The 72,089-nt window shown below is 41.7% G+C and overlaps 1 protein-coding gene across 1 annotated transcript; it reads right to left on the bottom strand.

The window, feature by feature from the left end:
• Positions 1–11,892: 11,892 nt before the first annotated feature.
• Positions 11,893–43,124, bottom strand: LOC126260408 (putative defense protein). Its single transcript, XM_049957735.1, has 6 exons — positions 43,075–43,124; positions 24,114–24,316; positions 20,656–20,786; positions 18,880–18,968; positions 13,015–13,081; positions 11,893–12,292 (listed from the first exon to the last, which is right to left on the bottom strand). Exons 1-6 carry the CDS (start codon positions 43,122–43,124, stop codon positions 12,257–12,259), a joined length of 576 nt encoding a protein of 191 aa, XP_049813692.1. The 3' UTR covers positions 11,893–12,256.
• Positions 43,125–72,089: the final 28,965 nt, after the last annotated feature.

The following is a 72,089-nucleotide window of genomic DNA, read 5'->3' as shown; positions in this document are numbered from 1 at the left end:
TATGGCTAATTCAGTTGTAACTATGAAACTAGAGGTTTAGAGATGTATTAGTAAATTCTATGTTATTACTGAACAATTGTGATAAAGAGCCTTATGCACGGTAGTTCTGATCACTAAAAGTGTTCTCACAGTAAAGAAAGTTCTTCATAACTTGGTTGTACTGTACTATCTGGCCGCAACAGCTTGTCGCCCGTCTGTGGTTGGTATTTGCTGGTAGATGTCAGAAGTCACAGTGTTAAACTACTGGCAACCATTGCGAACTAACAGTAGATAACGCTGCTTTAGTTCCAATGTGTTTGATATATGACTGAAAATGAGGGATTAAAAGTGAAGGTCAGTCACTATCCGTAATTTCAATGATGCCTCAATCATTAATCAAAATATGAAATATCAAATTAATTCTATCTTGCATTCTTTGAACGAAAATTAAGGTATTCTATATTACTTACATGTGTTAATTATGTACCTCTGACCATGCTTTCTCTTCCTTTTTTCAGCAGTTATTGTTAGTGTTACATATATTATGTATGGTCCAAAAGCATTTGCCTTCTTCCAAATTGGCCAACGTACGCTAAAAGGTTGACCAGCACTGATGTACTGTGTGCAGTCCACCATATGCTGATACAATGTTACAATCCTTTTTTAAGCAAATAGGTGTTTCATAATATTTGTAATGCGCAATCTGTACTAAAAACCGATCTTACAGTATTTCTGTGTGGTACCATTTTTCCTCATATCCTTCCCACTAAGAATTGTTCTATTAAAGCTACAGTCTTCAGTATATAGCATTTGTGTATTCAACATCCAACTTCCTTATTTTGAAATCCGATTTCCTTATTGCATCCCCAACTTCCATGTTCCTGATTTTGAAAATGCGACATGCTTATTATCACCATCACTTCTCTTAATGTGATTCCTACATTATAATTTGGTTAAGTGTTTTAATATACCGTTATTTTATTCTGTAACAGTAAACTCATTCAGCAACTATGAAATTGGCTGTTCCTATGACTTCGGAATGACAATGAGAACCCCTACATATTATTATAAAAGTTCTTTCACACTCATTGATACCTTCTCAGGTCGGGGACTCCGACAGCACATTTAATGTAGAGCAGAGTGTAGCTTCTCGCACACAGGCAGTGCACATGCATATAGTGGTAGTTATTTTAAAAATAAAACACTTCTTTCCAACGACAGAATCGAATTGTAGCTTAGAATCTGTAGGTGGTACGTGGATGGTATTTATGTGGTATATACACAGGTCAAACATCCACATATGTAATTCTCAATCACAGTCTCAGTTGAAAGCAGTTCATTGAAGTTTTACCCAGCAGCACATACCAGCTCATACATGTATATGTATGGGACCCTTACCAGTTGGGTATCATTCAAGAAATTGAGAAGATCCAAAGAAGAGCGGCAAAATTTGTGACTGGTACATTTAGCCATCGCGAGAGCGCTACAAATGTCATAGAAAATTTGAAGTGGGACACACTTGCAGATAGACAACGCGCTAAACGGAAGGGGCTGCGCACTAAATTCCAAAATACGATCTTTGCCGAGGATGTAGAGCATATATTATTACCACCAACTTTCCAATCGCTCAATGATCACCATTCAAAGATAAAGGAAATTAGAGCTCGTACTGAGGCGTTCAGACAGACAGTCGCTTTTCCCTCGCGGGATCCGCAAATGGAACAGGGGGGGGAATATGCCTTTGGCGCGAATTGTGCCCTCCGCCACACATCTCTAGGTGGATAGCGGAGTATATATGTAGATGTAGATGAATGATTATAATAGCTGTCTGAGTTGTCGTTTTCCTGGCCACTGGTGATGGTGGTGAATCGTTAGAAAATCTAAACGCATCCAAGACATGCTGTACCTATTTGTACATCATTTGTAACTAATTAAATTTCCAAGGGGACTGAAATATTAGTTTTAGCCTTCCAAGCAGTTATATTACACTTCACAATAGTCATATTAAACTATATAATCTACATCCTGTGTTCCACACATGATTCATGGAGCTAGACGTCTCTGATGGAACATTCAACCAGCTGCTCCAACGGCTGTTGAAAGGAGAAACATTGCAAAACCAACAGTTAGAAACAAAAGTCTTCTATTGTGCTATATGGAGTAATCATAGGACACTTTCCCCGCTTTCCAGAGGAGGGGTAGCTTAAATCCCTGTCGTGTCATCCTCGTTTAGGCTTATGTGTTTAGGTAAAATCCATTGGGACGAACTCTCGGTGGATCTTTTGAAACAGACAAGGTTGAATTAAATCCCTATATTTGATCCATCGGAACCAGTGCTTCGAGTCTGATGATCTTGCTACGGACAGTGATTTGGGACGTTAGGTCGCAATGACAAAAATTATTATCTGGAATTGAAGGACAAATTGTCTGTGCAATTCTTCTTTTAATTACTTTTATTTTCTCAATGAAATGTAATTAAATTAAATAATCTGTATACAGATATATTTAACTTGAAAGTGAAGAAGATAGAGGTACGGTGCTGCCAAGGATCGAGTTACGAGTAGTCTTTGAACAAGATAGGTATGTCTCTGGACTGAGCTCTTCTTGTTGTGGTTGTTGTTGAGCCCGGGCAGGCGTCACCGTCCGTCAAACGTGAGTTGTCAGTTAGCGGGGCAGTATGGAGACGGGAGGCAATGTGACCTAGTATTACGTGTAATTGCTACTGTGCGTTCTGTTCTGAAGTTAACGTTAAAAGCGTGTACTTCCGTGAAGTGAAGTGAAATAATGAGTTACAGAAGAGAAAAATGCGTACCAGAATACACTCCTGGAAATTGAAATAAGAACACCGTGAATTCATGGTCCCAGGAAGGGGAAACTTTATTGACACATTCCTGGAGTCAGATACATCACATGATCACACTGACAGAACCACAGGCACATAGACACAGGCAACAGAGCATGCACAATGTCGGCACTAGTACAGTGTATATCCACCTTTCGCAGCAATGCAGGCTGCTATTCTCCAATGGAGACGATCGTAGAGATGCTGGATGTAGTCCTGTGGAACGGCTTGCCATGCCATTTCCACCTGGCGCCTCAGTTGGACCAGCGTTCGTGCTGGACGTGCAGACCGCGTGAGACGACGCTTCATCCAGTCCCAAACATGCTCAATGGGGGACAGATCCGGAGATCTTGCTGGCCAGGGTAGTTGACTTACACCTTCTAGAGCACGTTGGGTGGCACGGGATACATGCGGACGTGCATTGTCCTGTTGGAACAGCAAGTTCCCTTGCCGGTCTAGGAATGGTAGAACGATGGGTTCGATGACGGTTTGGATGTACCGTGCACTATTCAGTGTCCCCTCGACGATCACCAGTGGTGTACGGCCAGTGTAGGAGATCGCTCCCCACACCATGATGCCGGGTGTTGGCCCTGTGTGCCTCGGTCGTATGCAGTCCTGATTGTGGCGCTCACCTGCACGGCGCCAAACACGCATACGACCATCATTGGCACCAAGGCAGAAGCGACTCTCATCGCTGAAGACGACACGTCTCCATTCGTCCCCCCATTCACGCCTGTCGCGACACCACTGAAGGCGGGCTGCACGATGTTGGGGCGTGAGCGGAAGACGGCCTAACGGTGTGCGGGACCGTAGCCCAGCTTCATGGAGACGGTTGCGAATGGTCCTCGCCGATACCCCAGGAGCAACAGTGTCCCTAATTTGCTGGGAAGTGGCGGTGCGGTCCCCTACGGCACTGCGTAGGATCCTACGGTCTTGGCGTGCATCCGTGCGTCGCTGCGGTCCGGTCCCAGGTCGACGGGCACGTGCACCTTCCGCCGACCACTGGCGACAACATCGATGTACTGTGGAGACCTCACGCCCCACGTGTTGAGCAATTCGGCGGTACGTCCACCCGGCCTCCCGCATGCCCACTATAAGCCCTCGCTCAAAGTCCGTCAACTGCACATACGGTTCACGTCCACGCTGTCGCGGCATGCTACCAGTGTTAGAGACTGCGATGGAGCTCCGTATGCCACGGCAAACTGGCTGACACTGACGGCGGCGGTGCACAAATGCTGCGCAGCTAGCGCCATTCGACGGCCAACACCGCGGTTCCTGGTGTGTCCGCTGTGCCGTGCGTGTGATCATTGCTTGTACAGCCCTCTCGCAGTGTCCGGAGCAAGTATGGTGGGTCTGACACACCGGTGTCAATGTGTTCTTTTTTCCATTTCCAGGAGTGTATATTTCAAGTTGTGTCACGAAAGAGCCTTACAGAAAAAGAATTCTGCGACAAGGAAATGAAGTCCATATCCCTGCACTGTGACCGAACATTTACACAAGATACTGCAAACAATTCATACGTCATCGCCTCTTAGACAAAATAAGAGATACAAGGTACTGTCATAACTCATTAGCAAAACTTATAACAATAGAGGACAGCTCCATATTAAAAAAATAGTAGGAAACCGGTTTAACTACGCTGGGATTGGGGACTAAATGGTTCTTTTGTAAGACTATATCTACAGATATCACAACTTCCATTTCAACACATTTAAATATAGACGTATACTCTCATTTATATAATTAACTAACATCTCTTTATCATTCAGTTTTTATAATTTAATTACATTTTTATTAGATTCTGCTACAACAAGGCGTTAATCTACCTTTCTTCCTAAAATGAGAACGCACAGTAAGCTCTTTTGGAATTCACTGAAGACTACTCCTGACAGGACGACTTATTGATAGAACCAGTATGTCATTCAAGTGACGCGATTTCCGGTTACTGCGGAAAGATTAGATTGGGAAGGTTCAAAAATGGTTCAAATGGCTCTGAGCACTAAGGGACTCAACTGCTGTGGTCATTAGTCCCCTAGAACTTAGAACTACTTAAACCTAACTAACCTAAGGACATCACACACATCCATGCCCGAGGCAGGATTCGAACCTGCGACCGTAGCAGTCGCACGGTTCCGGACTGCGCGCCTAGAAGCGCGAGACCACCGCGGCCGGCTAGATTGGGAAGGTCAGACAGCGATTCAGACCACACTCCTTCGCAATACAAATCACACTGAGGTAAGAATAGCCTGTTAAGTGCTTCCAAAATTACCAGTATTAGTGAATTAAAACGTCTACCGGTACTCAAGAAGACCTCGACATGCATATGATTCCAAAGGCCAACTAAAACAAATAGAAAACTATTTTGTTGAGCAACAAGATAAAGAGGCAAAATTGTTATATAAAATGTCTGACGCCACAAAAGATCGTCGAGCAACAGTCACTAAAACAAAAAGAAATTTCAAAAATGTTACGTGACTAGTTTCGACGCACTGAGTCGTTATTTTCAAATGTAATCACAAACCTAGGAAACTGCATCAATAATTGCGACCACACTTATTTCAAATATTACGAAAAATACAAACTGAAGCAAAGGCAGCAGAAACGGGTCATGAGAGGTCATGACAATTTTTGGTTGATCAGTCATTTCACACCTTAATGCAGTGTAGATGAAAACTGCTTCGTGATGAAAGACATTATATACTCCTGCATGACGTCCTGCACTGATGCTACGATCATTTTGGAAACTAAGGCTCATACGTCGCAATCTCATAACGTACAGCAAGCCCAAAACTAGAACACAGCAAGCAATCTTACTATGTTCTGGTAATGAAATCTTACAAAGACGACGCACTACGATTTGGGGCTTGTGTTAGCCCCAAATAGGAGTGCATCGTATTCGTATGGTTACATTAGCAGAACACAGTACGATTATGTACTATCACAAGAAATTCTGGTCATATGTAAAGGCTGCAACTGGTACCAAAGTTAATGACAACACTCTCATAGATAACACAGGAACGGAAATTTAGGGTAGCAAAGCAAAAGCAAAAATGAAGAGCCCCGCTCTGAAAGTCCTTTGACAAAGGAGACTCCAGGAGTTCCACCCTACTTTACTTCACGTGGAACTGCAAAGATCAGTAGTGCAGAGATTCCTTTTAGTGGCGTTGAGAAATAGCTGAATTCGTTGAAACTGAAAAATACTCCAGGGTCCGATGAATCCCGATCAGAACGTGTACGGAATTTGCCGGAAGTTGCGGCTGCGTTATCACCTCACAATATAGCACAGAGCTGTGCAACAAAAAACTGGGCGCAGTGTTTGGAAGAAAGCAGAGGGTATTGCCGTCTATATGAGATGTAGCAGAAGTGGTCTAAATTGCTCCCGTCGAGAATTTTAACATACGAGGTTTATTCGGAAAGTAAGGAACGGTCGGTCGCGAAATGGAAACCACTGTGAAAATCCGATGAAATTTTACACAGGTGTGTTGGCCAGTGTCTCCAGTATCCCCGTCGATTTCGTTACGTCGTTCTCTTTAGTTCTGAGCGCACAGAGAGCACATAAAGATACCTTCAACAACAGTGTCTGCCGCCAAGTACGAGGGCCTGGTGAGATATTTCGACTGAAGCTATGCAGCCAACATTACGTAACTATCGTGCGTTTTCTGCTTCAAGGCAATTCTCAGCCGCATTCTGCAGGGGCAACAAAGATGCTCCTGCATCGTTTCCAATTGGAAATGTTTGACTACCCACAATACAGCCCGTAATTGCCTCCCACTGAGTTTCATTTCTGCTCAAACGAACCGCTGGCTATGAAGACAACATTTTGGCACAGACAACGAGCTGTAGGCCAGCGTAGACAATCGGCGGAAAGCACTGGCGGCTGCCTTCTATAACGAGGGTTTTGGAAAGCTGGTATAACGCTGCGACAAATGTCTAAGTCGGATCGGTGACTATGGAGATAAGTAGCTGGAAGTTGTAGCTAACCGTTGAAAATTAAACAGTTTTTATTTTCGCTGTGGTTTCCATTTCGCGACCTATCGTTCCTTACTTTCCGAATAGCCCTCGTATATTTCGAGCTGAAATGTAGAGAGTTCCATCAGCGGAACGAAATACTTCAGTACTTCATGTTAATCGTCATGGACTCTGAGAACATCAATCGTGTGAAACGCAGGTTGCACTTTTCTCACATGACATTCTAAAAGCCATAGATCGAGATAATCGGATGCATGAATATTTCGTGACTTCCGAAAACAATTTGGCTCAGTACAGAACATATTGTTTCTTCCCTGTTACGGATTTGACGCTAATCGGTATAAAACCTGCCATAATCGGCAACTGTCAAATTAATTATTCCAGACCCTTCATACACCAGTTTACACGGAGAGGAAAAGTCTATCATTCAGAGTAATGAATAAAAAAGTCCCTGGTACAGTAATCAGACGATTAACACAGGAGTGTCACTGAGTTACAACACAGACCTCCTACCTTCTTACAGTCCGTGTTCGAAGGCCAACTATGCACACTCGACCTGTTAACCTTACATGCAGTTCCCTATTATGTTGCTGTCCGTAGCTGCGCTCCCAAATGTGAAACCTGATTAAGTTTTGCATTAACACAACAGTACTCGAAGAGTGTTTGGTGTACCATAAATTGAATAACAAGCTAATGTGGCAAAAATTCTAATATTGGTTGAGGTCCCATGGCGTCAAGTTTGGTTGATGTACATTAGGTACAACAATCAGGGAAAACTACAAGTGGCTCTAATAAGAATTTAAGAAGCTTATGCGACTGTAAACTAATCCCGATTAAAAAGACACTTCCGCCTACCGAGGCAGCTACTTTGCGACCCTCGCTTCGAACACCCGCAATAATGACTTGCCGTTCTCGGCCGCTCAGCTGACCAATCACGCGGCAATGCATGCTTTCAGCTGTCGCGTACTGCATCGAATTCTGATTCTGCTCTTAATCAAAACTGAAATATATCGCGATCCACTGCTTAAATCACGAAGCAGTTTGCACTACTTGATCTTAAACTAAAATACCACGGTCACGTAATATGTTGCAACATTATTTCTTATCTTAATCAGCTATCGTTATTCGAGAACTTAAGAATGCCAAATGGTCGAGGTGGTGAGATAGGATATCATCGTCAAGTCTCAAGTACGATAGCAATGATTGGCAATGAAAGTCCGTTTATGTGGCGTATCAAATGAAATTTGTGAATGGAGTTAGGATGCAACATTTTGTCTTGGATGGGAGTTACTGACAGATGTGGAAGTTACTTTAGGCACGTCTCAAGGAACTGTGTTGAACAGTCACTATTCGTATTGCATATTAATGACATGGTAAGTAATAATGATGGTAACATAATACTGCACATACAATCAGATCTTGAAAAAATTTCAAAGTGCTGTAACAATTGGTAATTTCCTTATACGTACCTAAATGAAAACTACGCACGTTCCAGATTTGAAAGAATCAGCTCATACAAATATCTGCAAATTTTGGTTCATTGTTAGGACATTGATAGAATGTAGTCTGTCTGCTTACGAAACATTTGTGTCCTAAAAAAGTGATCAAATGTGGGTTAATCTTACCAGATACGACTAACAGGGAGAGTAGAGCCTATATAATATGAGGCATGTAATGTGGCAAGTGGCAACTACGTATCCCAGCCCCTAAACAACGAAACCAGCCAAAACTTTTAATATTTCGGCTCTGAGTCTGGGGGTAAGTAGTTGAGGGCCACCATTATTATTATTGTTATTATTATTATTATTATTTCTTTTTTTTAAGCCCACAGTCGTTACAGCCCCAGGCCAGTCAGCCGGCCTTAGCCGCTTTCTAGAGACATATCCGATCATTAGTTAAAACCAAGTCGCACTTTCGCCAGTCCATACATGAATGGCGTAGGGAGAACTGTATATGCTACGAAGAGAAGTACCCTCTACCATCCACATTCGATTTGAAGAGTATAGATATTCATGTAGATTGGCCGTGCAGTTCTAGGCGCTGCAGTCTGGAGCCGAGCGACCGCTACGGTCGCAGGTTCGAATCCTGCCTCGGGCATGGATGTGTGTGATGTCCTTAGGTTAGTCAGGTTTAATTAGTTCTACGTTCTAGGCGACTGATGACCTCAGAACTTAAGTCGCATAGTGCTCAGAGCCATTTAAACCATTTGAACCATATAGATTCAGATGCACCTTATCCAAATTATGCAGTAAATTGCAGAGACCACCAAGGCTGCAATATTAGTTTTCTTTCTTACTTGATGGCTAGTTTCGAGCCTATGATCATTATCAACTCGTCCGCTAAGCTGTACAGTAATATACGTTACGACAACAATATGAATTTTCATTGTAGTCAAAGAATTTTCAGTATAAAGCACTACAGGACTTAACTTAATTCATCTAGGTTTACCAACACATCGTGATATGTTGGTAGACTGTAGAATTGGATCGTTTTCGAGACAGCATTCGTTTTGTCCAAAAACCGCCAGTAATCTTAAACTAAGTTATGCAACGAAGGTTACTGTAAGAGATCTAGTGTGTAAATAAGTGTGTACCTACATTGTATTTCTTAATATAATAAATTAGGTTGTAAAAAGTAAAACAGAATTTCTGCAGATCATCAGATCAGTAACAGTGAATGGAAGCGTCACATGTTTGAAAATGGTAAAGCCCGAAACTGATTCGACCATTCACACACGATTGTTGTTACTTAGCAGTCAGCTGTCACGGCAGACAAGATCTGATAAACACATTGCTGAGTATGCTGCCTTTACTGAAGTGGACCTTATACCTTATCTGGTATATTTTTAAAACGTATTGTCTTAATCAATGGCTGTTCAGTCCCTAATTACATTCAATTCACAGAAAAGATGCTGGTCACTACTCACTATCGTACTAAGTCATATTCCTCAGCTCACTGAATAGCTCTCGTAATACTTGAAACTAGAATGCACTCCATGTAGATATCAACTCTACAACACGCATCTGTTGAATATAATGAGGTGATCAGTATAAAGCAGAGTGCCTGTCAAAGTAACTTTTAGTAAGTTGTTTAAAAATACATTACCTCTAAGAATTCATATTGGTTTGTATGCATGTGTGTGTGTGTGTGTGTGTGTGTGTGTGTGTGTGTGTGTGTGTGTGAGAGAGAGAGAGAGAGAGAGAGAGAGAGAGAGAGAATTTATAGATCTGTGTTGGGCGTAAGTGTTGTTCATATTGTGGTCAGATGCTTGTGGCGAATGATAAATCGCGCTTTTCCTGCATTCTCTTCTCCACGACAGTTTCCAAACAGATTTTTTTATGTACTTACGTTTCACAATATGCAGCCATATTATTGTGTGCTGAAAAGATCTACTTCTCAGTCGATGATTTAAGTATAGTTAAAAACAATACATTCTTCCCGATTGGTGGCATTCTCGTGTGTTCGCCTTTTATCGTTGATAATACACCCATCATCAGCGAAGTTCTTGAAATACACAATTTGGATTTCTCCTCCGGTGCGACCAGAATTGTTTGAGAACACTACAACCCAAAAATATTACTTCGGTCCAATTCCTTCATTACCACATACAGGGATGTGTAATGTTGTTCATGCAAATGTCGCTTTCAGTTGTTACCCCAGAACGTCAAAAAGTTAGAGACAGAAGTCAAAAGACTGGCTGGTATGTGTATGAAACAGAAAGATCAACATGTGCCTTAAGTCCCACCGCCCTTTGTAAAGTCATTTACGAAGAAAATAATTCGCTTAATGAGTTCCATTAGTCTGACGCTGGCGTCAGTAAATGATGTACACTCTACACGTTATTCTCTTATCTTGAGACGTAGGCACTACCTTTCTTATTATTTTATTTTCCTCATCTAAAATGACTGTTGTACTGTAATACATTTATGCTCTTTCTGCTACCATGGCCGTAGATCGACTTTGCTCACTGAACAGCAAAAATCATTTTGAGATCAGGCAGAAAAATTTACCATTCACTGCCCTTTATTATAGCTTCAATGGGCTTTATGTGTCAGCGACAATCGCGATCTGCTTTTGCCATCTCGTTAAGCTAAGTGGACCGTTGGTTCTTCCTTCGAGTTTTGAGTTAGTGGTCATTCAAACAGTGTTTTTGTGACATTTGTACCACAATGTTTTCAGATATATATTCATAATGCAACATTTTTCGAAAGAAATCTTTCTGACCGATGGAAACTGCGTGTCCGTCTGAGACCGGATTTCTTGCTGTCCGTCCATTTCCCAGCAAGGTTTGCAAACTCCGCAGGTCTTTGATTGCTTCAGTGCGCAGTGTACTGCAAAATGGAAATTTCATTGTGGAAGTTTCACAGGGCTGTGGCTAAGCCATTGTTCTCTACGATCTGATATCCGTGCAGCCTTCGCGAAAGCGCTAAAAGCTTCAACTTGTCACTGGTTTCGCTCCATAATTCGCAATATAGGCAGACGTGCGCCGATGACAACCAGCAACGCGCTGCCTGCGAAACAAAAAAACTCTTGGTTCGAGCTGCCGCCTGCCTCTCAGTTCTCAAGTGTGACAAATATTAGCCGTATTGCGTGCTGCCCTACGAGCAAAGAAGAAAACCGCTGTGGTTCAGATTAAATGTCAATCCGTAAGTCCTGTTATATCTGGCTCTTTTTCAAATTTATCTACGAATTGACGACAGTATTACGTTCGCGCCTCTTCTGTGTGTAAAAGCTGCTTAACGCTTAAGTGAAAGTTTTAGCTGCTTAACGCATAAGTGAAAGTTTCCTTTGCAAATAAGATTTGCCCTGAGCCACTTGAGAAAACAGACTGGTCTCCTAGTTACTTAGTAGCTATATCTTGACTGTTTAAAAAATACCAGTTCCTTCTGCCGTCATTTCGCTGTCTGTTTTCAGCAGCCTACACCGATTTATAATCGATAGCTTTCCATCATATGTTGACTGTACCGCTGACTTATTCTATAAAAGTACACTGCCCTTTTATGCAGTTAAGGGTGTATGGACCTTTTGTCGTACCATGTGGCGTGGGGAGTTGGGTAATGGGTTCCAAAAACAATGAAACAACTTTGCTTAAGTGTATCAGAATACAGCTGTCTTTATTTTTTCTTTAAAAAAGGCACCAAGTACAGGGTCGGTGACGAGATGCAGCTGTCGTGGACTTGTCATCACCCTTTGATTCAGTTCTCCAGAACACAAGGCAGATTTTCTGACTTAGCTTGTACTTTCCACTTGTGGGAGGCGAGAAATCTTCTTATCGTATCCCTGTGTTATCGTTGAACTTCTTCAGGCTTAGCACATGGACTAGTCTCACAACATTAGTCTAAATGTTCCAATTACGTACTGCATAACTTTATTATTAGCAGCGCTAATTATCAAATTCTTATTTAATTTTTGTTATGTGGACCTTTACACCACCGCCTAGCCACCGACATAATGTATGTCCGATCTTCATGCAGCAATGATGCTGGAAGCCTTCTTCACGGTCTGTAAAGAATCACAAAAGCAATAAAGTCACTGCACTGAAATTAACTGCTAAGCCAAAGATAGTCGCTACTTTTACACTGTATTACTTTTTTTTTCCTTTATCACGTTATCACGCAAGCATAAAACTCAGTTACTAAAGAAAATATCAAGCTGATGAGTTTTCTATTTATACCTATATTACCATCAGCAACAAAAATAGAAGATTACAAACTGAGAAAGTTAATTGTGAAGGATAATTTAGCTTTCATGAAATAAATCAAAATAAAAGAGGAGGGTGATTTTCAATTTTCGTGTGCGGTACGAAAACGAGTTCGAGAGTTTGTTTTGTTTTCAGATATGACGTGAAAGACGCGACAATAACACACTGAAAGTAAACTCATTGTGCTGATCCGCAGGGTTTCGTAAGAATTATCATTGAATGTAAAAGATTATAGGATGATAACCGTGTCATCTTCAGTTTCTTCTACATGGTCGACCTTCCCAGCAACCGTGAATACCAAATGATCCTGAAGAATAACCAAATGGAGGAGTCGAAACGTCGATCGTGAAAATGAAACTGAAGATGCCTAACATCCTACAACATTTAACCTTCAATAAGTAAACTTATTGTTGTCATTTCCATAACTAACTGATATGTCAATAGCCAAATAAAACAATTTAAATTTGTAGTAACTTAATATTGACTTTCTGGCTGAGGAAGAGTTGACTAGCGGTGTACTTACCCCGACCGTGACAGTTTCTGACTCGACGCCGACCCAGAACTCGGGGAAGGTCTTCACGAAAGACGCTCTGCAATAGACGTGAGACAGCGTTAGAAACTAGCTCGTTAGTCATGCTGTGCTGTGCTGATGTGCTGTCAGCCTTGCTATACACGCCAAGAGCACTAAAAGCAGTCGATAGATTGTGCTGACTCAGTATCAATGCTTGTCTTTTACAATGAGTATCTCGATGTGAAAAATGTAGCCTTATTTACTTTCCATTAATTTGAGTACTAAACCCGTGTTGTTCAGAAATAGCAAAAGGATATTATATCCACCAATATGTTAAGTATTATGTGCATACAACATTCCTGATAAAACTGTAAAACTTTTCACAGGATTCCATTCAACAACGAACTAATAACTTGATTCGAGATTATGATAAAAGTTTGATAACGTAAGTACATTGGTGTTTTTCTGCTAATAGGATAGAGTTCATGAAACGAAATTTAAGTTTTATCTTCATTTTGATAACAGGATGACACCGAACTGGTAGTACCATGATTTCATTTCATTATTGCAAACTGATAAGCTTACAATGTCATACATCACATTAGATTTCTTCGGCTTCTGCATAAAAGGGCTTCATGAAAACCACAGACGATGTAAAGGAAATTTTATGCAGTAGATAAGTGGCTCAAAGAACAACAAAACAGAAAATCAGTGTCACAGTGAACAAGAGTTTGTATACATTTGAAAATAAAGAAAACAAACGTTAGAGAATAGTCATTGGAGGTTTTCAGCAGTTTAGGAGAAAGGATTGACCAAAGATGTGAATAGCAATCCATCTCAAAATTCGCTAAAAATGCTGGTAGTGTAGGAAAACTAAATCATGGTCACTCATTTAAATCTGACACACTTCGAAATCTTTCATCGTCTTGACACAAGGCAAATAGAGGGAAATTCATCTTGACGGACAGTGGGAATCTTTTCAGTTTTGTACTGTACTTTCTACCACTTTCTCGACTGTAAATGCATGTCTGATGCTGTTAGTTTACCCAAAAACTAAGGTAAACGCTTAATAACAGTGAATTGTCGGGGTAGAAAAAGGGAGGAAGGATATGAACAACTGACTTTGAATGACGCATGGAGGAAAGGACATTTAGGACTCCCTTACTGAGAATTAAGTGTGGCAAATATCGGTCTCTTGGAGTTCACTGCTACGACTACTGTGAAGAGTAGGAAACTACAGTGGAAAAAATGGATTGCATTAAATGAATCGGGATGCAGCTTGTAGTATGTTACACCGGCCGGGACTGTGTGAGAGACAGCGTAGCAAGGGAAACAGCGTTGACGTAATACATTTTTTAACAGGTCGACTGTGAGTAACTGCTATGGTCTGTGTTAAAAGAAGCACAGAAATGCAATAAGAAGTTCCTGGATATCGGACCAGAAGAAGGGCACCAACATCCAGGTCTGTGCCAGAATTTGACAAGTATTTAGAAAGATGAAATTCGACGAGGTCTCTCAAATTAAAGACGGCTGGGAACTGGAATGCAGCAACGGCAGTAACAACGCAACAAAAAAATTAAATAAAAAAATAAAAATAAAAAAGAAGGCAAATGTGAGGAACAAAGAATTTGACATCCGATATGAGGGTGCTTCCAGCTTCTGGACTAACAGGCGTTCCAGGAACTGTTTATTTGCTCCTCTGATGGGACAATACTAGCCACAACCAGTGCACCATTAGACTACGTATACGTATGTACTCCGCAAACCACCTTGCAGTGTGTGGCAGAGGGAACTTTGCATACCAATCTCACCTCCGCTTTCCTGGCTGCGGGTAAGTCTCTGTGTGGGAGGCATGTAACATAGCTGTATTTATTTGTGATAGATAACACTGAGAGGCAGATTTTATGCAAACGACACTTATTATTATTATTTGATTACTTTCTCAGACTTTTTAGAAGTCTGGTTAAGAATGGAGTGACGCGGACCTTTATCAAGCGTCACTTCCTTTTTGCTGTACGGTACATGTTATATTGCATTTAGGAACTTTCGGGTAATTGAACATGTATCAATAATTACGGATTTCTGTAATTGTATATATATGTTTGGATGTAGCTGTATTGCATTGATGTATTGGTGGATATTGTGTGGTATGACTCCTGTAGTTGATAGTATAATTGGTATGATGTCAACTTTATCCTGATGCCACATGTCTTTGACTTCCTCAGCCAGTTGGATGTATTTTTCAATTTTTTCTCCTGTTTTCTTTTGTATATTTGTTGTATTGGGTATGGATATTTCGATTAATTGTGTTAATTTCTTCTTTTTATTGGTGAGTATGATGTCAGGTTTGTTATGTGGCGTTGTTTTATCTGTTATAATGGTTCTGTTCCAGTATAATTTGTATTCATCATTCTCCAGTACATTTTGTGGTGCATACTTGTATGTAGGAACGTGTTGTTTTATAAGTTTATGTTGTAAGGCAAGCTGTTGATGTATTATTTTTGCGACATTGTCATGTCTTCTGGGGTATTCTGTATTTGCTAGTATTGTACATCCGCTTGTGATGTGATCTACTGTTTCTATTTGTTGTTTACAAAGTCTGCATTTATCTGTTGTGGTATTAGGATCTTTAATAATATGCTTGCTGTAATACCTGGTGTTTATTGTTTGATCCTGTATTGCAATCATGAATCCTTCTGTCTCACTGTATATATTGCCTTTTCTTAGCCATGTGTTGGATGCGTCTTGATCGATGTGTGGCTGTGTTAGATGATACGGGTGCTTGCCATGAAGTGTTTTCTTTTTCCAATTTACTTTCTTCGTATCTGTTGATGTTATGTGGTCTAAAGGGTTGTAGAGGTGGTTATGAAATTGTAGTGGTGTAGCCGATGTATTTATATGAGTGATTGCTTTGTGTATTTTGCTAGTTTCTGCTCGTTCTATAAAGAATTTTCTTAAATTGTCTACCTGTCCATAATGTAGGTTTTTTATATCGATAAATCCCCTTCCTCCTTCCTTTCTGCTTAATGTGAATCTTTCTGTTGCTGAATGTATGTGATGTATTCTATATTTGTGGCATTGTGAGCGTGTAAGTGTATTGAGTGCTTCTAGGTCTGTGTTACTCCATTTCACTACTCCAAATGAGTAGGTCAATATTGGTATGGCATAAGTATTTATAGCTTTTGTCTTGTTTCTTGCTGTCAATTCTGTTTTCAGTATTTTTGTTAGTCTTTGTCTATATTTTTCTTTTAGTTCTTCTTTAATATTTGTATTATCTATTCCTATTTTTTGTCTGTATCCTAGATATTTATAGGCATCTGTTTTTTCCATCGCTTCTATGCAGTCGCTGTGGTTATCCAACATGTAATCTTCTTGTTTAGTGTGTTTTCCCTTGACTATGCTATTTTTCTTACATTTGTCTGTTCCAAAAGCCATATATCATTGCTGAATACTTCTGTTATCTTTAGTAATTGGTTGAGTTGTTGATTTGTTGCTGCCAGTAGTTTTAGATCATCCATGTATAGCAAATGTGTGATTTTGTGTGGGTATGTTCCAGTAATATTGTATCCATAATTTGTATTATTTAGCATGTTGGATAGTGGGTTCAGAGCAAGGCAGAACCAGAAAGGACTTAATGAGTCTCCTTGGTATATTCCACGCTTAATCTGTATTGGCTGTGATGTGATATTATTTGAATTTATTTGGATATTAAGTGTGGTTTTCCAATTTTTCATTACTATGTTTAGGAACTGTATCAATTTAGGATCTATTTTGTATATTTCCAATATTTGTAGTAACCATGAGTGGGGTACACTATTAAAAGCTTTTTGGTAATCAATGTATGCGTAGTGTAGCGACCTTTGTTTAGTTTTAGCTTGATATGTCACCTCTGCATCTATTATCAGTTGCTCTTTACATCCTCGTGCTCCTTTGCAACAGCCTTTTTGTTCTTCATTTATAATTTTGTTCTGTGTTGTATGTGTCATTAATTTCTGTTTAATGATTGAAGTTAATATTTTGTATATTGTTGGTAGGCATGTTATGGGGCGATATTTAGCTGGGTTCGCTGTGTCTGCTTGATCTTTAGGTTTCAGATAAGTTATTCCATGTGTAAGTGTATCAGGGAATGTGTATGGGTCTGCAATGTAACTGTTAAATAATTTAGTTAGATGTGAATGTGTTGAGGTGAACTTCTTTAACCAGAAATTTGCTATTTTATCATTTCCAGGGGCTTTCCAATTGTGAGTAGAATTAATTGCTTGGGTGACTTCATGTTGCAAAATTTTCACTTCAGGCATTTGTGGTATCATCTTGTATGTGTCTGTTTCTGTTTGTATCCACCGTGCATGCCTGTTATGTTGTACCGGGTTTGACCATATGTTGCTCCAGAAGTGTTCCATGTCTGTTATGTTTGGTGGATTGTTTATTTTAATGTGTGTGTTATCTATTGTCTGGTAAAATTTCTTTTGGTTTGTGTTGAATGTTTGGTTTTGTTTCCTTCTATTTTCACTTTTTTTGTATCTTCTGAGTCGTTTGGCTAATGCTTGTAATTTCTGCTTCTTTTCGTCTAATTGCTCTGTCGCTTCTTGTTGTGAGATTTTACCTAACCTTTTTCGTTTTTTTTCCGAGATTTCATTTCTTCTAAATTGTGTTAGCTGTCCGATGTCTTTTCTCAGTTTTTCTATTCTGATCTGTAGCCTGTGTTGCCATGCTGGTTTTGTGGGTTTCTTCTGTGTGTTGGTTGGTTCTGATCTCTGTCTAGTGTGTATATTTAATGTAGTGAGTGCTCCTATATAAACCAGTAGTTGTAACTCTTCCATAGTTGTGTTTTCATTTATTTTGTTGTGTATGATTGTGTTGATAGTTTTTATTGTTGTTTCGACTTGTGGGTTATTTGGTGGTCTATGCAAGAATGGTCTAATGTCTGTATTTGTGTCTTTGTATTCTATATATGTTAGCTGAAATTTTTCTTCTATATCTAGCATCTGTGTCACTTCGTGTTCTATTTGTGCTTGTTCTGGTGGCTGTCTTAAGATTTCGTTTTCCTCTGATTGTTTAATTGGTGCGTGTTGTTCTTTGTTTGTTTGCTCTGGGATGTTTGAGTCCATTACTGTATTTTCTTCTTCTTCTGATTGCACATTATTTTGTTCCAGTATTTGTTGTACTTCTTGTTTGATGTTTTCTAATTCTGACTGGGGTATCCTGTTATTTTTGATTATTACACGGATCTGATCAGCTAGTCGTTGTTCTGTTAAAAATTTTAATTCTGGGTATCTGGTAATAAATGTTGTGTATACTTGTGATCTGTATCCAGTTGTGTTGGTTCCTAGGTTTGTTGCTTGGTAATAACAGAACATGAGGTGTCGATTAACTTCATCTGACCATCTCATCCTCTGTCTTCGTTTTCCTTCTAGGGTGGTTGCAGGAAGCATATCCTGCAAAACACCTCTATTTGGATTTAAATCATTTTCCAGTTGGCTAGCAGTGTCGTTACCATTGTGGGCGGGCATAGGGTTCAAGCGTCGTCCCCGACCATGACGGCGCTTGTCCGAGGCTTCTTTAGTTCTGTCCTGAACCAACTAATCACACTAAAAGGGGGGTTAGCCCTATTAGTGGTTTGTTCTTTTCGTCGCCTTTTACGACTGGCAGAACATACCGGAGGCCTATTCTTTTCCCGGGCCTCCACGGGGATTATATTATTATTATTATTATTATTATTATTATTGCTATTATTTGGTGAAGAAGTAGAATATTCAGATTTTTTTTTTTTTGAAAGGAGACAGTAAATTCAGCATAATAAGTTAGCCATGTCGCAAACACTGGTTAAGGGTGCAGCGTGTTCGGTCCAGTCCCTGCGTAGTGTTCTGAAAATCTCACCTGAAAACGATGACGTCGTTAATATCCGGCGCCACCCACTCGACATCCAGTTCCTCCGTGTCTTCACTCGAAACGTATTCCAAGGCATTCTGAAAGCAGTCACAGGATTACGCATACTCATACTAATTACCTAAAACTTGATAAAGGTTTCTGCAAACATAAATTTCTGACGTACTGCATTTTTTCACTGAGCGACTACAAATTCTCACTTGTAACTGAATTAGGAATAGTGATTTAAATTAATGGTCTTCGTTCTTCAAATTGAGAATTCTATATCTCACAGACAGATTTGCTGAGAAATATTTGATTGCAAACGATTCAGAAGAAATGCATGCTATTATCTAAGACATATCTGTTAAAACTTGTGGAAGAAAGCTCAAAATACTGAAGATCAATTATTCCCGTTTCTGAAGCACAGATGGTATACATGTCGAATACATACTGTTAAAAAAATATTACTGTCTTACTAGGTATGTCAGTAATTTCCAGTGCACATTAGTCGTATTTTTAGAAGGAATCACGCAGTTCTGCTGCACCGTGAACAGATTATCGGCTTACTTTTCGTTTTAAATTGCAGTTTCAGTTTCACATTGAATTAGATGAAAACGGCACTAATCTCTCTCTCACCCACAAGTATACTGTATCGTCTATTGCCTTATCATGTGAACAATAAGAGTTACAAACAAACTATAAGCTGTCGCATTGTCATTGCAATCACGGATTTACAATGTGTCATCTGAATGAAACTCGACAACATCGTTTTAAACATAATTAGTATCGAACTAATCAGACTAAGTCTTACTTAATATGTGGACATAATATGAAATTAAAAATAAATGTTCATCAGCATTGTTTAAAGACAAAATCATTGGCGCACCAACACGTCACGTAATCTTTATCTGAATCAGTAGCATAATTAACTCATTGCAGCCTCCAGACAGCTGCGAGCCTTGCGATTTTACTGCCACGCCAGCGGCGTGCATGTTACTTTGCTGCTTACTTAATGAAGCGTCTTTCTTATTGGCCTCATACGGCCGTATAGACACCGTTGCATACGTCCCCACTCCAGGAAATGGCGGTAGTTAGTTGGAACCGACTTCGAGGATTAGCTAGAGAGTGCTTTTCACTAATATAAATGCTGTTTTGTAGAGAGACGGTAGCACTGGTATCTCTCATTAAATAAGCAATAGTGTATGAAAGGCTAAAAATGTAACTTGTCTTTCCTCGGCACCAGAGGGCGTCTCACTGAGTGATTTAACCCATCAATGCCTCACTACCGCCACTGCAGTGAACTCAGAAATCCACAATGATGAAACCCTTTAGAGACAAAGGTTGCAGTGTGTGTGTATGTGTGTATCTACATCTACATCTACATTTACACTCCGCAAGCCATCCAACGGTGTGTGGCGGAGGGCACTTTATGTGCCACTGTCATTACCTCCCTTTCCTGTTCCAGTCGCGTATGGTTCGCGTGAAGAACGACTGCCAGAAAGCCTACGTGCGCGCTCGACTCTCTCTAATTTTACATTCGTGATCTCCTCGGGAGGTATAAGTAGGGGGAAGCAATATATTCGATACCTTATCCAGAAATGTACCCTCTCGAAACCTGGACAGCAGAGTGTGTGTGTGTGTGTGTGTGTGTGTGTGTGTGTGTGTGTGTGTGTGTGTCCACATGTCACCGCTAGCTTCCGTACGAGAAGTGAATTAAGTTGCTCAGAACGTAATAGTCGGGTAAATTTAAGTAAAGGAAGCTCTCAGCTGAGACCCGATACTCACGCTGGTGCCGGGCGCGCAGTCGTCCAGAGCGACTCCGGCCACGTCGCTGGCGAGGAACTGCCCCACCGGCTGGTCCCCTTGGCGGGCCTGCACGTACACGCCCCTGAACGTCGTGTTGCCCGAGAAGTGCACTGCAACAACAACAGCATCAGCAACATCGGTACTAAAATATTGGTAAGGCTCCATCAGCTAAGGTACATCCATAGCTGCACATTTTAATCAAGCCATATAATGAAAGTGGAACTTCGAGCTTCTCACGAACATAAGATAACTGGTGTCTGGAACGCACCTCATTTTATGTATAGTTTACTCGGTGATAATCAGTAAAAATCATTGCTTTAGAAGAGAATAGTCATGATGCAATTTAAACCGAGAACTCCTCTTAAGATCCTACAACACTCTTCATCAGGCTCATTCTTTTATCAGTAACCAACTATGCTCTTGACGCCTGTACGATTACCAGAAGAGACAGTGGCACATACCAGACTGCAGAAAAGTAGTTCCATAAGTAACAAAATAAAATGATATCCATAACGTAAAAAACCGTCAAGAAACACAAGTGGAGCACCCACCACAGTAAAAAAATTCAATGAAGTAGTTTCGACATCTGAAGAACATGGATCAAACAAGAATAGCGAAAATATGGCTTGAAAAGAAAACTACAGACGAGAGGTGTAGAGGCTGGCACGCGGGAGTGAAACAGGATGTGGGAGGAAGAGGAGTGGAAAAAACCAAGTGCAGAGGCCAGAAGTGTACCTGGACAAAGGTGGATACCACACCCAACCAACTGCAGATGGTTGTTTATTTATTCGGCGTAAGGCTTACAGAATTAGTGCAAACAATGAAGCTGATACAAGATAAACTGGATTGACTTATACAAGCATATATATCTAAATATCTGTACATGTAAGTAATACCGGAAGCTGGAGACCTGGCAGTAGCTAAAATCCATTTGAGATATGCATTTTCCACCATAGTTGGTTATCCAAAGACTCAAGTTAACTACTGGAGCTGTTGCGTCAATGAGATTTTTCTGGGTACCCACGAATTTCCTTTTTGGGCAAATGGTTCGAATGGTTCTGAGCACTATGCGACTTAACTTCTGAGGTCATCAGTCGCCTAGAACTTAGAACTAATTAAACCAAACTAACCAAAGGACATCACACACATCCATGCCCGAGGCCCGATTCGAACCTGCGACCGTAGTGGTCGCTCGGTTCCAGACTGTAGCGCCTAGAAACGCACGGCCACTCCGGCCGGCCTTTTTGGGCAGTTGTGCTAAATGTGCTCCAGTGTTTGTTCCGAAGTTCCTCAGATGCATTGGTCACCATCGGTAACCCCTACTTGCGTATTGTTGCGTTGGTCATTATGTGGCCAGCTTTGATGTAATTGACGGAGCTTCATATTTTTCATGGTTGGTTTGCTCCCAGCGGTTGGATGATCGAATCTGTTTTACTAAAACTTCTTACAACCACGAAAGGATATCCACTAATTTCTCTATTCATCTCTTAGAATATAGCTTTGTCGGTAGAGTTAGAGATTGTTTGCCCAGACTGGTTCTGTAGATTTTAACTCGGCTGTATGGTAAGTTGTTCAATGTTTCATGAACTGGTAAGTCTCCGGACCGTTTGAGATTCATCAATTCGTATGTTACTGCTTGTTGTTGTCGTCGAAGATTTAGAGGGCCAATATTGACGAGTACTGACAGCTCTGGCATTGATGCGGTTTTAAGAGTTCCTGTCATCATCCTCAGCCAGTAAACGGACAGTTATGATGATTATGATGATGATGTGGCTGAAAAAGCCGCGATTACTTGACTCTTCTTAGTGTACGCATAGTATTATGTTGATGGTCTGTGTATGGTTGTATTTTTTCTACACCAGTATTAGTTTGCATGGTACAGCTAACGAGCTGGTAGATGAAATGATTGTTATCTTGACTCGGAAAGAACGTAGGTATTGCGAGTAATTTTGCTGATAATTTAGAACTATCGATCTGTCATTTTACACACATCTAGCTGTTTCAGCTGAACAAGTAGCAAAAAAAATCTGTCATTGAATTTTACCCGTGCTACCCTTATGACTAAATATTCTTCTTCCTTTGGAATGGTTCAGAAATGTTCAAATGTGTATGAATTTCTAAGGGACCGAACTGTTGATGTCATGGGTCCCTAAATTTACGCACTACTTAAATTACCTGACGCTAAGAACAACACACTCACCGATGCCCGAGGGAAGACTCGACCCTCCAGTGGGAGGGGCCGTGCAATCAGTGACATGGCACCTCTAACCACGCGGCCACTGCGCGCGGGTTGGCATAGTTGTTAGATTGCTTACTCATTTTACTTTTACACACTGGTACAATGGTGTGTGTGTGTGTGTGTGTGTGTGTGTGTGTGTGTGTGTGTGAATGTTTTTGGAGTTTCTTTTACACTTAGTTCTAAAAATTTTATTATGAGGGTTAAAATCCGCGCTAAACTAAGTGTATGTTTCTGTATAATTTACTGGGCAAATCAGCACACAGGTCAGAGGAAGACAACAGCATACCACCTCCTATAATATGCATATAAATCACTATCTTGCTCAAAACAGCGTTTGGATGATTGACAGCTTATAAAGAAAATTCGATCATTGTATATTGGCATCATAGTCGTCATCCCCTACGTTATCCATATATAGAAACTCATCACGAACTTGTGTATGAAGTTGATCGCTTTGTGATGTCATTTCAGTAGCAACAGTGAGACGCGAATATAATTATTTACATGCTAACGTAAAAACAATGTTAGTTACTCTAAATACTGACACAAGGCATTGCTATTGGCTGCGATAATTGATCGAAATTGTGCTACTGAAGAGAAATTTAAATTAATTCAGGACAGAAAAGAGTTACTGTATGCAAGGTAATTTCTCAGGAAAATTCTTCTAGAATGTTAGCTTTTGAGGGAAAAAGTGAACAGTAATGGCATGTCACATATGCAAGCGGTGTTCCTCAACACGTGTAGGGAATTCTGTTGTAAAATAATTCCCTTCAGTGATTTCAACGGTTAACCCAGATTACGAAACCCTTGTAAAATTTGCTAATCCAGTAGGGTATGAAACAGGATGTTCTGTAGTTAATTTGGTATTTAACAAACCATTGGAGATTTAATGATGGTAATTAATTAATGCACAGTATATTAATTATGACTCCCTTTCAATAAAATGTGGAGTAGTAAACTTTAATATGGTTTTGTAGCAATCTAGCATTCGCTCCACTGAAGTGTTGTTGGGTTAATATGGTAAAATAGCATGATACGTGATTGTAATCGACTTGTCTGCGATATCGTTAGACATCAGTCACTAGGCCCAACTGTGAAAGAGAAAGAAATTACTTCAGCCAGCACGTCTTTATCCCGCACCCCCTGGCCCACAGTGTGAGCACGCCGTACTTGACACATGAAGCTGCGGTGCGCTCACCTGTGACGGTCTGTCCCGCGGTCACGGCGGTGGTGGACACGGAGATGGTGTAGGGCGCCGGCTCCTCGCTGGGCTGGTTGTCCCCGTGGATGGGCGCCATGTCTTCACACGCGATGGGCGGCACGTGGTTGCGGTCTGAGGGCGGCGCTCCAGCCGCCAGGGGGGCCAGCAGCGCGACACAGAACAACACCAACAACTGCATCCTGAACACACACACCAACACACTGGCTCCACTCTCAGTAAAAACACCAGTTTCTGTATTTGATTATAGCAACAGCAAATATTTACAAATATAATATTGATGCACATACGCAGACTGAAGCGACAAATTTATACCAAGGCCAGGATTGAACCTGGATCTCCTATTCACTAGGCAGATGCAGGAGCCACTATTTATGATGGAAAAATGGGTAGTCTGTGTAGTTCTACAAAGCCACTGTGCCAGGGTTGTGTAGAGGTTAGTGTACCTGCCTAATGAGTAGGAGACCTGGCGTTGAATATCGGCCTTGGTAAAAATTTTCATTCATCACTTCAGTCTGCATATTTACATCGTAAATGACTGTGACCTGAAGAGAGCTCTGAAACCATATATAGTTTCATTTGATTGAAAGCACTTATGCTTGGGTTTCTGTCACCATTCTCCATTTCGTTCGATCCTGAGATGCTGTTCCAACACAATTGGAGAGCTATTGGAATGCAGATGGAGTTTACAGGAAACACCGAGTGGGCTGAGGCATGAATCGGACTTTTGATTGAGGAGCGAGATGTGCTAGAATAATCGAAGCAGATCTGCAAAGCCACTCTCCTACAGTTGCATAGTGGTTAGCGCAATTACTTAGTGAGCAGGAGACCAGCGTTCGAATGCAGGTCTCGGTACAAATTTTTATTCGCCGTTTGAGACCGCATACGTACATAATAGATGTCTAAGACTTTAAAGTTCTCTCGAACCATATATAGTTTCATTTGATTAAATAGAGCTGTATTTATAAAAATTTCCTTCCAGGGCGCCGTTGTTCCGTGGCTTAGATGGAATGTACCATTGAACACCGCTGCTGCTAACACCAACAACTTAATCCATATATGCAGTCCAATAGGTCGGTTGTCGCCGGGCATTGTGTGTTGAAATTACGCGAAATATCCAACTTCCGATAGATCAAGGGTGACGTTGTTACCATACATCTGTGATGCACCCAACTGTGTCTATAGGTTTTTACTTTATTTACAATCAATCTAAGCGTTACATACAGCGCTTTCAGGCCCCTATATAATACCAGGTGGTTGTGTGGACAGTGGCTAATCGTCATTATACATCTCATAGAGTGTATCCAAATTCGACGTTCGCTTTTCTGAACCTTCTTTTCTGCTTATAGTGTGAAGAGCAGCAGCACATCAAGTTGATGATTGAAGTTACTGAAGTTAAAATCTTCTAGGTTATTAGGCCGCGTCATGTTTCTTGATGATTACCCATTGTCAACGTGATCACCTAACACCATGGACCTGAAGATAGCGTAATGTAACACAGAAATGGATATCATGTAAAATGAGACCTGTAAGTACGTATAAGTAAGAATCCCTTCTTTGTTCACTTACATGAAGTAGGTTACAACCCCTGTAAGGTTCAGGCACAGATGTCAAAATATTGGAACTGTGTTTTTAGAGAACTGATGGAGATAGGTGCAAGGGACCAGGTGATCAATTCTGATTGCGGCTGCAACCTTAGTACGACATGAGAACCCTCACTTCAGAAAGGGAAAGAGGCTTTGTTTGGATTAGACGGTGCACCAGCGGACTTATTTCCGTAGAGCGTCCCTGAAGTTAAACGAGAACGAAGCAGCGACTGCATGACTATTGTAAAGATAAAAATATCGTGAGGACCCCCCCCCTCCGCCCCCCTCCCCTCCCCAGTGTTGGTCAGTGCATCAGCGCTACTAATGTATGCAACGTGCTGTTTTGCCGAGATGTTATTCCGTCATATATTTATAAGGTTCTATAACGCTGCAAGAATAGCTATCTACATACATAGAACTGCTTTGACCTGCTAGCGAATTCGGAAGTCTTGAATAAAAAGTCGGTTCTTCCAAATGGATGTTTAAGATGGATGTTTAACATGTCGAAAACCGGGATCGAAGTACCTATGTTGTTAAAAGGGACTAAGTTTCATTAATGTCCGACGATCACAGACATAGCTGCTAGTAAAGTTTTGGTATCCATTATATAAATATATGTCTGTTACTGAAAATAAAGGTGTTACACAATATAAGCGTCTAGACCTCTCAATCTCTCTTTCATTTACATAGTGGTAGCACTGCTGTTATCGGTGACGCCACAGCCGAGGAAGCATTACCAACAAATGTTTGTTTACTGCCTCTCGTGTTCGCCGGTATTTGTCTAGGGTACAAGATCCGAAACCAAATTTTTATATTCCCATACATATTTTTTAACTTAAGCTCGACGACTCGTCTGGATTAATAGCAAGTTTACATTTAAACATTTTCATGAAAAAACATTCTGAGAGAATGACGTCAGTGGCAAAGGACATGATTGTTTCAGTATGCTCACTCGTGGGACCTGAAATTGAACGATTTTATTTGCCCCTATTTTTCGCTTCCTTTGTGCTAAAGCGCTTTTGTTTCCGTGGCAGACATCTTACAGAACATTTTCAGTTCGTATATAACTTACGGTTTGAGAAAAGGAACATGGTTGTTTGTATCTTGTGTCTACTGTGGAGGACAAGCATAGTCAAACCTGCCGTTCGTGATTTTAATGAATTACTAAAGCTAACGCCATGATGGAAATAACCACTCTCGTTGCGTGATATCCGCCGCTAATGACCTCGAACCCGATGGGACGCCAGGCGTATGATGAATGTGAGTTTTCTGATTCATCTTTCTTAAAATCTCTTATGCTATTAGCGCCTACCACTCTCGACTCCGGACGAGTGCATCCCTGCGGCCAAAGCAAACGTAATTTTAAAAACTGAGCATTACTTTTCTCTTATAGTACCTCTTAGTTTCATGGATAGGTCCGTTGTCGTAGTAATGTACTTCATTTCGCGCAATGTGTTTTACATTTATAATGAAGTTAGAGAAATGTTCCGTTTGTACCATTGTCTGACATAATTGAATATGATGAAATGGGCTTTTCCTGAAAGATATAAAAGAAAAGAAAATAAGAAAAGGAGCTAAACGTATCGAAACATTAACCATTTCATTTCCTCACATCAGCAGTACGCATAAATGAAAAATTATTTCCGAAGCTTCGTTCAGTAGTGGGACAGCAACCGTTACACCGTTTGCTAGTGTGAAAATGTCTCACAGGATGATGTCATAGGGCACGGTGAGGTCACAGTGTTTTTATTTTATTGTTAGAAGATACTACATATAACTTACGAAAAATAGTTTTTATTCTTATTGCTATCCTGAAGTACTACTCCCCACAGACCCACCTCTATTGTGTGGATTAATATCCTTGCTATAAACGAAATTTAAGATGCTAAATTTCAAATAAATTTGAAAAAAATGTGTACAGAGAATACTGCAGTAGGCTAACTACTTACTTCCCCATTGTTTGAGTTACATGTATGTAGAGTCGCCACGACTACTGACCTGTTAGAGTGAGAGTCTTGAGCTGGTCGTCTTGTCGGAGGGTGCAGACGTTATACAGCACAAGTCATGTAAGCGCCGCCTTAAATACCGCCTACTGGGGCATCCCGCGCCACACGCCACTACACTCGATCGCCGCTACTTCACGCCGATTCACTGTTTCATAGATAACGTCTCGGCATCGGTATTCATCACTCTTGAGGCACGTGCTCACCACAATCTAGAAGTAGGATTTTCTCATTTACCAATTGGTTCAGGGTACCTGATTATCTCTCAGTGATGACATAAGCGATTTTCGTCTACGTACTATTACTACCCACAGTCTTTGTTCTGCGTCATAGGCCAGAAAAAGCATTTAAAACGTGTAACAATGATGGTGAAAGCACAATTGCAAAAAGTTAACAAAATCTCACTAAATGCGTATCTAGAAACTTCAGTCCTCTTTGAAATAGAAATGGAGGAACGTTGTCTACATTCAGTTAATATTTTTCCGTACCTACTCCTTACTTCATATCATTTCGTAGCTGGCGTCTTACCCATTGTGTAAATCACAGTAGCTGTTCTATTTCTATTCTTCTGCTGTAATACACCTCAGTGTGTTCCGATACGCCTCTGTACCTGTAAGCGATGCGATGTATTGCTGCACCATCGTGTCGACTTTAACACATGCTCCTTAATAATTTATGTAAAAACGTTATCTGTTACATGATATAACTGAAGAAAGATTAAAGTACCTGATGGAGAATCGACACGACAAAAGAAGATTGTTTACTGTAAGTATAGGAACCACTGTCAAAGAAAGTGGCTGCTTAGCTTTATGTGCATCCTGAAAACACAATATACACGATAGAGCATATCTCTAGAAAATCATGAGTATGAAAGTAACAGAATTCAATGGTTCATAAAGGGAAAAAACTTCATTACAGTCAATTGAACCGACATCTGACAAGTTCAGTTCCACACCGTTTTACCCAACAAAAAGTGTCAGAGTAATGAAAACACAAGGGACACACATGGGTCATAGCGTGGATAGGTGAATATATTAATGGATGGATTTGGAATTACTGGACGCTAAACAGAGTGGTCATTAGCACGCTTTCTTAAGATTATGGGACTGTTGCACGAGTAGTCACTCTTTTTAAAGACAACCGTCGGTCACCAAAATTTCTCATGCATTCCTCAGTATATCAGTTCATACCGTGGTCAGGTATTAATAAAACGGCGTTTAGCATAAATATGGCTGACTGACGGTGAAACTAATAGGATGAACCAGCCACTCAAAAATACATTAAAATATTCATCCAATTAATTTGGGCAGGAGCACTGACACCATATAAAATGTCGACATCGCCTAAAATTGAGAGTAATTCCCTCTATAAACCAAAGGCTTTCATCCTACCAGCATACATAATATACGACATTAGAACATGTTGCACTGTGAATGTGACTCCACAAACACTGCATTTCTGCATATCTTCTTCCCGCAAGAGATAAGTATGCGCCATTGGGTAATTTGCGATACGAAAGCGAATGAGAACTGCTTCTTCCCTTCCTCTAACTCGAAAGTGTGTGTGCAATGATCGAATAGTTGTCTTGATCTACCGCGGCTTGTTGTTGGCTAATACTTCCAAGAGAGGAGTGTGTTGGAGGATCTATAGAGGTCTTGGCATTCATGATTTTCAGAGGATTTTAGTTTTACGATATACATAATGTAGCTATTAAAGGCCATAAAAATCATATTACGGTGTCTTCAAGCTTCTGTGTTACAGAAATTACTCCCATTGTGTGGTTGCAACTTCTAGTATGAATGTGTGAAACTTTGACTTCATAAGCACAAGCATACGAAATAATGCTTTTATAGCTTCCACACCGCCGTTATAGCTTCCACACCGCCGTTTGCTATAGGGCACTTTAACTAAAAATGGCTACGAAATATGAATTAGTTTTTTCCATCATCAGTTGAAGTACTGAAAAGCTGTTTTCCAGTAAGTCAAAAACAAAACAAAAAATCCGATGTATCCTCATCGATTCGCAGGACAGTTCCTAGAGATCTATGTCCTGCGTGTCTAATGTACCTCTGTAACATACTGGATGCATATCGATATTCTTCTTTCATCTCTTATAGCCTGTTCCATTTTTGTCATCTCTCTCTCTCTCTCTCTCTCTCTCTCTCTCTCTCTCTCAGTGTGTCAGAGAGACTGAGTGAGTGAGTGAGTGAGTGAGTGAGAGAGAGAGAGAGAGAGAGGAGAGAGAGATGGAGCGAGTACATATGCAGTGACAGTTCCTGGTGTTGTCTCGGGAAAAGTGAGTTAGAAATCATAATCTTTATCTTTACGGTTCTGTTGTGAAGCACAAACAATTTTACAGATTCACTTCATAATCATAGATTTTCACTATTATGTTTAAACCTGGCAATTTTGTCTACGGTGTAGTGTCCAGGAGGGAGCGCGCATATGGCATGGAGTCACTTCCCTGCAGGAATCTATCGAAGGCACTTCCTTCTGTGGACTGACCTACAGACTTCGCTGGCGAGACCCACAGCGGAGAATCTGGCAGTTACATTGTTAGAAGTGTAGATTTCGCCACAAGGAGCGCCTGAAGTCATTTCTATGTGAACAAAGTTATTATTCTTTTTACTTGAGTGACGATCTTTACCTTTTTTGGAGTCTGACGCATACTAAAGTGCTCATTTACGGAAGAATACATGAGTCGAATTTATGTTCCCGATCTTTACCTTTTTTGGAGTCTGACGCATACTAAAGTGCTCATTTACGGAAGAATACATGAGTCGAATTTATGTTCCTGGCTAGGGAGCAAACAGAAGTCTTCACTCATGTTCTGCCTTGTAACGAGGTAATTTCAGCCATGGGAGTTTGCAGGCAGCATATTGTGTCCAGAAAATTACAGATACGCCACGTACATTATCTGCACAGCGGCCAACGCCCCAAGGACCAGATCATCGGTGCAGTACAACTGCTGCCCATGCTTCTGTAGGTGATACGCGTACTTCGGGTCGGCATGTAGGAAAAAATTCACAGTAAATATTTTGAGTTCCATTTGCTTGTTCACTGCACCATTTCTGAAAATGCCGGTCAGCGGGTAGGTCTTCTGTTTCTGACCGCGAACTTTTCATCCATCTAATAACAGGACGAATTGTCTAAAGAAAGTCAAACATATGTTCTTCAAGCCTAGAAATTACATTTAGGGTAGAATTTGACGTTGTGTACTTCACATTTATACAATGTTTTGCACTTTACATATTCTTTGAGAATAAATCATTTACGGTATCCAAGTTGTGATTCATTCTAATAGCAACCCAAACGTGTAATTAGTTTCATTTGCTATACCGAAGTAAAACCACATCACGATACTTCGTTTTATGAAAATACCTAGGTGTGTCAACGGCAGGGTCGTTTCAATCATTTGAAGGCGTGTGACTTCCATAATGGTCACAGTGTTTATGGCTGGGTCCTCCCCCCTTTGCAGAGTTTTTCAAAACGTCGAGGGTTAGGCACTTGTGATGGGGAAGCTACCTGGAGCATTTACCGTCCCGCTGCAGCGGAAGAGAGACTTGCATCCTGTCGCAGAGGGAAAGAAACTTCTAATTCTGACGCCAATTGGGATGCACACTTGCGGAGTTTTAGGTAAGTGTCGCATTTCGCATTAGCGCTACTCTTTCTAAGCAGCTCGCAATTTGCGGGATTTGACTTGTGTTGTCCGATTAATTGTATTGTTTCGTAGGTCATGGACTCATTTATTTTGCATTTGAGAGCTACACGGATTAGGAAAGTTTGTACAGTTTCCCAGGCAGTCTTTCAAATAGATAAGGTACCTCCCCACTGCCCTAGCGAGACATCCACGATTACATTCAACTTCTAGAGAGCTTTGAGTTTCGATACTTTTAGGTGACGTTGCGTTCGTTGCATTGGAGCAATTTCTTAGTCAGCATTACGAGACTTTGTGTTCATTGCGTAGGAAACTTATTCTCTGTCGTATGTGTCGAGGTCTGAGGGTAGATAAATGTAAATAAATGAGTTATTAAACTCATACTTGATTTAATCTCAGAATCCGACCATTTTCCTAAAAATAATCCTGGTTAGGCAATCGTCTAAGAACAAATATAACCTCTGCATTCCTAATTTATTCGTCCCAGTAGATGCCATCTCTTTTATTTAAATATACAACGTGTGATTGTTTCGAGAAGTGATTACCATCTACGATTTATGAGCATTGCACTGAACTCATCACACATGTGTTAAAGGCTGGTCTTAGAGAGACTAAAATAAGATAGGAGAACAGGTTCTATTCGTGTCGACCCTGATCTACGATAAGCATAAAAGGTATTGTTCATGGCGACCCTGCCAGCATAATCATAACAGCAAATGTTCACATTGCTTATTATCCCTTTGCCACGAATAACAAGAGTCACATGTCGTTAAAACTTCTTTCTTTAGGCGTTTTGGGTATGGTCCATCATCAGAATATGTGTCAAAACAGTCACAGCAATCATGCTTGCACAGTTTATAGATAAAATATTAAAATTAAACATACATAGGTTCATAAGCAGATAACTTTACATACTATAGACAATAACGTAATCACAGCGCTGTGTCAAGTGATACGGGGGATATTCGGAAAGTAAGTTCCGATCGCTCAAGAAATGGAAACCACTGCGAAAATCTAATAAATCTTTGCACATATGTGTTTGACATTGTCTCTAGTATGCCTGTCGATTACATCACTTCGCTCTTTTCAGTTCTGAGCGCATGGTCAGCACATAAAGATGCGTAGTGTCTCCCACCAAGTATGTCCTTGTGAGAGATTTCGCCTGATGTTATGCAGCCCACATTACAGAACTGTCATACGGTTCCTACATCGTCACAATTGTCGGTCGCAATCTGCAGGGGCAATGAAAATGCTCCTTTCGAGCCCGTAATTGGCTCCCCTCTGCTCACATTAACTACTGGCTATGAAGACATTTTCGCATAGACAACGCGCTATAGATGAACGTAGAAAATTGGCGGGAAGCACAGGCGGTTGCCTTCTATGGCGAGGGTATTGGAAAGTTGGTACAACGCTACGACAAATGTCTAAGTTGGAGTGGTGACTATGTAGAAAAGTGGCTGGAAGCTGTAGCTAACTGTTGCAGACAAAATATTTCTGATTTTCAAAGTGGTTTCCAATTCGCGATCAATCGGAACTTCCGAATAGCCCTAGTATATCTCGTAGGACTAGTTCTCGAGAGAGCTGACAAGATGCTTTGTATTAAGGTTTTCTGTGGTATGCAAACTTGTTTGTCGATGAACCTTTTCTCTTAATGTGTCATCAGTAAGTTGTCCTTTTATGATATCGGTGATGTTTTTGGCAGATATTCTAATGACGGAGAATGCCCGAAATGCGTAAATAAAAAAGTTTTTAACAAGTGGACTCTTGTTATTATCAGCCTAAGACGATGATAAGGACGTGCCCAGCTGCATTCTTTGTGTCGTGGGAGGCATATTTGACATGTTTATTTACATTTTTCCGTTCTTTTCCTAAATAATTTACGTCGATTACTGGAATGGGTCTGCTGCGAATTCCATCAGTTGTCCTTCTTACAAATTGCGGTATTATTACATCTCCGATGACGCTGTCGGTGTGAATTCTGAGTGTTCATTTTACAAAGTTAATCAAGTATTTATTATACGTTGAACTGAAAATACACAAAAGCAGGTATATTGTCTATTATACATCCCGAACGTCACGTAGCCAGTTAACGCAGAAGCAATGAATGAGGAACAGAAAGTGTTTCGCAAAATTAATGATACAGTTGCGGCATAGTTGTATTGTTGCGCAAGTTTTCAACCTCAGACAGATATCCAGTTGACCAGTACCACGCGGGCTGCGCGTGCGGCGTGCCTGCAGTATCTCTGGGTAGAGGCTAGTTGGGGCATTCCCAATTCATGCGTTACGTGTGTCTCCATTACTAGTTTACTTCTTTGATTACGCTCAAACAGACGTGATAAACCCTGTGAATCTTTTCAGAACATTTTCACGAATTTTGTGGACGTAAAAATTCAGAAAGAATTACAGGAAAAGCAAAAATCAGTCATCAATTACAACACAGATCGGTTCGTCACTGTAAGCTTGACAACTAAATACTGTATGTTGGCTGTAGCCATTAGCCTATTAATCCAAAAACTTGAAATATTTGACAAACACACATTATTTTTTTGCTCATTGCACATTTTTTTCCCTTCGAATGAATTGTTGTGTCAATAAACCAATTTATACCCTCAATAATAAAATCTTAATAATTTTGCAATTTATAGTACTTCATTCATTGACAATCTGCAGATGTTATGAAGACTTTCGAAATCATCGAAAGCAGAGTGATAGCAGCATGAGGTTTTGGAAGTCGAGGCGACGTATTCGGTAAGTAGCAATATTTGACTGTAGTTGGCAAACGAATTGTTAACTAAATCTTGATATTCCTGGTCACTGCAATATCGAATCTTTAAGAAATCTAAATACCTACCGTGTTTAGTATTTCTGTTTGCATATTATATAATGCATATGAGAGTCTCGTCGACAAAATAATAAGTTCGCAAACAGTAAAGACTGTCACAATTTTGAAAGAGTTGAAAAATTCATATACCTTGGGTCAATATTGTCGAATAAATGTAAGATAGAGAAGTAAATTCGACAAAGAATAAATGTGCGAAACGGATGTACTACGGTTAGAACCACCTATACATGTCACGCATCGTGTCCCAAGAAAGCAAGATACAGCTACACATGTCACTAGTTCGACCGGTTGTATTGTATGGTGGTGAGACACTGGCAAGTACACAGACAATGGACGAGCGCATTCGTGCGTTTGAGAGGCAGATTTTAAGGAAAATTTATGGCCCGCTATACAATGCAGAAACTGCAAGGTGGAAAGAAGGCACAATGAAGATCTGTATCGTCGGTTTAAGAAAGTTGATATCGGGAGAGCGATTGCAACAAGAAGGCTACAGTGGGCGGGACATGTTCTACGAGCAGAGGGCAGTCTGGTAGACGACGAAGAGGTCGTCCGCGAACGAGGTGGAGACACCGGACCATAGTGACCCTGGAAGGAGCAGATACCACAGCCAGCACTGAAGATGTCGAGATGGGCAAACATATGTAATAAATTTCTGTGATGTTACAACCATTTTGTCATGATTCGCGGACATGATGTGTTAATCAATTCATTATGTTCTATATATGTCTTGTATCTGTATTTTTTTGTCTCCTGCCATGGGACTAAAAACCTGCACATGTGCAATAAATGACGATGATGATGATGATATCATATAACAAAAAAAAAAAGTTCAAATGGCTCTGAGCACTATGGGACTCAACATCTTAGGTCATTAGTCCCCTAGAACTTAGAACTACTTAAACCTAACTAACCTAAGGACATCACACACACCCATGCCCGAGGCAGGATTCGAAGCTGCGACCGTAGCAGTCCCGTGGTTCCGGACTGCAGCGCCAGAACCGCACGGCCACCGCGGCCGGCTATCCTATAACAGCGAATTTGATCCAAGGTAATGAAATAATTATTTTTAATCTCTGAAACCCTCATATTCCACTGAAACTTCTATGTAATCACAGGTACCATTGATTATTTAGGGAGCTTATTATTCTAGATTTCCCTAAGGGTTAGCGTAGTTATCTGGTCTAATATTTTCTGAAAGAAGAAACGCCAAGAGAGCAACAATTACGAGCAAAAGTGTCACACTCACTGGTCAGAGGCGCAGTATGCGCTTCTGGGAGAAGTGAATTTTAAATTTCCCGTTCAGACATTAAGAGCAAATAAAGCTAAGGCCTAAAACGCTTTCCAAAGGAATAACATTAGTTTATACTTATTTTGACATGTTATGTAAGAGTTATTTGAGTTGTTGTTAATACTGATCTAGTTTTCGGTTTGAGGACTTGTTTATGCAACTCTCCACGCTATTTGATCCTGTGCAAGTCTGATTAAGTTCTCTGACTATATGCAGTTTAACCTGTCTACTGTAGGGAAGCTTTTGTCTCCATCTACAAGTTCTATACCCCGTCCCCCCTATCCACAAATCCCTCCACTAGCAAAGCGACAGTACGCTGATGGCTCACGATGTGCCCTACCGACGAAACCCTTCAGTTTTTTTTTTATCGTTATGCCATACGTTTTTATTCTCTGTGATACAATTCAGTATCTCTACATTATTTATCCATTCTCTCCATCTATTCTTCAGCATTCTCCTCTACCACCAATTTTCAAAAAATTTTGCTCTGAACTCTTTGTTCTCCACGTCAAGCTCAGTGTACTGCCAAACTGTATACTTCTATCGTTGCGAGATTGCTACTTACCGCCTACACAGACGTCAAACACCTAAGTATCACAACCGTAAAGACAAATAAATCATTCAACAAAGTCATACCCATCATGAACTGGTCTTTTCGTACATTTGAGAACGGAACAAAAAGGAGACAAGACGTACCGTTACTGACGGTGTATTCCAGATTACAAATTAGGTGGTTGTCTTATGGGTCGGAAAGAGATAGATAAAAACCGTTTTGAAAGGTGCACGAGCAGCCACACTAAAGTGGAGGCGCTGTAAAATTTTTTGCGCCGATAAGCGTGACTTCTGCCCTCTACCATCATGCGGAACCAGAAACCATCACTCTGTGGGCTCATTGACAATAACGGAAACAAACTGATGTAGAAGCATAGCAACCGGCACTTTGTATGTTATGACCGTCATGATAATAAGTAATATATTATACTCTGTTGTGATACTTATAAGTAATAGGACACAATGCCAAAATGCCGTTAGCTGCAGCACTAACACTGGGAACTGTTTGTCCTTTACGTGCACCGGAAGCAACAGGGCGTTTGCGAAACACCTTCAGCGAAGAGCTGCAGCGATCGAAAAGCAGCTATTGTAATAGGAGAATGTGGAGTGTTCAAATGGTTCAAATGGCTCTGAGCACTATGGGACTTAACTACTGAGGACATCAGTCCCCTAGAACTTAGAACTACTTAAACCTAACTAACCTAAGGACGTCACACACATCTATGCCCGAGGCAGGATTCGAACCTGCGACCGTAGCGGTCGAGCGGTTCCAGACTGTAGCACCTAGAACCGCTCGTCCACCCCGGCCGGCAATGTGGAGTGTATTAAAGGTCACTTGAAGCAGTAGAAGTATGTCAAAGATTGTGTTTCTTCAGTCACACTGCGACGAGACTGGACATCCGTATCAGATGGTGATTTCCGACCGAAGATCACTACGACCTAACGATAATGGTGCCGAAACCAAACATCAGGGACCAACTGTGATTGGAAGAGAATGATACGATGAGCTAACAATCACATTCTTTCCAGTGGTTGGAAGTGTCAATTTGTGAGATAATTCTGAAGCATATTATGTTTCACACTCACTGTTTCATGCAGTCAAAGGTAGAGACATTTCTGTATGGGTGACGGCACCCAGTACGTGATGCTCTGTTAATTACAGTGTTCCTTCTTAAAAAAGTAAATGCAAACCATAATTAGATGAAATATGAACCATTTGGCACAGATATGTCTTTCCATATGATGCTCTGATGGACAATGCTAGCTCAGTTCAGGTGTCCACGGAACACATGCTGGAGATTAAACACTACCACAGCTGAACACGCTCGAACATTGTTTCTTTTTTAGCTTGAAGAATACAGTGCGGATTTTACTTTTCCATGATTACCGATTAAACTAAACTCTAAGCCGCGTAACAAACAATTCAAAATTCTAAATGAAAGAATTCGCGGTGGGATGCATCAATTCTGAGCCGTATTTTCATTCACCTGTTTCTATTACTTTGATAAGTTGTACTTCACTCTGCTCCCTGGCTATCTGAAATGCAATATACCGAAATGATACAGAAATATACGCTTATGTACTCTAAAATAAAAGGATTGTCCCTACGCCAAGTGCGAACAGGGAGAAAACAAATGTCTCTTTGGTGTCAAACATCAGAGCTAAGTTGTGAATAGTGGTGGCTGAAAGTAATTTGCTAATGGTTAAACCCCAGTCTGATACGATCACTCACACACGGTGGACGTGAGACCACCGTCAGCTATCTCAGCAGACAGGATCTGATAAACACGTTGTTAATTGCGCTTTCTGTGCTGTATCTTATCACTCTAATTTTAAGACGTATTGTCTTGATGAATGGTTGTCCAGTTCTCACTTACCTCTTTCATCTGAAACCCAGTTCACACAGAAAGATGCTACTCACGTCCCACTACCTTACTAAGACCTACTCCTGAGGTGACTGAATACCACTCGTAAAATGTGAAGCTGAAATGCACTCCAGCATGGAAATTGACTCTACAGCTCGGTCTTTTGAATTTAATAAGGCTATCAGCATGAGTTAAGATGCCTCTTAAAACCATAACACTTTAGTTACTGAAATGCACTCCAGCATGGAAATTCACTCTACAGCTCGGTCTTTTGAATTTAACAAGGCTGTCAACATGAATTAAGATGCCTCTTAAAACCATAACACTTTAGTCACATACTAACCTCTTTATATCATCAGTTGTAAGTGTACTTACAGGTATGTGTGTGTGTGGCGGTGGGGAGGGGTGAGTGTGGACGTTATGTGGTATAAGTTGCATGTCCTAGAATATGAAAATTCGCTACTGTTTTCGTCCACACGTAATTTTTTCCAAGCAGTTATTTTTTCAATGGTGATACGGAAGCTAATAATGTAGGGTTGGTTTTTCACTTGAAGCTAAAATATACTAAAAGATCGTGGTGCGATTGCCATTATTTCAGGAGCAAATCCTTTCTGCTACCAGAAATATATGATTAGAGTCTAATTCACCTAAGTGACATTGAGGTATTAGCGAGTGTGTAATTGTAATCACACAAATACGGATTTTATTTGTTACCACAATTCTTTAAAATTTTACAAACGAGAATCAAATAATGGCTCGTATGATTATTAAACAGCTTACGGGTGTCCTTTAAGTATACTGAGAATCGCAGAAAAGAAAGAGCAAAAGAGCAGATACTTTTTTTTTTTAAGTCATTAGTCTTCTGACTGGTTTGACGCGGTCCACCACGAATTCCTCTCCTGGGCCAAACTCTTCATCTCAGAGCAGCACTTGCATCCACTTCCTCAATTGTTTGCTGGATGCATTCGACTCTCTGTCTCTCTCTACAGTTTTTACCCAGTCCTACCACAACATCCCACTGAGAACCTTTAGTCTGAAGAGAATTCCTTTGCTGCGGCTTCCTTCGTATCTCCTCTAAATAGCCGTCTTGCTTGCAAAAATATTTTATGACCCTACTGAGATTTAGATCATATCAAAGAATAAATTAAAATTACCTAGATAATCAGTAGACGAAACAAACATCCAACGAAGAGTGTACCTGTTATTTTGTGAAATTTACGTACAGTATCATCTCGGAGTAAGTGAAGGTCAGAAGACGTTACATAAAACAACGCTTTCGTGACACAAACTCAATCAAATTGTCAGTTATGAAATCATTTGCCGAGAATGTTATTTCCTCTATGAGATCAGACATTAAGAGTGACTCTGCGGCTTGTAAGTGATGTACTACTTCCTAGATACGTTTATCCTGTGATGAGACGTCTGCAGTAGATTTCTTATTATTTTATTTTATTTCATTGTATTCGTCGGCTTGAATCTCTCTCGTTTCTCTTTACCTCGTTAAGTAAGTGGTACGGTATAGCAACCGACCAGTCTTCCTTTCTGTTTACCCTTTGTGGTCTTGCGAACGACATCTTCGTGTAATTCGTACCGCAACATTTTTCATAGATCTATACGCTCCAGAACGCAGGTTTCGTCTGAATCGAAACTTTTCGACTTTTATAAAATAACAATTTCTCAGCTTGAGACAAGTTTATTTTCTAATATTTATTCGCACGATGCTCTTCGGTATTATCATGTCTCTGTTAATAATACACCAATTATTAATTACTAATGCATGTGAAGTGAGAAGCAGATTTTCTACTGGGTTTTCCAGTGACATTATGGTTCGAATGTTATTGCCCCTGAGAAGAATGGTCAATTTACTTTAGTGTTCACCATTATTATGTTGTATAATTCATTAATCTCAAATCTTTGTGTTCATGTAATGGGACTATATTTTCATCTGGCAAATGAAGCATAACATCTTCAATTCATTCAGCTGTTTACGTGTCAAAGATTCTTCAACTGCTTAAGTAATAAATTCACTAATAATAAACTTCTTAATCAGGATACTGGCGAAAGTATATGGATATTTCTTATGAAGATTGTCGACGGCATGAGATGATGTTCTTCCGAACGAAACTGCTCTTGACACAATAAATATGTATCTATACTGCTGTGCTCTTTTCTTACTAATATTTACAAGAAACATCGGTGGAGCTCTCCATGATCTATACAGACATATCATGGCAGATATTATAAGGTGTGATTATTCAGTATTTAGGAATTCAATCATTATCATTCAGATAATTTAATTATTGTTATTAATAGAACCAGTTGTAGATATTTACCTTTGGAATTATTGGGTGAATTTTTCCTTCTTTACTAATAATCGGTTCAAAATGGTTCAAATGGCTCTGAGAACTATGGGACTTAACATCTATGGTCATCAGTCCCCTAGAACTTAGAACTACTTAAACCTAACTAACCTAAGGACAGCACACAACACCCAGTCATCTCGAGGCAGAGAAAATCCCTGACCCCGCCGGGAATCGAACCCGGGAACCCGGGCGTGGGAAGCGAGAACGCTACCGCACGACCACGAGCTGCGGGCTACTAATAATCAGACAAGCCTTCAACACTGAAGCAGTGTTTAAAGAAATTTATATTATTATTTTCTAATCTGTCAGTAGGCACTTGTTACAATGTGTCTGATGCAAATTTTTAAGTTCCCCGTATAAATCCATTTGATGTCTCTTGTCCATTTTATGTAATATCTGAAGATATTATCTGGCCTACATAAATGGCTTTACATGTACCACAAACTACCTTTTATATGTCTGATTGTGTGTGTTCATCTGCAAGTGTGTGAATTCTGTGTCTGAACGTGTGTTGGGATTACATAAATAAGGATGCACGCTTAAATAAACTAATCTTTCTGGACAGGGGCAATAACGTTCGGAATATAAGGTCGCTGGCGCACCTAGCAAAATATCTACCCTTTACCTCACATGCATTGTTAATTTAATAGTGAGACGTTAAGTACCTAATGGTTCAAATGGCTCTGAGCACCATGGGACTCAACTGCTGTGGTTATCAGTCCCCTAGAACTTAGAACTACTTAAACCTAACTAACCTAAGGACATCACACACATCCATGCCCGAGGCAGGATTCGAACCTGCGACCGTAGCAGTCGCACGGTTCCGGACTGCGCGCCTAGAACCGCGAGACCACCGCGGCCGGCTAAGTACCTAATGATTGCAGCATTCTACTGAAATGCATCGTGCCGATAGATAGTGTCAAAATAAACGTAACTTAAACTGTGAAATCGTTATTTCATAAATTTCGTAATATAGTCGCAGACGTCAACGAACTGCATGTAATATAATCTTTTTGGCTGATTGAAGATGAGCGCCGGGCCGGGACTGGATCTCTTGCTTTCCGTGGACGTCTCTCCCACATTTCTAAACTCCACAAAAGGACTTTGTGTTCGCTACAGCGCACGCTCCACTGCAGAATGGAAATTTCATTGTGGAAGTTTCTCAGACTGCGGTTAAGCCGTTGATTCCTCTAATCAGCATCCTTGCCTCTCGCAAGCAGTGCCCTATAGTTTCCGTTGTCTGTGCACGAGTCTTAGCGTCTGTTCTGTTCCCTTACATACTACAAAAGAAACGCAGATGTACGCTTCCTTCGAAGTTTGCTATGCACTGCCTGTCAAATGCGAGCGTCCGGTTTTGAATCCCGATTCGGCGTACAGTTTTCAGGTTTCTCAAATATCTGTCGTAGCGTATACTCCCCTAAAGAGAAAATAAGTAGCATCGTCGTTGAGATTTCACGTTTTCTTTATTATTTTGCTTAATTTTATTGAACCATTCTGGAACACCTAAAATCATATATAGAGAGAAATCACTATATTTGTTTGTTCAACGATTTAAGATTATTTTATAGTGTCCACAAAGACACAATACTTATATCCAAAGTAATATTGACGTTATATCAATTATAGACAAAAAATATCAGATTTCATACAGAGATTTACAGATGCACAGATTTCGTATATACATGTTATTAGATCATATGAAATGAAAAAGGGGTTTGCCCGGGTATTTCAAAACATAGAACACTCCGCTGCAGAATGAAAATTAACCCTGCAATTACGATTTCCGTTACGACAACACGTGAGGCAAACTGTTCACATCATTGTCTTTCTGATCCAGTACGTGACAGAGCTCGGACTGTCTGGCAGTAATGGCACTTACAAGTCTGGCAGGCGATTTTTCTGTAATTGCGGCAGAGAAGTTTTCTTGTAGTGCTTCGTTGTTATCAGTCCGCTTCTTCAATCTTAGGACGCTGAATATTACAATTTCTGTGTAAATGAATTACTCACACGTATTGGTTAACAGCATGAATAATCAGATTGTTACTTAATTTTGTGGTGAACTGATCGTGAAATGTACGAAGAGTGGAAATGGAATACGTCCGAAGTCCCAAATCTGACATTTGTATCTCTGTTTCTAGATAATTGATTTGTCTGTAAAACGACTGAGACGATATTCTGATAACACATAATTATATTGCTCATCATTTCACCGCAAAAAAATTGAGACAAATTAGGGAATAAATACTTTGTTAAGAACATTTTAAATACAATACCAGGAAACTAACTGGCTCTGAGAGCCAATAAGAAGCGTTGTACATGTTGATTCTTGCAAAGGAGAAAACAGCAACCAGCCACTGTTAATAATGCTTTTTGTTTACACAAATAACGCCGTTACCGGTACTGAACTGTCAGGTTCATCTTCGACAGAGTTGCCGAAAAAAAGCCAGCAATCAATTTAACATAAACATATGTAATGTAAGCGTAAAGAGCCGTCTGACGATGAACCTGTCCGTTACAAACTGGTATCGAGCTATTTGTGTAAGTAAGTACAGTGAGTGGTTACTGTTTTCTTCTTTGCAAGAATCAGTTTGTATTTCTACACAGCCACGGTCTCAAAAATTATGATCGCAAGTAAAAAATATACAAATAAAAGTAATTATAAAACTAAAAACAAGGAAAATAATAATAGATATTAGCCATGTTATTAAATAAATATAAATTATGTCGTATTTTTTATCTCCAATACATTTTAATGTGATATGTGTATTTCGTTTTCTTCTCACCTTTCGTCCCATTTCATAGCGGAGTCCACTTTTTTGCACCTAGCTTCCATCTTGCGAGATCTTTGGCAGTCTGAGCGTTAACACCCACAATGAACACGTCATTCTGAAGTGTGACAAACCAGCGCTTCTGCAATTAATTTAATAAATGATAGGATAATATTAGTTACACAGTTTTCGAGTAACATTTGAAGATAAATGTACGGGGTTTCAAAATCTATCCACTGTTTATGAAACATTAGTTCTTAACTTATACGTGTTGTTTACGTCTTACAGCGAACCTAATCCAAGACAAGTGAAAAAAAAATGGTTCAAATGGTTCTGAGCACTATGGGACTTAACTTCTGAGGACATCAGTCCCCTAGAACTTAGAACTACTTAAACCTAACTAACCTAAGGACATCACACACATCCATGCCCGAGGCAGGATTCGAACCTGCGACCGTAGCGGTAGCGCGGTTCCAAACTGTAGCTCCTAGAACCGCTCGGCCACTCCGGCCGGCCAAGACAAGTGAACAGCCCCCAGCAGCAGCTTTCTATATGCAACTTCTGGTTTATTCGTTTACTCGTGTTCTGTGAAGAACTGAACGGCAACTGCCTCTTTATCTGTGTCGAGCAGTGTTTATTTTTTTCTGAGCGTTTTCGTATTTTGTGTACGTTAGCGTCGCGTGAACTGACTTTGTAGTGGAGATCCTACAGCCCTTGGCGAGAGCATGAATACTTTGTTTGTACAGTGTGTAATTCAGTGATTATATTACGTGTTTCTACAGCCTCGTGTTAAGTAGTGCTTCTTAATAGTTCGCTTATTTTGCCGAAATGCAGTGCAGCGCAGCTTCACACTGCTAAAGTGCCCTGTCCCCAGTTTGAATTAGTGGCCTTTACAAATACAGAAAAGAACCAGATAGTTACGATCATCTAATCAGTAGCGTGTTGGTCCCCTTTGGGACGCAATGCTGCAGCGATTCTGTGTGGAATGAGTTCGACGAGTCCTCGGTAGGTTTCTAAGGTCACGCAGTTCTCGTAAATTAAGGGCCTGTGATCTGTGGCAGTGGAGCTGCCTCCAGAAAGTGTCCAAGATATGTTGCTTTGGGCTCAGGTAACAAGAATTGGTCGCCAAGAGCTCAACGCCGGCTTTAACAGGGTAGAATATTTGTACACCTATTTTTTATTGGCTTAAAATGCTCCTAAGAGTATCTATTTTTAAAATTCATTCATCTAAAGTGTACCATAAACACTAAAAATTGTTAAAACCGCTATTTACAACATGGGGCTCTAGAGCATCCGAGATCTCGAATGCAACCAATGTAATACTGTAATAGTTACCACCGATACAGGGGACCTGCTAGTTAAGGGTAGTAGTATCAGAAATGGCTTTAGTATCAACTAAAATACTGTTCTCATTAAGATTTGTATCTGTCCTCGGTAGCTGAGTGGTCAGCGCGATAGAATGTCAATCCTAAGGGCCTGGGTTCGGTTCCCGGCTGGGTCGGAGATTTTCTCCGCTGAGGGACTGCGTGTTGTGTTGTCCTAATCATCATCATTTCATCGCCATCGACGCGCAGGTTGCCGAAGTGGCGTCAAATCGAAAGATTAGCACCCGGCGAACGGTCTACCCAACGGGAGACCCTAGTCACACGAGGAAAAAAATGAAAAAAGATTTGTCTTCAATTTGCCATTTCGCTTTTTTTTCTTTTTCTTTTTGGAGGCATCCTCTCCTTTACCAATCTCTTCATCTCAGAGTAGCACTTGCAACCTTCTGTCTTGCTTTACATTGTTTGCCCTCTATAGCTCTCTCTAGTACCCATAGAAGTCATTCCCTGATGTCTTAATAGATGTCCTATCATCCTGTCGCTTCTCCGTGTCAGTGTTTTCCACACATTCCTTTCCTCTCCCATTCTACGCAGAACCTGCTCATTCCTTACCTTATCAGTCCACTTAATTTTCAACATTCGTCTGTAGCACCACATCTCAAATGCTTCGATTCTCCTCTGTTCAGATTTTCCCACAATCCATGTTTCACTACTACACAATTCTGTGCTCCAAACGTACATTCTCAGAAATTTCTTCCTCAAATTAAGGCCGATATTTGATATTAGCAGACTTCTCTTGGCCAGGAATGCCTTTTTTGCCATTGCCAGTCTGCTTTACTCTCATTACTTTCGTCTTTCTTCGGTTTACTCTCAGCCCATATTCTGTAATAATTAGGCTGTTCATTCGATTGACTTTCACTCAAGTTAGCAATGTCATCAGCGAATCGTATCATTGATATCCTTTCACCTTGAATTTTAATTGCACTCCTAAACCTTTCTTTTATTTCCATCAACGCTCCTTCGATGTACAGATTGAACAGTAGGGGCGAAAGACTACATCCTTGTCTTACATTCTTTTTAATCTGAGCTTTTCGTTCTTGGTCCTCCACTCTTATTATTCCCTCTTGGCTCTTGTGCATGTTGTATATTACTCGTCTCTCCCTATAGCTTACACTTATTTGTCCCAGCATTCCGAACATCTTGCACCATTTTACATTGTCGAACGCTTTTTCCTGTTCGACAAATCCTATGAACGTGTATTGATTTTTCTTTAGTCTAGCTTCCATTATCAACCGCAAAGTCAGAATTGCTAACTGGTGCCTTTACCTTTGCTAAAGTCAAACTGATCGTCATATAACACGTTCTCAACTTTCTTTTCCATTCTTCTATATGTTATTCTTGTCAGCAACTTAGATGCATGAGCTGTTAAGCTGGTTGTGTGATGATTCTCGCACTTGTCGGCTCTTGCAGTCTTCAGAATTCTGTGTATGATATTTTTTCTGAAAGTCGGATGGTATGTCACCAGACTCATACATTCTACACACCAACGTGAATAGTCGTTTTGTTGCCACTTCCCCCAATCATTTTAGAAATTCTGATGGAATGTTATCTATCCTTTCTGTCTTATTTGATCTTAAGTCCTTCAAAGCTCTCGTAAATTCTGATTCAAATAATGGATGCCCTAGCTCTTCTAAATCGACTCCTGCGACTCCTGTTTCTTCTTGTATCACATCAGACAAAATCATCCCCCTCATAGAGGCTTTCAATGTATTCCTTCAACTATCCACTCTCTCCACCGCATTTAACAGTGGAATTCCCGTTGCACTCTTAATTTTACCACCTTTGCTTTTAACTTCACCGAAAGTTATTTTGGCTTTCTTCCGACAATCATTTCTTTTTCGATTTCTCCACATTTTTCATGGAGCCATTTCTTCCTAGCTTCCCTACCTTCCTATTCATTTCACTCCTCAGCGAATTGTACTTCTGTATTCCTGAATTTCTCAGAACATTTTTGTACTTCATTCTCTCATCTAACAAGTGGAGTATTTCTTCAGTTACTCATGGTTTCTTCGGAGTTACCTTCTATGTACCTATGTTTTTCCGTCCAACTTCAGTGATTGCCCTTTTTAGAGATGTGCATTCCTCTTCAACTGTACTCCCTACTGAGCTATTTCTTATTGCTGTATTTATAGTCATAGAGAACTTCAAGCGACCGCTACGGTCGCAGGTTCTAATTCAGCCTCGGGCATTGATGTGTGTGATGTCCTTAGGTTAGTTAGGTTTATGTAGTTCTAAGTTCTAGGGGTGGTGGTGGTGGTGGTTAGTGTTTAACGTCCCGTCAACAACGAGGTCATTAGAGACGGAGCTCATGCTCGGGTTAGAGAAGGATTGGGAAGAAATCGGCCGTGCCCTTTCAAAGGAACCATCCCGGCATTTGCCTGAAGCGATTTAGGGAAATCACGGAAAACCTAAATCAGGATGGCTGGAGACGGGATTGAACCGTCGTCCTCCCGAATGCGAGTCCAGTGTGCTAACCACTGCGCCACCTCGCTCGGTGACTAAGTTCTAGGGGACTGATGAGCTCAGGTGTTAAGTCCCATAGTGCTCAGAGCCATTTGAACCAAGAACTTCAAGCGTATCTTGTCGTTCCTTAGTACTTCTGTGTCCCGTTTCTTTGCACGTTGATTCTTCCTGACTAATCTCTTAAACTTCAGCCTGCTCTTCATCACTACTAAATTGTGGTCTTAGCCTATATCTGCTCCTGGGTACGCCTTACAATCCAATATCTGATTTCGGAATCTCTGTCTGACCGTGATGTAATCTAATTCAAATGTTCCCGTATCACCCGGCCCTTTCCAAGTATACCTCCTCCTCTTGTGATTGTTGAACAGAGTATTCGTTATTCCTAGCTGAATTTTATTACAGAACTCAATTAGTCTTCCTCCTCTCTCATTCCTTGTCCCAAGCCCATATTTCCCTGTAACATTTCCTTACACTCCTTCCCCTATAACTGCATCCCAGTCCCCGACGACTATTGGATTTTCATCTCCCTTTACGTTCTCTATGACCTTTCAGTATCCTCATATACTTTCTCTATCTCTTCATCTTCAGCTTGCAACATTGGCATGTATACTTGAACTGCCGTTATAGGTGTTGGCTTGCTGTCGATTCTGATAAGAATAATCCTATCACTGAACTGTTCACAGTAACACACTCTCTGCCCTACCTTCCTATTTATAACGAGTCCTACTCCTGTTATACCATTTTCTGCTGCTGTTGGTATTACCCTACACTCATCTGACCAGAAATCCTTGTCCTCTTTCCATTTCACTTCACTGATACCTACTATATCTAAATCGAACCTTTGCATTTCCCTTTTCAGCTTTTCTAGCTCCTGATATCCAAACTCGTAGAACGTTATCCTTTCGTTGGTTATTTAATCTTTTTCTCATGGTCACCTCCCCCTTGGCAGTCCCCTCCCGGAGATCCGAGTGGGGGCTCTTCCGGATTCTTTTGCCAATGTAGAGATCATCATGACAATTTTTTCAATTACGGGCTACATGTTCTGTGGATATACGTAATGTGTCTTTAATGCAATGGTTCCCATTGCCTTCTGCATCCTCATGCCGTTGATTACTGCTCATTCTTCCGCCTTTCTGCTTGTTTCTTATGCGAAATAAGAAGTGAATGGTTGAAAATAACGAACAGACACACGCTGATGGGCCAGAACACTTTGTCCGCCTACCTAATAGTCGGCATGCCTACCTTTGGCAAGGATAATACCGGCGACGCGTCGTGGCATAGAAGCAATATGGCCTTGGTAGGTCGCTGGAGGGAGCTGGCACCACATCTGCACACACAAGTCACCTAATTCCCGTAAATTCCCGGGAGAGGCGTGATGAGCCCTTGTGCCACAAATCACACCCCAGATGTGTTCGATCGGGTTCAGATCTGGCGAGTTGTGACGCCAGTACATCAATTGGAACTCACCACTGTGTTCCTCGATCCACTCCATCACACTCCTGGCCTTGTGAGATGGAGCATTATCTCGTTGGAAAACGCGTCTGCCGTCGTCATGAAGGGGCGTATGTGATCTGCAACCAGCATTCGGTACTCCTTGGCCGTCATGGTGCCTTGTATGAGCTCCACTGGACCCATGGGTGCCCACGTGAATGTCCTCCAGAGCATAATGGAGCCGCCGCCAGCCTGTCACCGTCTCGCAGAACAGGTTTCAAATACTGCAAGACGACGCATTCGCGCTCCCCATCGGCATGATGATGAAGGTCTCGGGATTCGTCACATCATGCATCGCTCTGACGCTGTGCCAACGTCCAGTGCCGATGCTCAGGTGCCCATCTCAGTTGTAGTTGCTGACTTCGTGGTCTTAACACTGGCACGTGCATGGGTCGTCTGTTGCAGAGGCCCCTCAGTGCTCAGTGTGTTCAGACGCACTAGTACTTTGCCCAGCATTAAAGTCTGATGTTAGTTCCGCCACTTTTCGACGCCTACGCTGTTTTACTAGTCTGCCCAGCCTATGACGTCCGACTTGTGTAAAGAGGGTGGCTGACCAACCCGACGACGTCTGGACTTGGTTTCACCTTGGTTTCGCAACGTGTTGAAGACATTCACCACAGCACTTCTCGCGAAACTCGACAATGATGCTGTTTCCGAAATACTCGTGCCGAGCCTCCTGACCATCGCAATCTGCTTCGGTCAAACCCATATAGATCGCGCGCCTTCCCCATTCTACACACGGACAGCGCGCATGTGTCTGACATGCATTCCTCGCCAGGTGTCGCTGCTATCGCCTGGACTGGTTAATATCGACAGTACTTCGGTTGTCAGGTGTTCTGGCTGGTCAGTGTGTTTATACTGATAGGAAAGGTTCGGAAAATAATCCCAGTCGCGCAATAAATGCTTGGATTGGTAATCGGGAGCCAGTTAATCAATACAATTTCGTCAAAATGAAAGTGTTATCGAGATCGGCGAAAAGGTGAATTGTGCGTTGTCGGCTTTGCCCGTTAAAGATTTGTTCAATTTCAGCATTAACCTTTAAACGCTTTTTTTTCAAAAGAACATTTTTCAGGTTGAAAATTACATGCAGTTATATTATACCTTTTTGTATCTTGTGAGTTGACATTTTGTTTACCGTATTACATAGGATTTTTGCCGTATATTTTAATTTCGATTTTTGGTACACGATTTTATAACGACTTTCTTGTCAAAAATATTTAGTTAAGAACCGTTTTTTCAAAGATCTCTACGTACTACGGTATACGATCATATCAGTTTCGAAGCAGTATCTGAAATTTTATTCTAGGTTGAAAACTGTGGCGTTCAGAGCTCCCACCATTCTCCCTCTCACTCCGCCAACGCCTTTCGTCGATGTCGTGAAGTGTCCTCCGGCTGCAAGTTTTTGTTTGTAACACGTAATATAACCCTAAGGGTCCAAAATGAAGGTCTTAAATCAATTGTGTAATTTGTTTCTTATTTTACTGAAAAAAAGGCGTGAGTATCGGTTCCAAAATCGAGCGTCATCGTGGACAATCCCCATAAATGACGACAAGTGCACTCATAAGTGCAATAACGGTGGACGCATTTCAAACATACGTGGGTACAGAGACACGTATGGCATAATGCACCAACGATGAATTTTTGTGAAATACTTGACAATAGTCTAAAGAGAAAAAATGGTTGTTTCACGCAGCAATAAGTCATTTAAAAATTAAAGAAATAATTTTTCCCCTCACAGTATCTGCGAATGCAACAGGAAACGGGGAGCAAGATAGTGTTACCGGATGTAATCCTCGCCACACAACGTAATTGGGTTTGCGGAGGATAAATTTATATGTAGATGCAGATGTAAGTAGGTAAAATGGTTCAAATGGCTCTGAGCGCTATGGGACTTAACATCTTAGGTCATCAGTCCCCTAGAACTTAGAACTACTTAAACCTAACTAACTAAAGGACATCACACATATCCATGCCCAAGGCAGGATCGAACCTGCGACCGTAGCGGTCGCGCGGTTCCAGACTGAAGCGCCTAGAACCACTCGGCTACACCGGCCCGCTGTAAGTAGGTAAAGGAATTCGTTATTCTATGATTACACTGTTGCCGAACAATCTCTAGAAGCAGTCACATCCATTACATACCTTGGTGTATGCGTAGGTACAGTTTTAAAGTGGAACGTCGCATAAAACTGATCGTAGGAAAAGGAAATTCGAGACAGGTTTTCCAGGGAAAAATTTGCAGGAATTGAATTCAAGCCACGAAGGATGTAGCTTTTATAAATCTCGTTCCTTCTACCGATACGTCAGTATTGTTCCTCGGAGGGGCAGCACGTGTTGCCTTAGACCACCTGCAGCAAGCACGAAAGTATTTCGAGATCCTCATCCAATTCCAGTGGATGGAGCAAGAAGAGAAGCATTGTGTATCACGGTGTAGATTACTGTTAAAATTTCGAGAGATTACTGAACCGAAAGAGTCAACTGCACACATCTTTCTCATGCGTATGCAGTATGTGATCAAAAGTATCCAGACACCTGGCTGAAAATGACTTAACAAGTTCGTGGCACCCTCCATCGGCAATTCTGGAATTCAGTAGGGTGCTGGACCATCCTTAGCCTTGATGACAGCTTCCACTCTCGCAGGCAGACGTTCAACCAGGTGCTGAAAGGTTTCTTGGGGAAACGCAGCCCATTCTTCAAGGAGTCCTCCACTGAGGAAAGGTATCGGTGTAGGTCGGTGAGGCCTGACAGGACGTCGGCGTTCCAAAAGATCCCAAAGGTATTCTGTAGGATTCAGCTCAGGACTCTGTGCAGGCTAGTCCATTACAGGGATGTTATTGTCGTGTAACCACTCTGCCACAGACCGTGCATTACGAACAGGTGCTCGATCACGTTGAAAGATGCAATCGCCATCCCCGAAATGCTCTTCAACAGTGGGAAGCAAGAAGGTGCTTAAAACATCAGTGTAGGCCTGTGCTGCGATAGTACCACGCAAAACAACAACAGGTGCAAGCCCCCTCCATGGAAAACCCGACCACACAATAACACCAACGCCTCCGCACTACACAAGCTGGTAGATGTAGTTCACCGGGCATTCGCCATACCCACACCCTGCCATCGGATTGCCACATTGTGTACCGAGATTCGTCTCTCCACACAACGTTTTTCCACTTTTCAATCGCCCAATGTTTGTGTTCCTTACACGAAGAGAGACGTCGTTTGGCATTTACCGGCGTGATGTGTGGCTTACGAGCAGCCGCTCGACCATAAAATCCCAGATTTATCACCTCCCGCCTAACTGGCATAGTACTTGCAGTGGATCCTGATACAGTTTGGAATTCCTGTGTGATGGCCTGGTTAGATGTCTGCCTGTTACACAGTACGACCGTCTTCAACTGTCGGCCGTCTCTGTCAGCCAACAGACGAGGTCGGCCTGTACGCTTTTGTGCTGAACGTGTCACTTCACGTTTCCACTTTACTATCACATCGGTAACAGTGGATCTATGGATGTTTAGGAGTGTGGAAAATGTCGCGTACAGACGTATGACACAAGTGACATCCAATCATCTGAGCACGTTCGAAGTCCTTGAGTTCCGCGGAGCGCCCCATTCTGCTCTCTCACAATGTCTAATGACTACTGAGGTCACTGAAATAAAGTACCTGGCAATAGGAGGCAGCACAATGCACCAAATACGAAAAACGTATGTTTTTGGCGTGTCTGGATACTTTTGATCACATAGTGTACCTCCCGACAAGGCTTCACGAAATAACACGGCACCAAACTCCAGAACTGGCTTGCAGAGCGTAAATATAGATGTTTCCCCATTATTTTCCGCCAGTTTTCCACGCACACGTTTCAGTAGGGCATAGCAGCGACGATTTACCGTAAAAAAGGACATTTCTTTAGTATGGAAACAGGGAAACAGGGTGACAGGATGAAAAAACCGGAGAGTCTTGAAGATGATAAATATTCCTAAAAAGAGCTCTCTATTAATTTTATAAGCTTAATAGCTCAAAACAACCCTCTTCACTTTATCTTCTTCTTCGTTTGTTTTCTGAAGTGGAAAAAAATGTGTAACTTATCGTAACATTTGTGTAGCATCTACCTTATTGAAAGTGTGTTCCTATAAACTATATTTGGCGTTTCATTTCAAGTACAAAGACGAATAAGTTTTGTGGTTGTCCAGCACGCGAATGGCTACGCATGACTGTCTGTGCGACAAGCACACGTTTTTTTTTTTGTTTTTTTTCCCACTCTCCAGCTTCGGAATGTTTGTGCTTGTGCTTTATTGATAATCTTACTTTAAGTTGAATGGTAAATTAGTTGAAACGAGTGGAATTCGTGATATGAATACTGACTTGCCTTTTTCTTTTCCGTGTGATATTTCCTCTCCAATAGTATTGTTTAGGAGTTTTTTGCGAGAGCATGTAGGAAACATTGAGCGAATTTAGGACCTCTGTTGGGAAGTTTATACTGTGTTTGTAGTACGTGAGTGTATCAATGGATTTGGTATTTGAAGTATGCCTTTTTTCTGCTAAAACTGTTCGCTCAAACAACTATACTTCGTTTACGTAGTTACTTTCTATAAGAGAACACACTTTTTTCCAAGAGTTGTTCCTCTGTCTTTACTATGTACAAAGAGAAATCAAACGAAACCGAGACAGATGCAAAAAAGTAGGTAACTGTTTATTATTTCAGCAGTAATCGACATAATTGTTAACATATTTATCCTTCATGGAAAAAAGTTTCTGGCTGTCTACGGAACCATGATTCTACCCAGACGTGCACCTCTTCGTCCGGAGAAAATCGACGGCCACGGGTGTCTTTCTTCAAGGCTCCAAAAATATGGAAACCTTAAGGAGAGAGATCGGGACTGTATTGTGGATTAGAACTTCCCAGGGAAACTTCTGCAGCGTAGTCACAAGTAGAGGACAGCTGGTGACGCAGTTTTTGATGATCGGGCTTCTACATCAATTCGCTGGAGCTAATTCCAAACCTTCCGCAGGGACTCGTCGAGTAAGGGCACGTAATACAACTGATGCTGATACGTCTGTCGGATGGGAACACTAAGCTCGGCTTGGTGATAGTCGAGACACGCAAGTTGTGTCAGTACCAGATTTCACCCTGTCCTACCATTCATCTATGAAAACGCGGAACACTGCCCTCTTCAGTAGTTCACCTGTACAGATACACACTTCATAATCGGCCTGAGGAAGACAATAACAGAACATTTCCACTTACTAAGACCTTATACAGAAAGGCAATGTGAGTTCCTGAATTTGCCCACAAACCCCGTTTGCTGAATGTGAGTATGACTTTGAACTTCGTTCTTCGTCACGTGGACTTTGCGTTGTCTCTCATCGTCATCCTGACGGGTCACATAGTTCATGTTCCATGTGCGAATAGTGCCTCACTCAACATTTTAGGCTTAAAATTATGATGTTGTGCTGTTGAAAGTAGATGTTAAAGCAACGTAATACTTTGTGCTAGGTGTGGAATGTCCTGAAGGAAATTGCAACCCTATTCGCAGTGTCTTGTGGAGTGAGTCCAAGTGACACTGCTGATGAGGATCTGTCTCGTCATGATCATTCCGTGACACTTCCCTGGGAGGAAGTAATATGTTATTCAACTCACCTGGGATCGTATGCTCTCCGTTCACAACGTTTTTGTAGCACCTGCCACTGGGCTTGATTGACCATCTCCGTAATGCTATCGCGCTTGGTAGACTATCCCGTGACAAAACGCTCTGCATTTGATCTTCTCTATCTCTTTTGTTAATCCAGCCTGACAAACATCCCAGACTACGAAGGACACAATATTTCGGCAATCGACCTTGTTGCCATTATCAGGTTGGCAACAAGGTCGATTGCCGAAATATTGTGTCCTTTGTACACTCACACCAGGCTGTTCACCCGAAATTTATTTCGTCATGAAATATGCCTCGAGAAATTGAAGAATCATCATCCCAAAGTAAATGTGAAATACTCAAGAATCGGTCTTCACCTGCATCAAAATACATACTCCCCACGCCACCGTACAGTGCGTGTAAGAGGGTACTCTACACCACTACTGTTCATTTTCTTTCCCGATCCACTCGCCAATAGAGCGAGGGAAAAACTACTCTCTATCGTATTTCCGCGATCCTTACACGAAATGTGCGCTGGCCGCAGTAGGACTGTTCTGCAGTCAGCTCCAAATGCCGGTTCTCCAAAATTTTCTCAGCACTCGAGAATAGGTCGCACTGGCGTCCTATATCCTCTCTCACAGTACATTTGCTCAATAATGAAGTTTTTTCTCAACAACATGGACCAGTTTAAAATCAGCAGCGACATTCATGATTACAATACCAGAAAAAAGAAAGACCTACATTATCCATTACTTACTTATCTTTGGCACAGCAAGGGGTAAAATATGCTGCTATAAAACTTTTCCATAAATTACCAAATGAAATAAAATGTCTGACAGACAGCAGTAATAGTTTCAAAACCAAATAGAAATCATACCTTCTTGACAATTACTTCATTACCATAGATGAATTCTTGAATATGAGTAAATAAAACTGGAGATACAATATTTGCATTTTTTGCTATTTAAGGGAATGGGATAGATAACAGAAATATTTAGATATAACACTACAATGTAAACAAAAAAACTTGTTTCCTGTGTGCATTTCTTGTGCATTTGATACGTCCCACATCATAACGGTTTTCCGAGCTATTGATCAATGGAACACGTAACTAAGTAACTAACTCCTTCAGAGATAAACCACACCGTCCCAGAATTTCCCATTAAGCGAAAGTCGACCATCCGCCTTCCCCACCACAATCCTCACATGCTCGTTCCATTTCACATCGCTTTGCAGCGCTACTCCCACCTACTTAACCGACGTGATTTTGTCAAGCAGGATACTACTACTGCTGTATTCGAACATTACGGGCTACTCATCCGTATTAACTTACATTTTTCTACTTTCACAGCCAGTTTATATTCGTCACCAACTAGAAAATATGTCTTTATCATCTTGTATCGTCCTACAGTCACTCATGCAAACAACCGCAGAGTGCTATCCTCCCTTTCCGTCAGATCATTTATGCATACAGAAATTGATAGCGGACCTGTCACAGTTCTCTGGGCCACTCCTGACGATACCCTTGTCTCTAACGAACACTTGCACTTGAGAACAACATACTCGGCACTTTAACTTAAGAAATCTTCGAGCCACTCACATATCTGAGAACCTGTTCCATATACGCGTACCTTCTTTAACAGTCGGCAGGGGGCACCGTGTCAAATACCTTGCGGAGCTCTAGAAATCTGCCTTTTGCCCTTCATCGACAGTCTATAGTATATCGTGTGAGAAAAAGGCAAGATGAGTTTCGCACGAGAGATTCTTTCTAACACCGCACTGGTTCTTGGACGTAAGCTTCTCGGTCTCATGGAAATTTATTATATTCAAACTTAGAATATTTGTAAGAATTTTGCAGCAACCGATGTTAAGGATATTGGTATGTAATTCTGCAGGTCCATTCATTTACCCTTCTTATACACAGAAGTCACTTGCTCTTTTTATCGAACAAGTGTTTTGTAATCCACTCCTTTCGCGGATGAGTTACGTTTTCTTAAGATGCTTTCAGTGATTTTAAGCGTGGAATCTACTTTTCCTACAATTAACTTAGGTCGCTTCGGACAGTTACTCCTAGATGTCTGCCTTACGGCTGTTAATGTTTACAGCGTTACTGCGAAGTGAAGATGTCGTCGTCTGTACGAACACACTACATTACATTTATTTACGTTCAGGATCAACAGCGAGTCTGTATGCTTGTCTTCAAACCTCCGCAGGCCTTGTTGCATTTTACTACAGCCAACTGGAGCTGCAACTTTCCTGTGGACAACAGCATCATCACCGAATACTCTCAAATGTAATATGGATAAATACAACACGAAATCGTTGTAAAATTCAAAGTCCGTCATCTTCAGTAAATGACAGTGAAGTGTAATGCGTAAGGCAGTAAAATTACAAGCAGAACATTTAAAAAAGCTATCAAATTCAGTGCACAGGGATAGATACAGAGAAGTAAAAAATTCAATTGGCAATAAAGTCAGGTTAATTATACCTTCATGTGTTCTTTTAACCTGAATCATCTTCACTAAACCGTTGGTGGAACAAAGTTCCAAGTTTATATATATATCAGATGAACTTCAACGGAAAAAGTTTCCTTTACTGCGCAGAAATATCACAGTGCATAAATGCAGTTGTTTCAGACAGCATTAGCTGGCCGTTGTGGCCGAGCGGTTCTAGGCGCTTCATTCCGGAACCACGCGACTGCTACGGTCGCAGGTTCGAATCCTGCCTCGGGCATGCATGTGTGTGATGTCCTTAGGTTAGGTTAGTTAGGTTTAAGTAGTTCTAAGTTCTAGGGGACAGATTACCTCAGATGTTAAGTCCTATGGTGCTCAGAGCCATTTGAACCATTTTTTTCAGACAGCATTAGAGAAAGAAGTTCCCTTAAGGCGCAACCCACTTGTGATTTTCATTTGACTAATGGAAATTATGATTTAATTTCGTATTCTTATCAGGCTGGTCAAAAAGGCCGAAAGTGAATTACTGATATATTGCGAAAGATTGCGTAACAGTGTTAAACAATTCGAACAACTGCTGAGGTCATTAGTCCCCTAGAACTTAGAACTAGTTAAACCTAACTAACCTAAGGACATCACAAACATCCATGCCCGAGGCAGGATTCGAACCTGCGACCGTAGCGGTCTTGCGGTTCCAGACTGCAGCGCCTTTAACCGCACGGCCACTTCGGCCGGCCAATTCGAACAGATGCAGGTTTATGGGTGTAAGCGATCTAATAAAAACCCTTTGTTAGAGTTACGGTCATGCATCAAGTCGCCAGATATACGTGTAAGAAAGTCCTTAAAACGGACAACTCGTTTGCAAAGAAAGCTTTATTATTTCCTGCTGGAATTTTCCATTTATCTCCTTTTCGAGACGGTAGTACATGAACTTTGTCCCCATTTCAGTAAGGACATCAGCTTTCAAGTGTTATCACTGATAATTAAAATGAAGCACTCGTGAAAAGTTTCAAGAAGGTGGAATTTCATCTCACAGTTAGCTTTCAAGAAGCATGTATCACTGTCATAATAACACTCTCGTCTCACCAAGGACAAGTCTTTCAACTGTTGTGACTAGTAATCAAACAGAAGTAGTTTTGGACTGCTGCGATATATCTCGGGTGTAGATCATGAGAATAAGGTGAGAGAGATTTGAGTTTATGTAGAGGCATACAGACAGTCATCTTTCACACGCTCAACACGGGAATGGAATACGTCAGAAAATCGTTAATAGTGGAACAAAATACTCTTCACCACGCGCCGCATATTTGCTTGGAGAGTGCATACGTATACATCGATAGTAAATAAAATGAAACAGGTATATTATGTTTATCATGTAATTTTGAAACAGTTTGCAGTTGATGCTATAGTGGTTAGCGCCGCAGCATCTAGACCGCAGGGTGTTGGGTTGTATTCGCGGCCGGGTCGGAGACTTCCGGGTCGGAGACTTTATTCACTGGGGGAGAGGATGTGTGTGTTGTCAAATTCATTTCTTTCATCTCCACGGACACACAGGTCGCCGAAGTTACATTAAACAGAAAGTCTTGCTCCAGACTGTCCAACAACCCCTGATATAATGCCATACGATCATTTCATTTCGTATTGAAACAGATACTTGTTTGGGCAACATCTTTTTACTAACACCCACGATCCTTTTCGAGGGTCTCCAAGCTCATCTTACATTTCCACTGAAATTTCGAACACGTTTTTCCGTTTACTGCAGCCTGAAACTGGTAAAATTAGTTTGTGGAAAAGTCGGGAAAGAAATTAGCGAAGTGGAATAAGTTATAGAACTTAATATTGTTTAGCAGCAACTTAATAAACTGTGATTAAATACTAGACGGCTGGCAGCTCGGCACTGAGACGGCTGGCAGCAGCTTTCAGACCGACCCCGTAGTCATGGCAACTGGGGTGAATAAGAAGACAACTGTTGCAGATGGCGGACAAACTCCTGCGTCATTAAGCTGCGAACCGGAGTAGATCTATGTACTGATGTACAATTTTTGAGACAAAATATCTAGGAAAATTGCAAACATAAAATGTCGGAATACGATAGTACTTTCGTAATATGATTTCCCCTCATTACATTAACGGACTTAGTGCTTCAGTAATGCAGCAAGTGGATGTTCTCCATATTGCAGTTTTGTTGTCCCACTATTTCGTTTATGGTATAAAACTGTACTGCACGCAAGAATTTTGTAAACATCAGTTTTTATGTCATTTTCTTATTGGGTATTATTTACAGTCTCTGTGACATCGTCGATGTCGGCTGAACGAATATATTTACTGAAACAGTGATGGTCAAATAAATCTGTCTCACATTTAAAAATGTCTGCCTGCTGTTGCTAGCTTCATTGCTTCTTCGGCGATGTGTAATCAGTCAGTAAGTCCTTTACTGCATCTTATGTCATATCTCCATGTTATATATGACAGAGACACAGAAAGAAAGGTTTCATGTGACGTTTGTAATCGATAGCACACGAGAGATTGCAAAATTTTATTACTGTTAGTAAAGGTAGGGGCTTAGACATTTGATACCAGCTTGGGACGTATAGTTTAAAGCACACAAGTACTACTTTGGACGGTTGCGTAAAACAAGGTAGTTTCTCTGACGGCAAAACACGTATCTCTTACTGTCAACTTTGATACTGAAGCGCCTAGGAAACTGCTATAAGCATGCGTATACAAATACAGAGATATGGGCAGAATACGGCTCTGTTATCGGCAATGCCTATATGAGACAACAAGTGTCTGGCGCAGTTGTTAAATCGGTTACTGCTGCTACAGTGGCAGGCTCAAATGGCTCTAAGCACTATGGGACTTAACACCTGAGGTCATCAGTCCCCTAGAACTTAGAACTACTTAAACCTAACTAACCTAAGGACATCACACACATCCATGCCCAAGGCAGGATTCGAACCTGCGACCGTCGCAGCAGCGCGATTCCGGACTGAAGCGCCTAGAAGCGCTCAGCCACAACGGCCGGCTACAGTTGCAGGTTATCAACTTTTAACTGAGTTTGAAAGTGGTGTTATAGCCGGCGCACGAGTGATGGGACACCGCATCTCCGAAGTAGCGATCAAGTGGGGATTTTCCCGTACGACCATTACACGAGTGTACCGTAAACATCATGAATCCGTCAAAACATTAAATCTCCGACATCGCTGCAGCCGTAGAAAGCTCCTGCAAGAATGGGACCAACGACGACTGAAGAGAATCGTTCAAGTGGGGAGCCGGCCGCGGTGGTCTAGCGGTTCTAGGCGCGCAGTCCGGAACCGTGAGACTGCTACGGTCGCAGGTTCGAATCCTGCCTCGAGCATGGATGTGTGTGATGTCCTTAGGTTAGTTAGGTTCAAGTAGTTCTAAGTTCTAGGGGACTGATGACCACAGCAGTTGAGTCCCATAGTGCTCAGAGCCATTTTCGAGTGGGGATTTTCCCGTACGGCCATTTCACGAGTGTACCGAAACATCAGGAATCCGTCAAAACATTAGGGCTCCGACATTGCTGCAGCCGTAGAAAGCTCCTGCAAGAATGGGACTAACGACGACTGAAGAGAATCGTTCAACATGACAGAAGAGCAAACCTTCAGCAAACTGGTACAGATTTCAACGCTGGGTCATCAACAAATAGCGTGAGAACCATTCAACGAAACATTATCGTACCCTTGATGACTGCGCAAAACAAAGCTTTATGCCTCGCCTTGGTCCGTCAACAACGACGTTGGACTGATGATGACTGGACACATGTTGCCTGGTTGGACGAGTCTTCTTTCAAATTACATCGAGCGGATGCACGTGTACGGGTATGGAGACAGCCTCATGAATCCGTGGACCCTCCATGTCAGCAGGGGACTGTTCAAGCTGGTGGAGGCTCTGTAATAGTGGCGCGTGCGCAGTTGGAGTGGTATGGGACCCCTGATACGTCTGTATACGACTCTGACAGGTGACACGTACGTAAGCATCCTGTCTGATCACATCCTTTCATGTCCACTGTGCGTTCGGACGGACTTGAGCAATTCCAGTAGGACAATGCGACACCCCACACGTTCAGAATTGCTACAGAGTGGCTCCAGGAACACTCTTCTGAGTTTAAAGACTTCGGCTGGCCACCAAACTACCCAGACATGAACATTATTCAGCATATCCGGGTGTCGTGCAACGCCGGCCTGAGTGGCCGAGCGGTTCTAGGCGCTACAGTCTGGAACCGCGCGACCGCTACCGTCGCAGGTTCGACTCCTGCCTTGGGCATGGATGTATTTGGTGTCCTTACGTTAGTTAGGTTTGAGTAGTTCTATGTTCTAGGAGACTGATGACCTCAGAAGTTAAGTCCCATAGTGCTCAGAGTCATTTTGTCGTGCAACGTGCTGTTCAGAAGAGATCTCCACTCCCTCGTCCTCTTACGGATTTATGGACAGCCCTGCAGGATTCCTGGCGTCAGTTCCCTCCAGCACTACTTAAGACATTAGTCGAGTCCATGCCACGTCGTGTTGCGGCACTTCTGCGTGCTCGCGGGGGCCCCACACGATGTTAGGCGTGTGTGCCAGTTTCTTTTGGTTCTTCAGGGTAGTTAAACTTTGACTATTCTATGCAGGTTTTCACTGCTGATGTTTACGTTAGTGATGACATTTGATTCCTGGGTATAAGGAAAAAAACGATAAGCGAAAAACATTATTAGACCACGGCCTAATCCCCAGAAAAGCAATGTGAATAACGAATGGCAACTCTAGGTATTTCAATGCCAAGCATGATTATCCGTCAGTATGTTACATAATTTCGCTGGTATTACCACTATTATGCTCAAGTGAGCTGAGTAGACGATATTTTTCTTTTTTGCACAGGCAACAGCAACAGTCACGAATTCTGACAGTAGAGGAAGTATGTGCCAAATTTGTGTAACTGAGAACAGTATAATATAGTACTTGTGTGCAAGTTCGTGAAAGATCTGCATGTAGTAACTGTTCCTGAAAGACTCTTTGGATAATAATTTTAACTGCAAATACGGAGAAGGCTAGAGCAGTAAGTCTAATTGATGAACATACTATCATCTTGAAAACTTGATAAATGTAACAGAGCAGGAGCAGCAGATAAGTTGTTTGACAAGCGGCTAGTCGATTTTAAGGACTTTCTCACATATATGTCTCGAACTGCAATTTGCTGCGTGATCGCAACCTCTAAGAGAGGATTTGTATTAGCTCAGTTACAGCTGTAAACCTACATCTGTTACGTAATCTTTTGTAATATTTCAGTACATCCTCACCCGCTTGTTTTATCGGACTGATAAGGCTACGAAATTAAATGATGAAGTTACAACAATTTCCATTAGCCAAATGAAAATCAGAAGTGGATTTCGCCTTATGAGAATAGTACTCACAATACTTAACGTTATAATGTGCTTCACGTGGACTATATTAAAATAAAAGTTAGTAAGGTTTGCCAAGACGTAGTTATAACTTAGCCATCGCAGAGCCTTAGAATAAAGAATGTGGAACATCCTCTCTTCCATCATCCCTGCAGATGAAAAGCATCCGGTCACCTATTAGTGGAGATTCATACGTTAATATGGGGTGTGTCCACCCTTCGCCTTTATAACGGCTTGAATTCTGGTGGGGACACTTTCACTGAGGCGTCTGACTGCCGGTGGAGGAATGGCAGCCCAGTCGTCCTCAAGAGCCTAAACAAAAGGGTGATGTTGCCAACCGATCTCTGGAACAGACGTTCCGACTCGTCCCGAAGGTGTTCCATCTGGGAAGGCCACTCCATTTCAGGAATGTTATTGCCCAGACACACAAATACGTGACGAATGCTGCCTTCTGACAAGGTGCACTGTCTTGTTGATGCAAACGATTTACGTCTCTGGACTGTTACTCTACTGCACGCAGCATACAACATTGTAAAATTTGCTCGTACCCTTCTACATTTAGCGTTCTGTTATGCGCAATAGGGGGTCGGGCACCCTACCCACGGAAAACACCCGCATGTACAACTACCTCCTGCATACTTCACTGCTGGCAGATAATGTTATTCAGAACTTCGCTAATCCCAAACCCTTTCGTAGGGTTACCACAGGGTACAGCGTAATTCATCACTCCAGCTCACTAGTTTCTAATCATTCTCTTCTAGTAAAGTCGCACTTTACTTCACATAAAGCGTCGCTTAGCATGCATTCACTGCAGCAATGGAGAGCAGATCGGTCATTGTACCCCATTACTTTTAACTCCGTACGTATAGTCATTGTGTTAGCAGGGCTGTTGACAGCACTTTGTAACTCTCGTTTGATTTCTTGCGATTTTTTACAACCACCGACCACAGTGCTCGACTGTCTTTCCGTCAGTTCACGTGGTCTGCCTGGTCTCGGATAGCTGTAGATGTTCCTTCGCACTCCCACTTCACGATCACACAACCAACAGTAGCTTTGGAAGGATTTAAATTTACCTGTGGATTTGTTACTCAGATGACACCCAATTCCTAATCCACGCTCGAAGTCACTGAGCCGTCCCGGCGGAACCATTCTGCTGTCAACTGTTCCTCTACTGACAACGTAATCCTCCCCTGCTTTTATACTGGTGGGTCCGACTCTCGTAACATCTAGTGGTCAGTTTCGCATTACATACCAATGTCCAGATACTTTTGATGAGTAGTACTCAGCACATAGAGTGGTTGACGACCAAGTAGCTCTTGAACTCAACACCACAGTCGTGACGTGCTTCTCTCCGTTCAGAGAGATATTAGGAAGCACACTCTTCACACACATGCGTCCCTCCATCCGGGAGGTGACCCACGATAATACTATGCCGACCATTGGCATACCACTATGGGTACGCTGTATTTTGCTTAATTGTGTTTTATTGGCTAACATGCTAGTCACGAAAACAGACAAGGGTTGGCAGAGAGGTGTGTTGACCACATGCCCCTCTGTATCAGCATGCTGTGACGCCTAAGGGCTGACGATGCGATGACAGCGGCCGGTCGATAACGTTGGGTCTTCAGATCCTGTCCGGATGGTGTTTGTTTGCTTTATTGGCTAACATGATGGCATCGCTACAATTAGAATCGAACTTGTTCTCCGTTTTGACAGCTGGCCGATTGTAACACAGCAGTTTTTTGTTGAAAGCCGTATAGATATTTGAAGATTAGTTTTACATTCTATTTTATTGGCCAAAATGAATCAGTAGCAGAATGTTAGCAGCTGTGAAACATACTCTCCAGCCCGGTGCCTTGTCTTTCGTGGGCAATTTGCTTACCAAATGAATTGTCCAGCAGTAGCTCGCAACCTGCTTTCAAAATCTCAAGAGCTTTGCCTTCAAAAGATAAGGATGTGTAATGGTCTTCCATTCGGTTAATTAAAAGAGAAGATAAAACTCATAAACCCAGCGGTTGGTTTCAACATCACAATGTTTTGGTAGGCACGGTACTATTGTTACTTGCTTAGCTGTTTATAAGTTACGTACACCCTTTTAATTATTTTTGAAATGATCTGGGACGAGACAGTTTACATTGTAAACACGATTATTTTCAGTGGACAGCTACATGCTGGCCATTTCAAAGTACCAAAATGGCACATTGGCCTAATTTTAACATTAATGAACACATTATTTTACGGTTTTACCTATGCAAGCACACTTAAAACTATAGGCTCTCATTTTTACAGGCTACTACTTTTAAAATAAAATTGAATCTATGGCATAGAAAAATTTGCCTACAAGAAATGATTTTAGATTGGCTTTAACACATTGTTTACTACCTGTCAGACACATTACGTCGTTGAGAAAATAATCAAAAATTTCGTTGGTGCATAGTGATCTCCACCTTGGCCCACTGGTAGCTTCGGTAATGTGTAACATACACTGAGGCGGCAAAAGTCATCGGATACCTCCTAACATCGTGTCTGACCTCCTTGTTTCCGACGTAGTGCAGCAACGCGACGTCGCATGGACTCAAGAAGTCGTTGCAAGTCCCCTGCAGAAACACTGAGCCACGCTTCCTCTATAGCCGTCCATAACTGCGAAAAGGTTGCCGGTGCAGGATTTTGTGCACCAAATGACCTCTCGATTATAGCCCATAAATATTCGATGGGTGTCTAAATAGTTCACTCAAGTTGTCCAGAAGGAGCTTCAACCAATAGGTGACATGGCACATTGTCATCCATAAAAATTCCATTTTTGTTTGGGAACATGAACCCCATGATTGGTTACAAATGGTCTCCAAGTAGCCGAACCTAAACATTTCCAGTCAATGATTGGTTCAGTTGAACCAAAAGACCCAGTCTGTTCCATGTAAACACAGCCCACATCATTATGGAGCCACCACCAGCTTGCGCAACGCCGTGTCGACAACCTGGGTCCATGGCTTCGTGCGGTCTGAGCCACAGCGAACCCTACCATCACCTCTTAGTAACAGTAATCGGGACTCATCTGACCAGTCCACGGTTTCCCAGTCGTCTAGGGTCCAACCGATATGGACACGTGTCGTACGTTCCACATTGATTTCTGCTGTTATTTCACAGTGTTGCTCGTCTGTTAGCACTGACAGCTCTACGCAAATGCCGCTGCTCTCGGTCGTTAGGTGAAAGTCGTTGGCCACTGCGTTGTCTTTGGTGAGAGGTAATGGCTGAATTTGGTGTTCTCGTCACACTCTTGACACTGTGGATCTCAGAATATTGAATTACCTAATGATATCCGAAGTGGAATGTCCCATGTGTCTAGCTCCAGCTATCATTCCGCTTTCAAAGTTTGTTAATTCCCCTTGTGCGGCAATAATCATGTTGGAAACCTTTTCACATGAATCACTTGAGTACAAATGATAGTTCTAAATGGTTCAAATGGCTCTGAGCACTATGGGAGTTAACATCTGAGGTCAACAGTCCCCTAGAACTTAGAACTACTTAAACTGAACTAACCTAAGGACATCACACACATCCATGCCCGAGGCAGGATTCGAAACTGCGACCGTAGCGGTCGCGCGGTTCCAGACTGAAGCGCCTAGAACCGCTCGGTCATCAGAGCTGGCTTGATAGTTGCGCCAAAGGTCTTTTATCTCTTGTTTAAGCGGCATTACCGGCGTCTTTACACGTTCATATTGCTACCTCATGCTTTTTGTCGCCTTAGTGTACGTCGTATGTTCTTCTAGTGTAGAAGATATGGACATCGCTGTTGTTCTAGAATCATGTGGATTTTGCGTGTCAGTGTTTTCCTCTTTTTGACGGGCTTAGGCAGTCAGTTATAGGGGGCACTACAGTTTAACGTAGATTCCGAACCATGGTGCGACTTGATATTTCTCACATTAACAGATATCAAAGGCGAAGGAGGTGATGCGCGGTAGAATATATCTCTGAACCAGCTGAGAATCGAACCTCGAAAGTTTATATTTTCAGTGTGACACACAGACACCGAGCCACTCCCTTTAATAGCCCTCTTTATTATCCATTTCATGACACAAGTAGTTTTGTGTTTATTTGTGTGTGTGTGTGTGTGTGTGTGTGTGTGTGTGTGTGTGTATGTATGTGTGTTTTTGTTTGTGTGTGCAGTCACGAACATCGAGCCACATGTCCTTTTGCTCATGTTACCTTTATTAGGTAACGTATTTCGAGTTTCTGCACCACTCTTCCAAAAATAATTTTGTAAGGATGCTAATAACCACGATGTTGAGCGCCGAGAACCTGTAACCAAACAACGGGAATGGATGGTGCAATTTCAGTTTACACGCTGCGAGTGCTTGTCACGATGACTCTCCACAACGTTCATTGAGTGCTCCATTTGTCACTATCAGGAAACTTCCCCAGCTGATTGTCGGCACTCACGTACCCGTTGTGACTGCTACGAGTACATCACTCAATAAAATTAATCGAGCACTCTGTTGCTGTATCTTATCACGACTTTTCCCACATTATTGGCTGGTATCTCTGTAACAATTCGAGGCAAGAAGTGATCACGTCGTAAGCAACCAGAAACGGGAAATTTGAGAACAGTTAAAGAGTTCTCCATGTCGCAACTTTTGAAGCCACGTTCCAGCATCATTCATTTACATAGACTGTTCGAAGTAAAACATGTAAATCATCGTTCTTCTAAAGGTCTGAGGATGCTCGGCGTTTCTTCTTTGGATTACACCGCTCTCATCAACTCCGCTTGGAAGCTGACGTGCTCCATAACCTGTTTCATTCCAAGTAGTCTACAACATTCGTTCTTCACACGACAGTTAAGTGTGTTCGTGATGCTGCTTCTTACCGTAAGAAGTGCACTTAACGCTGGATACTTCACAATTAGCATAGTTTTCCTCTGTCTCCTTTTCGTCAGCGTTCTTCACTGACCGTCATTAAACATTTATACTTCATGCCTGAACGGCCCACTCAATTTTTGAAGATTATTCGAAAGTGCTGCACAATAAACTCTATGATTTCCACGTAAAACACCTGACTCTACTTCAGATTAAGGAAACGCTTCGTCCAGGACTCATAATCTTATGCAGAGCAGCAAAAATTCACCCATGCGACGTTTTCCGTTGATCTCAACGAAAAGAAGGTTGCAGGAGTTGTACGGGGAAATTAAGATTTTAATGAAATTTCATTGGCGAAATACCCTAGGACTTCGAGAAGAATGTGCTGTTTCAAATTCCAAACAGTGCAAGTGCTCACATACGTCAATATTACCGAATTATCAATTTTATGGAAGGACAGCTGAACGGAACGGATAGCGATTTGAAAAGAAGATGAACATAAAAAAGTAAATCAGCGGTAAGGGAATGTAGTCGAATTAGGCAGAGATGAGGGACTTAGGCTAGGAAATGAGGCACTGAAATTAGTCGATGAGTTTCACTAACTGTGCAGCGGAATGACTGGCAACAGCCGAAGTAGAGGGCCGTACAGCAGGAGAAACTTTTATGAAAAAGAGAACTACCTTAACATCAAATATATATTTGTAATTACGAAAAGTCTTTCCTGGAGGTATTTGTAAGAAGTGTAGCCTTGTACGGAAGTAAAAAGTGGACGAACAATTCGCACAGGAAGAAAATAGCAGCTTCTGAAACATTGTGCTAGAGAAGGGGTAGATAGAGTAACTAATCAGTAGACAATGAATGGAATTGTAGAAAAAGGAGTTATGGCTCAGTTTGATTAAATGAGGGACTGATTGACAGAACACATCTGGAGACACTGTGGAATTGCCAATTTCGTAACAGAAGGAAATGTGGGGTGTTCAAATTGTAGAGGGAGGTCAAAGCATGAATACAGTGAGCAGGCGCAAATGGATGTAGTTTGCAGTAGTTATGCGGAGATGTAAAAGGTTTGCAAGGGGCAGGTAAACTTGGAGAACTGCATCAAACTAGTCTTCGGACTGAAAATCACAACAACAACGACAATAACAACAAACAAGGCAGCATGTTTGGTCATAGTAGTCTTTGGGCTGATCATCACAACAAAAACAACAACTGGTAGTTCGAAACTGTGTTCTGGAACTGGGCCCGAACCCTGCATATTGACCTGTGAGCGAATTAGTCTTACGGCTTGAGCTATCCAGGCACGATTCCCGAGCTGCCTTCACAGCCTCTGCCAGTACCTCTGTCCCACTCTCCAATCTACACAGACGTTGTCATGCACCGCTTGCTGGGCCAGCTCTTCTGCACTCTCCACTGCAGATTGAAAACTCATTCTAATGATTTAGTGTATCAATTACGAAATCACAAAAGAGCAACAGTACTGTGAGACTGATTTGAATGTTCAAACACTCACAATGCAAATACACTGAAGAGCGAAAGAAACTGGTACACCTGGCTAATAACGTGTAGGGCCCCCGCGAACACACAGAAGTGCCGCAAACAACGCTGGAGGGAGGTGATACCATAAAACCTGCAGCGCTGTCCATAAATTCGTAAGAGTACGAGAGGGTGGAGATATATTCTGAACAACACTTTGCAAGGCATCCCAGATATGCTGAATAATGTTCATGTCTGGGGAGTTTGGTAACCAGCGGAAGTGTTCAAACTCAGAAGATTGTTCCTCGAACCACTCTGTAGAAATTCTGGACGTGTGGGGTGTCGCATTGTCCCACTGGAATTGTCCAAGTCCGTCGGAATGCATTTGGACATGAATGGATGCAAGTGATCAGACAGGGTTCTTACGTACGTGCCAACTGTCGGAGTCGTATATAGACGTATCAGGGGTCCAATATCACTCCAACTGCAAACGCCCCACGCCATTTCAGAGCCTCCACCAGCTTGAACAGTCCCCTGCAGACGTGCAGGGTCCATCGATTCATGAGGTTGTGTCCTTACCCTTACACGTCCATCCACTCGATACAATTTGAAACGAGATTCTTCCGATCAGTCAACATGTTTCCAGTCATCACCAGCCCGATGTCGGTGTTGACGGGCCCAGGAGGGGCGTAAAGCTTTGTGTCGCGCAGTCATCAAGGGTTCACGAGTGGGCCTTCGGCTCCGGAAGCCCATATCGATGACGCTTCGTTGAATGGTTCGTAAACTGACACCTGTTGATGTCCCAGCATTGAAATCTGCAGAAATTTGCGGAAGGGTTGCACTTCTGTCACGTTGAACGATTCTCATCAGTCGTCGTTGGTCCTGTTCTTGCAGGATCTTTTTCCGGCCGCCACGATGTCGGAAATTGGAAGTTTTACCGGATTCCTGATATCCACGGTACGCTCGTGGACTGATTGTACGGGGAAATCCCCACTTCATCGCTACCTCGGAGATGATGTGTCCCATCGCTCGTCCGCCGACTATAACACCACGTTTGCTTTAACCTTGATATCATACCACTGTAGCAGCAGTAACCAATGTAACAATTACGCCAGACACTTGTTGTTTTATATAGGCGTTGCCGACCGCAGTGCCGTATTCTGCCTGTTTACATATCTCTGCATTTGAATATGCATGCTTAGACCAGTTTCTTTGGCGCTTTAGTGCATATCTGGAATACAAGCGACTGTCCTGGCTTGTTCAGTTGTACAGAGCTGTTATAATTAAACTTTTGCTACTAGAGACGGCAGCCATGAAAAAGAAGTGCTCATAGGACAATGAAACTTTGTGAAAACATCTGTAAATATATGCGGAAGAGAGATAACTAATAAACTTTTAAACACATTTTAATTTCCAAATGAGAGTGATATTTGTTATTTGCGCACCATGTTTACGTTCCAGGTTTCCTCGAATGTCTGTGTCACATAGCAAAAGTTGGTGAGTAATGTGAGGTTTTTACGGACACCATTTCACAATTGTTCGCAGCACATTTCGAGCGGTGGACCATGAGATGTTCAGCTATCGTGACACTACTAGATGATCGTACATTTTCAGCCATGGCTACAGTAACTTTTTCAACAATTTGTGATGCAATTCGGCTCTCCCACGAGCAACTTCCAAATCACTAGTTAATTCGAACTTCCGAATCATGTTCTTCAATGCCCGAGTGAAAAAAGGAACTCTCTGCATTACTTTAATGCATCGATACTCGCGAAAGCAGCAGCACTATTACTGTTGTTTTGGTAAAACAGGTATACGGGTAAAACGCTGCTGACCCTCTCCAGACCCATGTTGGCTGTCTGCGACTGTTCTACACACTGACACCTGTGTCTCAATCCTAAGTCGCCTTACTAGTACCAGCACCTAACGAGATGTCATGACACCAACACACTAACAACGCAAATCCCCTAGCGCACACTCGGAACATCATTCCTGCAAAGCTGGGTGCCCACCTTGTACTTTGACGAGTTACTAGGTACGTAGCGATAGGAAGAAAGCACAGGTTATTTCCAAGTTCAATAAGTTTCGTAGGACTGGTGCACATAATAACAGACCTATATTGTTGACGTCGGTGTCTTTCCGAATTACGAAACATGTCTTATGCTCACGAATTTTGACGTTTTTGGAACACTAAAGTCTCCTCTACAAAAATTGACATTCTGCAAACGTATATCTTGCTAAATTCCTCGGACTCCGTTCATCCAGGAGATACAGAGCGCTTCAGACATTCACGCTGAATGTGATACCGTGTTCCTTGACTTCAGGAAGGCATTTAATACAGATCTGTAGTGTCGTTTAGTAAGCTAACTAAGGGCTTACCAGGTATCGTATCAGATTTGTGGCTGGATTCAGGAGTATCTGGCGGTTACGTAGGGTGACTTTAGAAAGCAATTTACACCTGTCGTCATACGCTAACACCACTGTGCAGCATGAGTGGTGGACTCTCAGAAGAGAGTACACGTCAGAGGTTTCCCATAGATACAGTTCTGCTGCGGCACGGATAAACTGTTGCATTACAGTGCCTAGTGAAACGGTGCGGACGACCGGAGTGCTATTCTCGTCGGCAAAACTTCACACAGATTCACCGTGAAATTCTGACGGTACATGTACCAAATGTACCAAATGCAATGTTGCATCCTACCATATCTAAATGGTGTCAACAATTTGACAAGGTCGCACGTACGTGAGCGACGTCGATCTCAAGAAAGGCCATCGATATCGACCACAGGCAACAATGTCCAAGCAATCGGGAAGCTTGAAGAACACCTGGGGGGAAGAGATTTTTCATCGGTTCTCGGAAGGCACGGTAACTAAGAAGCGGATTTCTGTCTTGTATAGTCGATTGACAGATCGTTTCGAGAGTTGTTTACATAGATGTTATGTTGAAACAGGGTATCATATACCTACGTTACTTTGAAATGTCGTGCAGTATTAAATGAAAGACAATTGGCCTGCCATAATAACATGTAACTTAGTTTTTGAAGTACCCTCGAAGAACTCAACACATCGCTCGTAACAGAATTAAGTTGATCGATGTACAGATAACTTCAGGAATACCCCAACAACGTGTGATGGGACCGTTATTGTTTACAATATACACTGCGCAACCTTTTCAGAGTATCGTAATGTCCACCCATGGCGACGCTGAAGTTTGGCATTTGGCTCAAAAGTGCGTGCACCCTTCCTCTCTAATACGATACTGCAGTGCCTGTGTTATTCCTAATTAAGATAATGCACTCCGTCTTCAGGCCACAAGTGGCCCATCGGGACCATCCGACCGCCGTGTCATCCTCAGTTGAGGATGCGGATATGAGGGGCGTGTGGTCAGCACACCGCTCTCCCGGTCGTTATGATGGTTTTCTGTGACCGGTGTAAGTAGGCTGTTTAGGTTCTTATATTGGTAACACCACCGCCATCTAGCGCTCTGTATGAAAATCACTGGCTGTGCTGGGTGCAGTCTGTGGCTGGGTGGCATTGTTGGAATTTGCTATTGTAGTGTTGGGCAGTTGGCTGTTAACAGCGCGTAGCGTTGCGCAGTTGGAGGTCAGCCGCCAGCAGTGGTGGATGTGGGGAGTGAGATGGCGGAGTTTTGAGAGCGGATGATCTGGACGTGTGTCCATCAGAGACAGTACATTTGTAAGACTGGATGTCATGAACTGCTATATACATTATAACCTTTGAACACTATTAAGGTAAATACATTGTTAGTTCTCTATAAAAATCTTTCATTTGCTAACTATGCCTATCAGTAGTTAGTGCCTTCAGTAGTTTGAATCTTTTATTTAGCTGGCAGTAGTGGCGTTCGCTGTATTGCAGTAGTTCGAGTAACGAAGATTTTT

The sequence above is a fragment of the Schistocerca nitens genome, chromosome 5, assembly GCF_023898315.1.
Source record: "Schistocerca nitens isolate TAMUIC-IGC-003100 chromosome 5, iqSchNite1.1, whole genome shotgun sequence".
NCBI lineage: Eukaryota > Metazoa > Arthropoda > Insecta > Orthoptera > Acrididae > Schistocerca > Schistocerca nitens.
This window is presented reverse-complemented; position numbering and strand designations above follow the sequence as displayed.

Coding starts and splice junctions, on each gene's coding strand:
- LOC126260408 (XM_049957735.1), bottom strand. CDS start 43,124: ATGGAAGCTAGGTGCAAAAAAGTGGACTCCGCTATGAAATGGGACGAA. Junction 24,317..43,074: donor GCTATGAAATGGGACGAAAG/GTGAGAAGAAAA, acceptor GTGTGTGTTCAG/GATGCAGTTGTTGGTGTTGT. Junction 18,969..20,655: donor ACTGCGCGCCCGGCACCAGC/GTGAGTATCGGG, acceptor GACTGCTTTCAG/AATGCCTTGGAATACGTTTC.